The sequence below is a fragment of the Peromyscus maniculatus genome, chromosome 5 (assembly GCF_049852395.1).
Source record: "Peromyscus maniculatus bairdii isolate BWxNUB_F1_BW_parent chromosome 5, HU_Pman_BW_mat_3.1, whole genome shotgun sequence".
In the NCBI taxonomy this organism is placed as follows: domain Eukaryota; kingdom Metazoa; phylum Chordata; class Mammalia; order Rodentia; family Cricetidae; genus Peromyscus; species Peromyscus maniculatus.
Window position 1 is genome coordinate 119,788,023 of NC_134856.1, and position 72,089 is coordinate 119,860,111.

At 41.4% G+C, this 72,089-nt stretch overlaps 1 protein-coding gene across 5 annotated transcripts; it reads right to left on the minus strand.

Annotated features, from left to right (window-relative positions):
- Positions 1 to 15,176: 15,176 nt before the first annotated feature.
- Slc35b3 (solute carrier family 35 member B3) lies at positions 15,177 to 44,588 on the minus strand. 5 transcript variants are annotated; one of them, XM_006972786.4, is made up of 10 exons: positions 44,479 to 44,588; positions 39,026 to 39,313; positions 36,184 to 36,305; positions 26,674 to 26,828; positions 25,251 to 25,358; positions 22,445 to 22,542; positions 19,990 to 20,082; positions 19,474 to 19,585; positions 17,466 to 17,535; positions 15,177 to 15,819 (listed from the first exon to the last, which is right to left on the minus strand). In XM_006972786.4, exons 2-10 carry the CDS (start codon positions 39,224 to 39,226, stop codon positions 15,669 to 15,671), a joined length of 1,110 nt encoding a protein of 369 aa, XP_006972848.1. In that variant the 5' UTR covers positions 39,227 to 39,313; positions 44,479 to 44,588; the 3' UTR covers positions 15,177 to 15,668. The 5 variants fall into 5 exon arrangements, with proteins under 5 accessions (XP_006972848.1, XP_015846411.1, XP_042134317.1 ...); XM_015990925.3 differs by having other exon boundaries at positions 39,198 to 39,313; positions 44,479 to 44,586; XM_042278383.2 differs by having other exon boundaries at positions 39,198 to 39,313; positions 44,386 to 44,567.
- Positions 44,589 to 72,089: the final 27,501 nt, after the last annotated feature.

Genomic DNA, 72,089 nt, shown 5'->3' on the forward strand with positions numbered 1-72,089 from the left:
TCCACAGTCTTGTCTGTAACTTTAACTTATTCATGCTACGTCTTTCCTCTCTTACAGAAGACCCAAAGGAGAGCAGCGAACAATAGCCATATCAGAGCCTGAATGCTGTGCCGTCTTGAAAATTCCCAACAAACAACTTAGTCTATTATCTTTGAAGTCATCCTCACTCATGTTCTCAAGACACTAGCAGAATACAGCCAGACCTTTGGTCAAATTATCACAGGGATGACCTCCAGCCCAGTTCCCACTAGTGTCCTCCCCTGAAACCTCAGGAGACGGTCTCTGCTTTCTGTTTCTTTTGCTAGCCCACATACCAACTCTCTCTTTCACTTCGTCTCTCACTCTTCTCTCTCTGATTTATTTATTTTGAGATAGAGTCTATGTAGTTCAGACTGTCCTGGAACGCACTCTGTAGACTAGGCTGGCCTCGAACTCACAGAGATCCGCCTGCCTCTGCCTCCTAAATACTGGGATTAAAGGTGTGCACCAACATGCTGGGCTCATACCAGTTCTCATTTTTTAAAATCATTTATTTATTATTTATTTATTTATCATTTACTGTGAGGAAATACCTGACCAAAACAACTTAAGGGAACAGAGTTTATTTTAGCTTACAGTTTAAAGAGACACCTCATTGTGGTGGAGAAGGAACGTGAGGTGGCAGGTCCCACCACATCTGCAGTCAGGGAGCAGAGAGGTGACTTCTGCCACTCAGTTCATTTTCTCCTTTTTAATCAACACGAGATCCTAGTCCACTGGATGGTACCACCACAGTTGCCCACTTAATGATAGTTAAGCCAGTCTTAGCTTACAGAGATCTTCTTGGATACTTGGACATTTCTATGACTTCTAGGGCCATCCAGCATAATCTCATTTAGGGCAATTCCTGACTAAGAAGGACCAGGAAAGAAAGAAGTAGCCATGTAGCTAGAAGGGACACAGGGACTGCCTACTGACCCCAAGGTTTTTTTCCCCCTGCTCCCCTGGGAAGCAAGTTTGGAATTCTTGGTCTTGGGCTCTTCTGTAGAAATCAGTGTTCTGGTAACAAATCTGCCCTCCACCTCTCAAAGCCACTTAAAACTAAGCTACTTAAATCTGACTTTGGCGCCACAATTCCTTATCTGCATATTTTAGCTCAGCCAACCATTCTGAAATTTAGTCAATTTTAACGTTTTAGGTGTTTGCTTGTTTGTTTGTTTCTCCAGCCAGCATCCCTTCATCTGCTCCCTGTCCAAAGCAAATTTATATAATTCACTCAAATAATTAGCAATATGTGCAAATCTGGCCAAGTCTGACTATAGATTGAACTTTAATGAATGTCTAACCTCAGCAAATGATCTGGCTCAATTTCCAACATGTGTGGTTGGTTAGAAACGAAGGGCCGGTTCAGAACACACATTTCACTGCAAATCCATCACCAGAAATCTAATTAAAATGCTGAGTGAGTACCGGCTGGTCATGTCTGTGGGGGGAGTGAATCGGTTATTTGTCACATCTGTTGAATAATTTATACCCACAAATGCCTAACAGTGATTCCCAAACCTCACTGAGGATCAGGGAAGCTTTGTAAACACAGATTCCTAGGCTCATTCCAGAGCTGTGGGTGAAGAACCTGCTTGAGATGAGGTCTGAAAATCAGTAAATAATTCTTCAGGTAATGCTGAAGATCAGCTTTGAAGACCATTATTTTTAGAATTCATATAATATCCAGTGGAAATTTTATAATTGAAAATGAGTCTAATGAGTGTAGGAAAAATTGTATTTCCATAGACCCACAGTGCACACCGAGAAACTGAAGTTAGTAGGAAGTATAACTACAACAGCTTCCAAATCCACATCTGGGTCTAAATCTAATGACACACAATACACACACAATGAAAGCAAAGAAATACTCATGAAATTGAAGGAGGCGCAAATATGTGGAGAGACAGACAATGGCGAGTAAAAGAAAATTCAATAGTGTTAAGGGGACTATGTTCCTTAAAATTTCCACTCAATCCCAATCGAAATCAAAGCAGCATTTTTTTTTTAGGATAGAAACTGAAGAGATAATTCTACAATCCATATAGAAAAACAAACTCAAATACCCTGAAAACCTCAGGAGAAGCAGAGCAAATGTACAGGATCTACCAGGTTACTTTAGGACTTATAAAGCTATGTGACAGCACTGATTTACACATAGATACATGGATGGAAGAGAAACAGTACAGAGGTAGATCCATGCATAGTGCACTGAAAAGTTTAATAGAGAAAAGTATATCTTTCCAGCAAATGATGCTGGAACAGTTGAATACAGACGTGAACATCAATGAAGTCTGAGCCATACTTTATGTCATATGGAATTATTAACTGCTCAACTATAATAGAACTAATCCTAAAGCCTAAAACTAAAACAAAATTCTAAAATTCATAGAAGAAATTTGGGTGACCAAAAATAAGGGCTGTGTGTTTTAGAACTCACCAAACCAAGTTTCACAAAAGAAAAAGAAGGTAAATCAGATTTCATCAACATGAAAGGCTCCTGCAATTTGAAAGGCACTAAGAAAATGAAATCAGTGGCCAGAGATATAACTCAATAGTGGTAGAACCCTTCCTTGTCTGGAAATTACAATGTATAAATCTACACATACACACACACACACACACACACACGCACACGCACACGCACACGCACACGCACACGCACACACGCACACGCACACACACACACACACACACACACACACACCACAAACACAAACACACACACAGGCCACATACAGGGATAAAATATTTACAAAACAAATACACGTTTGTTCAAGAAGGAAACTACTCAATGAAAACTTAGCAAAATTTGCACACAGGTTGGAGAGATGGTTCAGCAATGAAAAGAACTTGTGGCTCTTGAAGAGGGCCTGGGTTCAATGCCCAACACCAACATGTTGGCTCACAAACACCCTTAACTCTAGTTCCAGGGGATCTAATGCCCTCTTCTAACCTCTGCCAGCTCCAGGCATGCACATGGCGCACAGACATATATGCAGACAAAACATTCACACATATAGATAAAAAAATTAAAGATTTGAACAAACACTAAGGAGATATATGGATGGAAAGTAACCTCATGCAAAGTTACTCAACATCACAACTATTAGGGAAGTGTATATTTAAAACTGCACTGAGACACCCCGCACACCCATTAGAAAAGCACATTTTATGAATCTTACATTGTCAAATGTTGGTGAGAATGCAAAGCTACTAGAATTCTCACACATTATGGCTGGGAATGGGATTTTGGAAAGCAGTTTGGAAGATTATTGTAAAGTAAAAATATATAAAACAACACACTAAGTATTTCAGAAAAATAAAACATGTTCACATAAAACATTGTCCAGAGAGATACTTAGAATAACTTAGTGCACAATTTTGAATATTAGAAATGCCTCTCATGTTTATCAACATGTGACATGAGATAATAAACTATGGTACAGCAATGGAAAGTTACTGAGTACTGGAAAGGGACACTATTGTATACACCATCAGTATATGAATTTCAAATGCATTATGTCTATTTATATAATAACATTCCTGAAAAGATAAAACTATAGGAGCAAAATAATGTATCGGTTCCTTTGCAGGAGCTGACAAAACAAAGGGGCTGAATGCAAAGGACTCAGGATAATGCATGATCCATCCCTTTATAGTTGGTAGGGGCCAGGCTGGTCCAGGATTTTCCCCAGGGACCCTGATAGATGAGAAGGTTAATTGCGCTAAGGCTATACATTACACTACTGTTTGCCACAATTTATGGAATTATATAAAAAAAAAAGTATTCCACAAACTCTGTCTAAAAAGAGAACTACAATGTCTTAGTTCCTCTTCTTCCGCTGTGAAGAGGCACCATGACCAAGGCAACTCTTATAAAGAAAGACTTTAATTGGGGGCTTGCTCATAGTTATAGGTGGTTAGTCCATGATTATCATGGGGAGAAGCAGACCAGCATGGAACTGCAGCAGAAGCTGAGAGCTTTACATTCTAATCTGCAGGCAGCAGGCAGAGGGGGAGGAGAGAGATGGGGAGAGAAAGAGAGAGAGAGAGAGAGAGAGCCAGGTATGGGCTTTCAAAACCTCAAAGCTGACCCCTGGTTACATACCTCCTCCAACAAGACCACACCTCCTAATCCTTCCCAAATAGTTCCATTAACTAGAGACCAAATATTCAAATATATGAGCCTATGGAAGCCATTATCATGCAAACCACCACGATATGTATATTCATATCCAAATACGTATTTAGTAACAATGTAAAGGAGGTCATGGATTTGAAAGAGAGCTGGGAGAGAGAATATGGGAGGGCTTTGAGGGAAGAAAGGGAAAGGGAAAATGTCATAATTAATTATAACCTCAAAAAATAGAAGTAATTAAAATGAGTTGGGAGAAAAAAATAATAATTAAGCTTTCTTACCAAACATTGAGAGATATTTTGCTGATTTCTGAACAATATATAAAATCAGATTATATCATTGCATATGGTATACATGTGTCAAGTTTTCAAATTATTTATGCATGCCATAAACTTATATACTTAATAATAAAGGAGGAAAGATCATAGTAACAATTTTACATTTAATTTAAATGCAAGGTCTATAAGCACCTTCTTGAAGTTGTTATAGTTTGGATTCTTCAAGAAAAACATCCTTTAAATCAAGTAAAATTTTAAGTTAATGAAAAAAAATACCAAGCTACATTCCAACAACTTCACTTTAAGTGGTGCTGGGAGGTCCACAGCCAACTGTCTTCTGCACACATCTGTGTCAGAACCTTGATGAGAAAGGAGAGGCCTGTGTGCTGCCTGTCATCAGGCATTGGGGTAATATATTAGCTAATCTCACGCCTATCAACAAACTTCCCAGTGTGGAGGTTTGCAGTGACTACAAGACAACATTGAGAATATTACTGAATTATAAAGACTTATATACACTTACTATGTTTAATTTCAGAATTTTCCATCTTCCTGCAGGGTCTAAGAAAAAACTGAACAACTTTTCCACAACTAGTAAGCAGCAGGGATTATACTTAAGACTCCAAGAACCTCTGCCTTGCTTAAATAAGAACAAAAAGAGGTCATTTTCTTACAAGGTGCACTTTGTATTTTCTCCTTCCAGGAACCCACAGTAAATGCATCTCTCATTAAGAGATGTGTGGGCCAATGAGTGACCTTGGAAAACACATTCAAGTTCTGACAGACATAGAAATGCCCAGGGAAGATATATGCCTGTTGTCAATCACCAGTTCTAAATAGTAGCAATGCTGAGATAGTGTTATATTTCCTACAGCTGGACATTATAAAATCTCCATGGCCCAAACTTTCTGTGTTTGCTATTGGGAGTTCTCCAGCATTTTAGACTGCAGACCCAGCACAAAATAATGCCTTATCTTGTTTGTGATGTATTACATCACTGGTACGGCATATTTATCACTATTCGTTTGGGATAAATCATTGTAATATTAGTTTAACCAGGTGTCCAAGACTCAGATGACCACAACTGTCACCACACCACAACTCACAGACCAGGAGCAGTGGCATACTGAGAACAATTGAATGGAAAATAAACTTAAGGGGACATGGGATCGGAAGTCCATACAGTTAAACTGAAAAGAGAAATTCCATTTAAATTGATGAAAGTAGGATATATCTCTTTGACGGTAACAAAAAAGGGAGGTGCCTGTGTTCCAGTGAATGGTACCAAGGGCTGTGGCTGGGGTGGGTATGGTCAGACAAAAGTCCTTATAGGATGGCATTCATATAGCAGTGTTTTAAGGTGCTGAGAATCTGTTACTGAGAGCAACAGACCCGAGAGATTGGAAAGATGCCTTGGTGGCTTCCTCCGGCTCCACTACAGTACAATGCTTGAAAGCCTACTCATTCTCTGAGCCACAATTAGTGAAAGGATTTGTAGTTCTGGGACCATTTCAGTCTCAGTGGAGAGGGGGTTTGCACGTGCATTTTCTATAACTAAGGCTGATTCCCATTAGGGTAGAAAAATCAAGTGTATGATTCATAATAAGAGACTGCTGCCTTTGAAATCACTTCCTCCCATAATACCGGCCACTTCATTACAATGGTAATTAGAAAGGAAAGAACCAGAAATGGCCATTTGAAGGGAAATTAGTGCTTAATTTCCAAGACTGTTTTGTTTCAATGGATTGCCACTCTGGCAAGATTTCACACTTAAATTTAAAACCCGAGGATGACAGAGCTGGTGCTTCCAATCTGTCTTCTAAATGGACAGCATTTAATGCAGCCTGCGATGAGGCCGGGGTATCTGATGCGCTGCACATCGGGTAAAGGCACACGGCCTGTGAAGGAAGGGTTTAAAAGGAAGATCTCTGTGTGGTTATATAACCACTCACGGCTGTCATTAGCCAAAGGACAACTGGTTTAGCATACACCACGTTCTCTAGGCTCACCATTTGCTTCCCAAGGGCCTTGCAAATTCTCTCCCACATGTTACATCGATGGGTGCCATGAGGAAGGTGCTGATGGTTTTCTCAGTGCTGACTGTTGCTGCAGTGTAGGTCCCTGGATTGTCACTGTTCTCAGTCGTCAGTTAAGATGGGACCACTCATCTGAGTGGACTTGTGTCACAGGGCTAAAATAAAGCTATTCGACTTCACAGCCACTTCTTCCAAATAGTCATACAGATCTGAAAGATGACAAACCATAACAATACTGAAACTTTTTGCCTAGAAAGAGAATTATATAATTTGGCTTTTGAATATCATAATTTTAAATGAATAGGACTACTTAAGAAAATTGTTTTATGGGAATATATATATATATATATATATATATATATATGATTTATAATTTTTTAAAATGTGTGTGTTTGTGTGTTTGTGTGTGTGCACACATATATGCATGTGCCCATAGAGGCTAGAAGGCATCAGATCCTCTGGAGATGGAGTTACAGCTGGTTGTTAGTTGCTTTGGTGTAGGTGCTAGGAACCAAACTCAGGTGCCCTGGAACAGAAGCAAGAGCCCTTAGCCTCTGAGCCATCTCTAGCCCCGAAGCCTTTAATCATCTCTTTTGTAACATGGTAGACGAACCACATGTGGCAGTTTGTGGTAACTCCTATTCCATTACTGACAACAAATCAGATTCATGATTTGTTATGGTAACAACATTTGTAGGTTTCAGAAGAGTCACATGATATCACTAAGTGTAACTTCCAGCCTGTCTCTCTCACCCCCAATCTTTAATTTGTTTCTACTGTTCTTTTATTCCTGCCCTCTTGTTAGCCTTAGTCTCACTGGGGTCCCCTGCTGAGAGGATACCTTTTGTCTTGGAATTTTGAGTTTAGCAGGCCCTCCTCATCCCTTCTCTGACCGTGGAGCCTGTGTTCTCTGTCTGTGATCATGCATCTGCCTCTTTATTTCCAGTGGTGTCTCCTGTCCTGACACCTGCCATGGTACCATGCCCAGTGGCTTCCGTCATGTGGAGGTTCAGATATAGACTGGTCCTTTGACTCCATCCCTTCTCCCAGTATCCTCATGCACCTCTCCAAGCTTGACCTACCATTAGGCTTCTCAAGGTGCCTGCCTGAAACACAGACCCCCCTCTCATGCAGGTGGACCTGGCTGTTTGAAGACAGATGGGAGGAAGTCATCCCTCCATTAGTGTTGTGTCTACCTCACAGGGCTTGCTGAGGAGACCAATTCTTTTGATTGGGAATTGTCTACAAGTCCCTGGAAAGAGTCTCACCCAGTTTAAGTGGGCCAGAGAAGACACCCAGTGTTAAGGCCTCTCGGAGAACAAGCAAATTGAAGGTGTCAGTTCCAACCTGTGTATAGTGTTGGGAAAGGGCTCCTGTATACAAGGGTTGTCAGATCCCAGTTCAAAAAATTCAGGCCCTGCATTAGTTATCTTTCTGTTGCTGTGAAAAATTAGCATGACCCAAAGCAACTTTCAGATGAAAACATTTACTTTAGCTTAAGGGAAAAGGGAAAAGAGTCCGGCATTAGAAGTCCTGGCAGCAAATGGTAGGAACAGGAAGCTGAGAGATCATAGATCACAAACAAGGAGCGGTGGGAGCTGGAAGTGGGGTGAGATTTCAAACCTTCAAAGCCTTAATGACACCCCCCCCACCCAAGTGACATACTTCCTTCCGCAAGGCTCCACCTTCTAAAGGTTCCTTAACCTCTCCAAACAGCGCCACCAACTGGGGACCAAGTTTTCAAATACATGAGCCTATGAGGGACATTTCCAGAGTACCTCAGTTCTCTTCTGCCACTCAGCTTCTGCGAGTCTTTTGTGCTTCTCTGCCGGGGGCCATTACTAAGATCTGAAAACCACAGATGATTTCTCGGCTGCCTGTTTAACTAGACCTTGTTCCATCAATTTACACTGGATGACAGCAGGTTTGTGGACTCCCACAAGGTGTATGGATTTGAAATTATCAGAGCTTTATGACAAGAAACATTTTCTAAACTCTACCAATTAGGGATCTATACTAAAACAATCTTTCCTAATTAGCTAAAAATATGAACACCAACTTCTTTTAGGGGAGAATAGCTCATATTTCTATCACCCAATTTTTTTTCTCAGTTTTGAAATCCTTACTTAAATCACAAACATTAAAAACGCTGCTTACATCAAAATCCTACCAAATTACACTGGCAAATGAATTCGCATCTCTGAAATAAACTGAAGCAAGAGAGCAGCCAAGAAGCTCCCTTATTTGTGTGTAGCAGGATGGGAAACCTGAAAATCATGAGTGTAAATCCTTGAGAGGAAGATTCAGGAGAAGTTCTAGTTCCAAGAACCACCCAGAGAAACTAAGACAGAGGGAGAGAGGAGAGGAGGAGGTGAGGGAGTGTGAGAAATGGAGACAGGAGACAGGAAGCAGGGCAGGGAGGCAGAGTGGTAGAGAGGGGGGCAATTTTAGTTCAGTTTCTGTAGCTGTGAGAAAACTCAAGGGCAACTTGAGCTGGAAAGGGTTAACCTGGCCTACGTGTCCTGGTCACAGCCCAGCACTGAGGGAAGCCGAGGAGGGGACTCAAGCAGCAGGAATGACCTTCCTGGTTTGTTGTTCATGGCTTGCTCAGCTTGCTTTTGTATACAACCTAGGACCACCTGTCCAGGGGTGGCAGCACCACTGTGGCCTGGGCATGCCTACATATATCATTCAAAAAATGTCCCCCAGATGTGCCCCCAGATGTGTCCCCAGGCCAATCTGATGGAGCCAATTCCTCAGTTGGTGTTTCCCCATTCAGGTAACACTAATTGGTGTCAAGTTGACAAAGATCAACCAGCACAGAGGGAATCAGGGGGAAATGGAGTACAGGAAGAAGGCTAGTCAAGTTCAGAGACAGACACGTCTGTAGATCCCGGGACAAGCCAAGGCAATACTACTGAGAGGTCCTGGAGAGACCAGGCTGTACTGCATCATCTGCCAGAGACATTGAGAAAAAGACTGGAGGGAAGCTGCCAATGCTTATGGTAAGGTGGATAATTACTAGAGGACACAACTAACTGGAAAAAAAAAAACATCTGCCACTGGAAGCAGAATGACTGAAGCAAACCTAGGAATTTAAAATAACCCTAAACTCAAGGACTTAGGTAAAAATGCTGGTGACATGAAACATGTAGAGGAAATCAATTAAAAAGTCCACGTGGAAATATGAGGTCTGAATGTTTAGCAGTGGGGGTGTTGGGATCAGCTGCATGGGGATTGGGTGCACAGCGGGGGTGTTGGGATCAGCTGCATGGGGAATGGGTGCAGAGTGGGGGTGTCGGGATCAGCTGCATGGGGAATGGGTGCACACTGTGCTGCACAGATGAAGAACAAAGTAGGCTGGTAGAACGGACTAAAGTACTTTCTCCACATCACCAAGGAGCATCAGGGTGGGAACAGCCGAAAGACAGCCCAGGATCAGAAGACAGGGCTACCAAGATGCAGAGGTAGAGAGAAAACTTAAATGTTTTTAGAAACTTTGTAAATAGACGAGTCCTTGGAGTCATAACAAATATAAACAACAACAACAGCTATGTGCATTTCTGAGTGCCAAGCTGCTAAGAAATGGGTGTGTAATTCCACAGGTGATAGGAAGGCTGAGGCAGAATTTCCGTGTATGGCTTTTACCGCCTTCCCTCCTTACTAATGCCGACCTAGCTGGGTCTGATCCACGCTCACTTGGCTGCTGTGCAGCACTATTCCCATCATGCTTTTCTTGAATCCATCGATAACTTCTACTAAACAACACAGACCTGTCTACGCCACTGAATTGTCTTCCATGGCTGCATGACAGGTGCCCAAACACCCAAGTGGTCCTGAGACTTCATAGGCTTGTATTGCTCAGCACAGATGTTGCAGGCCAGCATCATCAGTTAAAACACAATTAGAAGCCAAAGATGATTACTTACTCTTATGAATTTCTCTCATTACATGCAAAAATAAATTTCATACTTAGGATATAGATAGATCAACAATGAACTTTTCCAGAAAATATGAAAAAATTCATTTGCAAAATGCTTAAGTAAATTTCTACATACTATATATTGCCCAGACAGGAAGGAAATAGTCTTGATCAGTAACTGTATTCGGAGAGAAAGAAGAAATCCAGACTGTGATCTATGATAGTCAGGACTCCAGTCTCATGGTCATTATCTGTTGTGATATTATCCACACTTGTTTCTTTATTTAAATCTTATGTTAAAACCAATTAAAATGACCTACAATGTTTTAGAGACTGGAAGTACTTTAGGATTGGGATGTTTAATTAAACATATTTTGTGACTGACGTTCAGAAGTCTCCTTCCCTTGTCCCTGTAACACACAGTGCACTCTGCAAGAGCAGCAAACTACCAAATCGAGCATTTTCTTTATGTCACCACAACAAACACTTATTTTAACTGCCTGCCATGGAAGTAAAGCAATATACCACAACTGGGAGGGGATTAAGGATTTATCTTACTCTGATAAAGATTGGAAAACAGTCATCTTCACGGAGAGGTAATGAATATTAACCTCTCAATCATCTACCATGATCAAGGAACCTTTTACCCCCACCAGAAGCTAACTTACTATTTTAACTTTCAACAGAGATTCTGAAAGAATTTATATAGAACTGTGCCACGGGGAGGTTTGGAAAGCAAATACAGGAAGATCAGGTGAGAATTATTCAAATAACTTAAGGTATTCAGCCACTGGAAACCATCTGAAGCTTGGGCCTTGCAATCTCAGGTGGTCTGTGGTCCAGCATCATCAATGTTGCCTGGGAATTTGCTGGGGCAGACTCTCAGGCTTTAGCCCAACTGTACTGATAAAAGTACACAAACAAGGATCTTAGTGAGAAGATCCTCAAGCAGGGCCTGTGGCCAAGGTCAGCAGTCCCAGCTACTAGGGTGGCTGAAGCAAGACAAATCCAAAACTTGTTGGAGGCATGAAGTATGCTCACAGTCATTTCAAGTAACTTAATTAGACTCTGTCTCAAAACACGAAGTTCAGAAAAGGGGTGGGGAGACAGCTCAATTAGTAAAATGCTTGCTGGGGAAATAGAAGGACCAGAGTCCATTTCTAACACCTACATAAAAGAATGTGCCCAGTGGTAATCTAGCACCAAGGAGCTAGAGACAGTGAGGGACCCTGTCTCAATCTCAAAATACAAGATGGAAAATTGTAGAAAAACAAACAAACAAAAAACCCAACTGATATTGACCTCTGGACTCTAGACATGCACAAATACACAAACGTGTACACATACATATACCACACATACACAAAAAACACACAAAGAAAAAAAAAGGTTATAATATAGTTCAGTGGTAGAACACTTGCCTAACACACAGAACTTGGTCTTCAATCCTCCGTACTGTAAATGAGTAAAACCAAAACAAACTGCCAACATTCTCAAATTCAGATACATATTTAAGTCTTAGAGATATGACCACAGTGATGGAAATGCATTATTAAAAGTTAAGGCTAAGCCAGGTAGTGGTGGCATGCCTTTAATCCCAGCACTTGGGAGGCAGAGGCAGGCAGATCTCTGTGAGTCTGAGGCCAGCCTGGACTACAGAGTGAGATCCAGGACAGTCAGGGCTACACAGAGAAACTCTGTCTTGAAAAACAAAAATCAAAACAAAACAAAAAAGACAATCTCCTACTGCAAAGACATCAACCCAGTTTCCATGATAATAGCAATTCTTCCCAAGACTGGTAAGACTGGGGTTCTTCAGAGTAGGGGTGCTCTCCCCTGATCCCTTTACCCTGCATCTGGAAAATCTAGAACCAATACCCATCTTTTCCCAGTCAAAAAATCGGGGAACAAATGATATCCTGAAATAAAGCAGTTATGTGAGAGACATTACAGTGGTGTTAACACAGGTAAAGAGATGGCTGGTGGGGGCGGGTAAGAGTCTTTAATCTAGAAATAGACCACAGAAATGACAAGCAGTAGATCACTGCCCAAAGGATGCTAACGGCGATTTCACAGCTGTTAACTGGTATGGAGTCTGCAGCACAAATCTGAACTCACTCCCTTTCATGAGAGCAGTTCCACAGACACCGGCAAGCCTCAGCCTTCCCAGGCCCCTCACAAGTTCAGGGCTTCTGATGTTCAAATCACTAAACAATTCTCAGAACTCCAGAGTATTGCACTTCCCATCAATTTCCTTATAAAAGACACACATTCAGACCAGACCCCGCAAAAAAGCCTACAGTAGATTTGGGAGGGTTGTGAGGCACTCTTATTATTTAGGAAATCTCAAGGATTTAGAGGCTCCCTGCCAGGCACTGAGGATAATGGCCAATCCAATTTCTTATTATACAAGGCCTTAATAAGAATTCTGACCTGTTAAATCTTACTAACATGATTTACAGCTCTTGGAAAGATTCCACTGTTATTATTCTGTATTAAGCCAAAAGAAGAGGAACATAACAGCCAAGGTCTCAATTTCCCAGTATGTCTTTGGTTAACTGAAACATATTTATTGACTGCCTATATAAGACAAGGGCACAATGTGAACACAGCTGTAGAAATAGTCTATCCACATCTAGCGCAAAACAGATAGATCTACATGGAAATGTCCCAAATGATCCTGACATATTTGTTGCATAAATTTTTTACTTAATACTTCATCAGTTACTGTCTTTATCAGGTCGGGCTATCACTAACCATCTCTCACTTCTGGAGGCTCAAGTCTAAGGTCTGCTGAAGGCCTTCTGGGCTTCAGGTGGTCAGTTTACTGCACCTTCATGGGCTGAAATAAGAGGTTTTCTAAGGTCTCTGAACAAGGACAACAGTCCCATTCATGAGTGTTGTCTCTATCGTTTAACCCTTTCCCAAAGGTTCCACCTCCTAGACCACTGCTTCGGAGGCCAGGATTCAACATATTAATTTGGGAGAGGGCAAACTTCAGCCATAACATTCATCATATCAACGTGGGCACTTAAACATTCATAGCGGAGCACCATGGACTGAAAACTGCTCTGGAGTATGAAAGCAGGCTCTGAAACCAACTCACGGCACTGCAGTGGTGTGATCTAGAGCTACTGAGTACTAGGTCAGCCTTTGTGGCTGTGAAAGGTGACATAAGACACTGACCAGAGTCTAGGACCAGACTGCTTCAAAGGCAGCTCCTGTTACACGAGCTAGCCACACTCAGGAGCATCGACCACTCCTGCACAGCTTCCTTACTTGTAGAAGGATCATACTTACCCTCAGTGACGCAGTTAGGATCAAACAAGCCATCACATGCAATAATCCCTGGCACCCGATACACATGGAAACATCTACAATTATATTATTTTTAATTCCCTTATCTCAGTGGTTGGAATAAAATGATGAAAGATATTAGAAAACTTGGCTCAAACTATACATTCCATATTGTCTTCTTAACAAACTTTGTTCTGTTACTTTAGACTGTTCATTCATATAAATGAGGCAAAGTTTATCTTCATCTGATGGGGAAGAAGGGGAGGCAGCACAATGGCTGCAAGTGACAAGTGGTGACTTTAAATAATGCTGAACTTTGAAAATCAAGGCTGGGACGCTAAGCTGGCAGCAGGCAAAGGATACTATCTAAGGGGAGTCAGAGGGCAGAAGGACACTTGAATAAGCCAGGGTGACTGTTTACTAGGGACTGGGAAAGCCAACGAGCTTGAAGCACAAATGCTACCATCTCAGCAGCTCAGGACAGCACAATGAAGCACAGACTCACATTCAGGAGGAGAGAACTATAAAACCACCACCACCACAGTATTTGATGAATAAAATCCAAGCACAGCTCCTTAGCTGAGCCACTCCCATGATCACAGGTTCTGCCGGACCCACAAGCAAAGAACAGGTTAAGTATCCCTTAGGATAAAATAGAATTCAAGAGTAATCCTAACAAAATATGATGACACCTATAGCATAAACACTAAGGGTTTTAATTATATTGATTATGCTGAAAATGAAGAATAATAGCTTCTATACACACATGCACTCGTGTGAATGTGTGTGCATACACACACACACACACACACACACACACACACAACAGTGAGCAGATGCACATAGCAATTACAAAAATCAATGTTGAAAGGCACCAAATCTGACTCAAAACTACCCAAGTAATATGGCTATGGTCTGAATGTTTATGTACCCTACAGTCGCCTGTAAAAATCCTATCTCCCTAGTGGCAGCCTTAGGGGATTGAGTCACAAAAGACCCCATGATAAGATTAGAATGGAACACCAGAGGTCACAGTGAGATGACATCTAGAAAGTAGGAGGCAGCCTTGCAGGTTTGCTAGCACCTTAAGTGTGGACGTCGTAGCATCCAGAACTGCTGGGATGAAACCTCAGTATGTCTAAACTATCCAGACTATGAGATTTTACTAGAGTCTGAGAAGCAATGCTGTCCAGGTCTGCCAAATCTACCCAGGCTTCTTAAATGCACCCCACTTCATCTCAACCCTTCAAATCAAATTTCATCACTATAGGAAGAATTAGGATTTTTTTTTTAACTTAAGATGTTAACTTCTGCCCTTCAATTAAGAAATTCAAATTAAAGCCAAACATCATGGCATACTAGAACTCTAGCATAGTTCTCTTAAGCACTTCACCCTGTGCATACAGACAAGAATGCTTTAAAATATTTTACATTGTGAGTGAAAAATCCAAGTTTTAAAGTGCACGTTAAGCCTTCCCATCTCCATTTCCTTCAGCAACAAATTTTATTAAAACATCATTTAAAAAAAATCACAGGATAATTTTATTTATAAATGAATTCTATTTTCTCTAGACTTTAAATCATCAGTTCACTCTTATAACAGAGAAGCAATTTAAATAACACCACCAAAACGGAACGGAGACGAAACAGTGTGCTACTACACAGCACCGCGCTGCATGTGGGAAGGATTTCCAATCAGTCTTGCAACACGGCCCATTTCCAGTGAAACGTTCAGGACACTGCTGGGAAGTGCTTTCTTCCTTCATACCGACTGGACTGAAACAAGTCCTAGGTGTGGCTCTTGACCGTTTCGGAGCTGGTCAAGCAAGGGTTCTGCAGAGGCTGACTCCACAAACTGCTGCTCACACAGCAGCAGCCTTCAGGTCCTTTGGTTTTGATCACAAGCCTTTGGAAAGTGGACTGATTAATGATTGTCCCCTTAGAGTTCCATTTTAAATAGGCAACCTCAGTGCCTACACAGTCTCTGCCAACGTCCTTGACTTTTTCATGTCCATGGCTTTGTTCATCAGATTGTACACTGATGGCAATCTTACTTTATCCATATTTTTGCTGTAAACATTGAGAAATATGCCAAGGACAACTAGCAAGCCAGACCATACGTACCTAAAAGAAAGAAATAAAAAAGTGGATATTAAAATTCACAAGTTAAAACTTCACTATTAATTATGACATGTGGTGGTAGTCAGTCCACAATAACTTCATCCAAATAAAAACTTGCTGTTAGCTGGGCAGTGGTGGTGCACGCCTTTAACCCCAGCCCTTGGGAGACAGAGGCAGGTGGCTCTCTGAGTTCGAGGTAAGCCTGTGAGTTCCAGGATATCCAGGACTACACAGATAAGCCCTGTCTTGGGGGAAAAACAACAACGACAAAAAACAAAAAACAAACAGCCAGCCAGCCAGCCAGCCAGCCAACCAACCAACCAACCAACCCTTGTTATTAGAGGTCTAAAATAATAGCATTAGAATCACATGTTGAATGGAGAGAAGAGGGGCTCACAAAGCCTGTTCCAGTTTGCTTTCCATTGCTATGGTAAAGACCACATCAAAAGCAACTTGAGGTAGAAATGGTTTTCTTTGGCTTATACATCCTGAGTCCCATTCCACAGAGGGAAGCCAAGGCAGGAACATGCAAGGCAGGACTGAAGCAGAGAGCATCGAGGAACACTGCTTACCTGCTTGCTCCTCCTGGCTTGCAGTTTGCTCTCTCCTACACCCCAGGACCATCTGTCCAGGGATGGCATTGCCCAGTGAGCTGGGCCCTCACACATCAATCATCCGTCAAGAAAATGCCCCACAGGCTTCCCTATGGGCCAATCTGATGGAGGTATTTCTCAATTTAAATTTCCTCGTTTAAGCTGACTCCAGATTGTGCCCACTTGACAAACAACATAAGCAGTCAAAAGCCCCACCTAGCTAAGGTATTGGCTACTGAAGGATGCTGAGGGAGGGCGTGTCCGTTTTCTCAAGGATACAGTCCCAGGTAGGTTGCTTATGTTCCCCATGGATGGACCTACACCCATGTACATACTAGCAGCACCAAGTAGACTCAGTGGTTAACAGAAGGCAGTACATAACACACATAATAGCAAAAAGACCGCTGAACACTTTCTCAAAAAGCCACAAACTAAATCATTAGGATATAATTTACAGAATACTTTCCTATTGTTTATTGTTGTGGAAAGAGTTCTTGAATAAAGGTTTTACAAGAATGAATTTTAAACATATAATTTATATATTCATATGTGAGAAAGAAAAAGCCTTTACTTAACACACCACTTGTACTCACTCCCATCAGAAACACGCACTAATAGAAAGTCACACTGGCACACACACTCCACTAACAGCCAGTCACACTGGCACACACACTCTGTTACACTGGGACACACCCTCCACTAACAGCCAGTCACAACGGCATGTACACTTACCTCACAATCAGTTATTTTGTCTCATATATTTCTTTTTCACACAGACACACTACAAGACCACATTTCCACTGGGCTTTAGCTGGGCAATTTAAATATATGAAATGACATTCAAAGTAACAAATTATAAAGATTCTTAAAATAGCAGAAAACATTTAATAGATAAGAGATTAGGATGAAAAGGATTCTATGTGGAGGACAATAGGCTAATACACATTAACATGTAAGTTAACACGAAGTAAAAGTTAGAAAATAATGCTGTTTAAGACAAAACATGCAATAGGGTATCTAAATTTTGAGAAACTTGTTGAATTAAGAAGTACTTACTGAAATGTGAATGGTTTGGCAAAGAATATAAATGAAAGGACTATGGTCATTGCTTTTCTTCCTGTTGTCACTGTGGGGGGAAAGATTTAGATGCACCTTACTATCTTGGCAATATCTGTAAATCATTTATTCCACAAGTATTTATAGCTCTGTAGACGCCAGAACCTCTAAGGTGCCAGCGACAACACAACCCACCGCCCAACAGCCAACCAAGTTCATGCTGCTCATGGTTTTGTAGAGAACTGGCACTGATCCAATTCCATGTCTAAGTACAACTGCAGTCGGTGTCCATCAGCGGTCACGGCATGCTGGGGCCACAATGAAAGGCTTTCTTGTGAGAAATGATCAGGCAGAGCAAGGCTAGCCTTTAAAAATAGTGAGAGGTTCGTTCACTTGTGTCCTGGTTGGTTGGATGTTTGGAGACAGGTCTTGCCATGTCTTGCCCATCCTGCTCTGAGATTCCAGGCATGCACCCCACACTGGCTCCCAGTATTTAGTCATGGTAACCTCTGGGAACGAGATGGCAATTCCAACAGCTCTGCTCTCTGCACATTTGTCTTAACACTTCCTCCCTCTTTGTGTATTAGACTCTGACCTCCATTGTGTTGTAAGGCCTGAGACTGTTCCAACCCAGTCCAAGCAGAGGAACAGCCACACACTTCTCCTTTCGGGTCTTCATCCTCACACAGCTTCTCTCAGTTCTCACCAGTCTCCCGAGTCTCACTAGACTGCCCTCATGGCACTTACCATTCAAGTGTGAGCGAGTAACTCAAGAACTTGCTCTGGAAACACAAGTCGGGGCCTGCTCTGCAATGACTGCTTTTGGGATACCTATTTGGGTTGAGCCTATGCTCCTGCCTCCCCTACACTTAGGTGTGGTCCTATGTCTCGGGATCTGGCCAGAAAAATGTGGGTAGATGTGTTGTTTCGAGCAGTGCAGCATCTGAGAAGTTTCCACCAGAGGATGTTGCATCTTTCATCTTCTCAGACTCCATCCTGCTGCCCAGCACAGCAGGAGGATGCCATGGTAGGGAGCGTACTGAGGACCCTGGAGTCTCTCTCTCACCATGCCATCCAAGGAGGCACAGTGAAGACAGCAGGTGTGGAGCCAGACAACTCTGCCTGGAATCCTGAGTCTAGCAGGTTGTCACCCAAGCCAATAACTTTTCCAAGTTTATCTATCTGAGTATAAATAAGAAAAATAACGGTGCCAGCTGGTTAGGACTGAGGTGAGACTTACATCCAGAATGACTAGATATCCTGTGACTAGTACACAGGAGGGGCTGTGTTAGCTACCTCTGCCTTTATTTGACAGGGAAAAAATTTCTGCCTGTATCACGGAGGCAGGTTTGCATTTACAGCTCTGGAAAGCGATGCCCTGCACACAGTCACTGGCTCCCCTCACTCTCCTGCCATTTCTCCAAACACATCAAATGTAACCTTCGGTTCTCTACAGTGCCAGGTATGGACACACCCATCACTGGTGAAAAGAGAAACCGTTTGGGGGCTGGTGTTAAGAAATATCCAAGTGAAAAGTTTGCAAACTATAAAATGCACCTGCCATGTTTTAAGTGCAAGAAGATTGGAATTTCTGTAATCAATTAAAAGTATACAAAGGTAGTGCTTCCCTGAAGGGGTTTCATTCCATCACAGTTTTACAGCAATTTTTTTCTAATGTATTTAATGTTTTTCATGAAAATGTATATATTTGACATAAAAATGAAGCCTTCAGGGCTGGGGATGCAGCTCAGTGGTAGAGTGCGTGCCCAGCATGCTGAGGGCCAAGGTCTATCCTCAGCACTGCACAAAGGGAAAACAGGAAATCTTCAAAACAAGAAATTAAGACCAAACACCATTTCCTTTAGAACTCAAAACAAAACAAGCTACCAAAGCGTGAAGCTGGAGATGAGTACCTTTTCAGAGAAGAGGCCCTACTCTCCTGTTTGTAAAACAGCATCGGAAGGAAACACTGTGAGCACTTCCTTCCTAAGTTGAGCAAGTCTCCTACCTGTCACAGCAAGCAGAGCACCAAAGATTTTAATCAGGGCTAGAACGAAGGAGATCCCAAAGTATCCAGTGAGGGAAAAGAGGAAGGCGTAGCCATAGGTACGAACAGGGTTCTGCAAGGAGTAAAAGGGCCTGTTAGAAAACACAAAGCAAGCCCTGAGGTAGCCCAGGAAATCAAGCCACAGCTCTGGATCAGCCTCTTGAGCAATAATACGTCACTCCACAATGCAGTCAAGCAAACAATATTTAGTTTTTATTAATGGGAAAATATTGATGAAATGAAAAACCCTTGATTTGTACATTATGAACTTCTCAAAAATTAACTTACAGAGTAGAGAATGGATAAAAAAATTAAATATCAATCATTTCTGAGATCTTTCATTTCTAATCTGTAATGCTGTATTAGAAGAATTACCAAATTATACCAACAACAGCCTTTTTTGAACTTGGCAAAAGCTGTACAGAGAAAATTATCAAATGTCAGATGTTTCTTTTTAAGAATGTGATTAACGCTTACCTTTGAACAAAATGCCACTGCAGGGCCCAGCCCACTGGTACACGACAGTCCCAACAAGATGTACACAAAGCCGATGGAGTAGGAATACAAAACCTGGGGGAGGCAGAAGGAAAGCAGAAAAATGACTGTCACACCAAAAGGGGAAACGGAAGGGTTTGAATACATGCAATTAATCTACTCATTCAGTGCTTCAAAACAAAACCTTTTTAAAGCAACTTTATCATTGCTCTATGGCTGATGTTTCTAGAAATAATGGCCAATTCTAGTGGCCTATGAATATATACAGTATTACATAACAAAAATCCATGGCCTATGTGGTGATATACTGTGTAACCCAATAAATTTGCCTGAAGATCAGAAGACAGAACAAGCCATTAGATTAAACATAGATGCCAGGCAGTGGTGGCACACACCTTTAATCCCAGTACTTGGGAGTCACACACCTTTAATCCCAGCATTAGAAAAGTTGAGACAGGAAATGATATGGGTGGGTGGAGAAAGGTATATAAGGTGTGAGGAGTCAGGAACTAGAGGCTTTTCAGTCTGAGGAGTCCTAGAGGTGAGATGTGGCAGTGGCTTGTTCCTTTGTCTCTCTGATCTTTCAGCATCTACCCCAATATTTGGCTCAGAGTTTTTTATTAAAAGACCATTTAGCAATTGGTGTTACAGGCTTATGGAACCTTCTATATATGTTTATATTTTACTCACTGATTAATTGCTAAATTTAAGCAGATTTAAATTTTATCATTCTAAAAGCATAAATATGACAAAATCCTTAGAGCTACTTACAAAACATGAAAAGCGTCCTGAACATTGGAATTTGCAAAAGATACAAAAGTCGCCACTGTTTAATTTCCCTGCTCACTTTTGACTCCATTTTATTAGCTCCTTACCCAGGGTACCTCCAGCTTCTAACAGAAATGCCTGCTGCAGGTTAGCTACACTTAGCTACACTACCCAGTATGTGGGCCACTCCCCTGGCTTTCACAGCTAACCCAATCTTAATCCCACGCTCATTACCCAGCTATCAAACAACGACACTGATGCTTGAGGGTGTAATTTGCCCCAAAGGAGAGCTACAGAGTAACCTAGGATACGACCTGAGGCTTCAGTTTAAAGCCTGCAGTCCTGTGTGCTACCCTGAGTTTCTAGGTGACCTGCATGGTCTTAATTCTGAGGCCATCTTTACCCCAGCCATGAAGAGTAGCGACACTGACCAAGCAAAGATCTACTAAAATTCAAGTTCCTGTTACTGAGATGTCAATGCCTCATGCTGTGGCAGACAGCAACAGGAAACATACTCCTTTATACCTTCAAAGCAGTGTGTTCTATCTGAACAGCAAAGCAAGTATGCTCTCAATGCCCCCCCCCACACACACCCCTATATAAAAACAAAAGCAAAAGATATTTTATCTGAAGAATACTTTTAAATCTAGTAGACATTTAAAAGGAAAACTTGGGGAGACTGGAGAGAGCTCAGGAATTAAGAAGGTGGATTGCAAGTTAGCATCTCGGCACTCATGGTAGGTGGCTCACAACTGTCTGTAACTCCAGCTCCAGGGGAATCTTGGCCTCTACTAGTACCTACACTCATATACTCAGACATACACGCACACACACACACACACACACACACACACACACACACACACACACACTTATACAATAAAAAATAAAATAAAAATATTATAAAAAGACACTTGAAGAAAAGGAAAGTCATACCTTGATCTTAGATTGAAATAATCAATATACAGATGCCATGCCCCTAAACTTATAATTCAACTCTACCCCAGTCCCAGTCCCAGTCCCAGGGGGGTTTCTAGTCTATGCGAAGGTATAAGCGCCCAGGAGTAACTGCTGGTAGTTTTGAGAAGGAACAAGGTGGCTAGTGCTAACAATGAGGAACGAGTGCAGCTCTTCAAGTTTCTGTGGGCTGAAGCAGAAATCAATTCTAGAGAATTCTGACCCCGTGTGAGGATGGGAGATACAGAAGGCATCTAAAATAAGTGGGGAGGAAGGGTGTTTAGTAAGCAGAAGTGGGGTTTAGCAGGATTTATTTAATAAAAATGGAAATAATAAAACTACTAGGCAACATGGGTGAAAAGCCTTTTGACACAGCTAGAAGCCATCAACAAATAGAGAAGTTGGATTAATAAGAATTACAAATTTCCACACTGAGAGTAACACAGAAAGAAATACAAACAGAAGAATAACAATGTCACAAAGAGGTTTCTTTTACAGATAAAAGACTACAGAAATCAATGAGGAAAATATCGATCAGTTATACAAGCTGTTAGCAGTGACAGGTCTCCTTCCGACCTTCCACAATATTGTTAGCACTGTGTTCACGAAAACGACACAGTGGATTAAAATGCACAATTGGTCTTGAGCCTGTAGCTATTTCATGAAATCAGCCATGCATCTTACAGACACCACGGAAGCACTGGGTGCTCACCATCTCAGAGTTGGAAGCATTGTGTAGTTTCATAGCTTTCTCCTGAACATTCCCAATGACAGCATCTGCACACAGCGCCAGGGAGATAAGCATCACACCTTCAAGGAAGAAGAGAATGATCCTCTTTAAGCATATTAACTGTAAGCAAGGTTGACCAGAAGTTTAACTGAGCTAAAAGTCAAAAGCAGATTGTCAATCCCATTTGGCTGGAATGCTGAATATGCTGATCTATAACTTGTTTTGGTAAGCACATAGGTAGTGATATTAATGTAAAAAAGACAGACACTAATAAACAAATGCTACCATCAGAATCGTACTTCAGCATCACGTCAAATAAAGTTCTACTTCTAACCTGGATCGTATGATGGAAGGAACAAGTGTAGAAACTCCTAGAAGATCTATTGGGATTGGTGGTGGCACAAAATATTTGAGAAGGAAAACAAAAAACAAACATTTAGAGAAAAATCATGTGCACAAAATGTCTTCTAAAAGGTTCAATTTGAAAGGAACACATGGGCATTGCCAAGGTCATTTCTGTGGCACGGCTTCTGACTGGAACTCTAGACATTCTCCTCTATCAACCACTCATTTTCAGTCTGACACTTTCCAGGTAGTGTCTGTTGAGAAGTACAGCTACAACTGAGAATTCTGGGAAACAACTAGAATACCCGACCCTTTTATAGTTTTACAGCCCTCAATTCCATACTGTCTCAGACACACCTAATTCAATGGTGATTCTGTTAGCTTGCCAGACAAACTGTCTCAGTGACTGTTCACATAAGCAAGCCTCCCTTTCACATCCAGAGGATAACATGACCAATATTAAGTTGTCACATGCTGTAGTGACAGGTCCAACGGCATCGGGTCTGGGTGATACCACTCACTCCTGGGAAGCAGCAGGCAGGTGTGCATGACACAGGCCTGGCTGCCTCTGAGCTTCACATACAGAGGGAAAGGGGTCATGGTTCCAATCTGTGGGTTTCACAGGCTTGCGGGCTTTCTTGTCTCAACATTCTCAATATTCCGACCCTTTAATACAGTTCCTCATGTGTGACTCCCAATCATAAATTATTTCATTGCTACTTCATAACTGTAATTCTGCTAATGTTATGAATTGTATGTAAATACCCAATATGCAGGATATCTGATATGTGACCCCTCTGAAAGGGTCATTAGATTCGCAAAGGGGTCATGACCTCTAGGTTGAGAACCTCTGCTCTAAAACCAAAGTGGGGACTGGTATTCACCAGTTTCTCTCACGAAGAATGTCTGGGTTCTAATTCTTTCAAAATGTGCCCACCGAACTCAGGAAGAGAGAAGCCCCAGGTGCCCTGGCGTATACCTTCCCTGGCTGTCCCGTCTCTCTCTTGTCCCCTCCCTGCTGCATGTGTGTGTTCTCAGCCCTTCTTCCTCAGATGACACCACATAAAGCAAGACAAACAGCAACTAACCCGTGGTGCCCTTTACCCAAGAGTGGGCCTGACTCGTTCTGGAGAGTTCTGATCTCTTCTTTCCAACAGAGACCACCTTCCCTACTTATTAAGCAGCACAACAGATGGGGCACTGAAAAGGAGTGAGGAGGGTTTGTCTTACTCTTTCCCAGGAGTTTCCTAAAAGAGAAACTGCTTTTCTGACCCTGCCGACTTGGAGCAGCACACACAGCCACTCCCAGATGTTACCATTCTACACCCGAGGGCCGCGTTCAACATCTTGCTATTAGGTGTACTACATGCAGTGAGGTTTTCACGGAAGCCGAGGCAGCAAGTTCCCTGAGGACTGTGGCTGTAAGAGGGCTGCCCCAAGAGGTCCAACTGCTTATATTTAAACACATTAATTCAGGTTGGTTAACTAGGGCCAGTAAGACTGGCTGATAACTGGTCTGACTCTTGAGAACCACTGTGAAGCAAATGTAACCAATATTTTCACTGTAGAAATGGTTATTTTATACTTGTGCTTGCTGGTTTCCAATATTGCTTTTCCCTGTTCTCTTAGGTGTTTTCTTGTTTTTGTTTTTCTGATTTAGAAACTTTAAATGCTATTTTAGTGAAGATAAATTATGGGATGACAGTGTTCTTAGTAAAATTCTTCTAGTAGCTTAAGGAAAATACTGTATGTATATAGTAAATGCCCCAAATACCCCAAAACAATGGTCCTTCCTAAGGCTGTGACCCTTTAAAAATACAGTTCCTCATGTCATGGTAACTGCAACCGTAAAATTATTTTTGTTGCTACTTCATTACTGCAATTTTGCAAATGCTATGAATCATATTGCAAATATAATATGCTAGATATCTGATATGTGACCTCTGTGAAAGGGTCGTTTGATCCCCTAAAGGGATCATGACCCACAAGTTGAGAACGTGATTCATCTGCATGGTCATGAAAATAAAAACAGGATTCTAATGCTTATTCTTATCCCTGGACACATTGTAATACTTGGCTTTTGAAAACTCTAAATTTAATTGACAAAAAGCATAGAGCACAATGGAGGAAAGTAAGTCACAGAGTTACAGCTCTATTCATGCTACCACCGTGACTTCCCCACATCTCCTGTGTGCATGGACAGGTCAGCACACACATGCTAACTCTTGTCTTGGACAGTAACCGGGAGCCTTTTGTCATGTACTCCAACAATGGGGCATCTCTAGAGCGCTGACACTTGTCTATAGTTTGGAAAGTCTGAAAGCCTTGTTAGGTATGGGACTCATCAACATCACAGCATTATTTAAAATCCTCATGAAAACTTATAAATTCTTATTCAAAATAAAATGCTTATACAATTTAGGAATACAAATACATTCCTCACCTGTCAGGTTAAAGTTTGGTGCAATTGTACTGTCAGCCAGGGTAAACCAGATCAGGCCAAGGCTCATGCACACTGCTGCAGACACGTCTGCAAGGTTGTACCGCTTTCCTATGTGAGACAAAGGGAAGCTGGCCTCATTATGCAAACATTTATCCAGCCTACTGTCAGATCATGGGGCTTCACCAAGCAGAACAGGGATGTGCTGTTCATGTTCAATGCTCAAATCATGAAGAACACTCAGATCAAGGCACACAGCAATCCCAGGAGGTTTAAGATTAAAGCAGGCACCACATGATCTTGTTAGACAGAAATGAGATCTTATTTTATCTATTATAACAAAAAAAACAAAACCAAGCAAAACACAAAACCACACACATGCACTCCTTGATGGTGAGGATATGCCCTGAAAATGTACCTGAGGGGGATCTTGTTGTCTGACATCATCAGGACACATACACAGACTGAGATGGCTATGATGTCACTGGGTAACGGTATCTCATGGGAGCATTTGCATACACAGTCTTCTGGTGACTGAAGGTTCCTTACACAATGCATGACTACAATTTTGTGAAAACTGACAAAAGTAAAAGGTATACTCCCCAATTTTCACTATTTGTAAAAATGAATATGTCTTTTATCTTATGTATAATAAAAGGCTACAGATTTTCCTTTAGCTTGTAAGTTTACAAAGGGAAGAGAGTTATGATTCTGGCTATATAAATACCATTTCAGCTTATAAATACTATGTGAAGACCATTAGGCAGGGGAGAATTCACTCATTTTCCTCTGCCTAATGTATTCTAACTTTCGGTAAAGATTCTAAGGAAATATATGTGCCTAGTCAGAATTTTTAATAGAGACCGAGGTAATTTTTCCACATGAACGACTATCCTGAAGTGCCCAATGAGGTGGCTGACACCTTTCCACTGTAAAAGGTCAACCCCAGGAAGGCATCTTGATGCACACACTGAGAGCAGGCTGCACAAGCCCTTCAGTGATGGAACAGCCTTAAGACAGGGACAGCTTGTTCCAAGGCTTGCTGCTCCAGCTGCGTCCTCTTTCCATCCAGCTCCACGCAGCTTGGCTCTAAATCATCAGAGCCGGTGCAGTTAGGGAAAAAGTGGGTCCACTCAGATGGGCTTCACTATGTGAATATGGCACTGTGGGGTGCATTAAATTTCAAGATAGAATAATAATACTAAACACTGGCTTTACTCTCTTATGTCCAAATTATGAACCTCAAATACTATTGTATGTTAGAGAATATCAGTGTTTTTATGATAACCTATTTTTACCAGATACTATACTATCACAATGTCTAGAGTGCTCAAAAACAGTGTTGTGGACATTGACTGTTTTTCCTAATGCCAGATGCCACAACATAGTTGCGCGCTTCAAACAGTATAAAATGTCATTACTGTACCTTGAATAAAAACTCCTCCTAGCATAACAGGAATCAGTTTGCAGCACTTGAAGATGACTTGGGTGGGGTAATTCAGGTAGCCCAAGGAAGTGTTTGATAAGCCCATAGTACCCACAGTTAGAAAAGCTATTATCATGTAGGTTTTTCCTGGTATTCTGGAAGAGACAATTTTTAAAACCTTCATTGTGGGACCCAGTTTCATAGTACTTTAAAGATGATGGCTTACAATGTGCTTCCCTATTTCTGGTTAATGTTTCTGGAAATATACATTAAAAAATCATTCTTTTCAAGTTGTAACACTGTTTACTTGTACATTGATAAAAGTCACAATATACTTTTACTGAATCTTCAATGAGGAATCTCAACTGTGTGTTGTAACAGTAAGAGACTTACTGAGATTCTAACTGATATATAAATGGTGATCTAAGATTTTCTTACAGTAGTTCTAGGTATAGATAAAAACTATCTTGATTTAATTCATAAAAAAAGAGATGGTTAAAAAAATATGGGCCTCTACAACGGTAAAAAGGCCCCAATTACTAATGTTAGAAATTAACTTTTAAATTGCTTTTGCTTCCTAATTTTGTTTCCATTCAGCATTAGGAAAAAAATATAACTACCAGAACAGGCAAAGAACTTCTCTAGAGAAAGCTCACGGGCTTTACAACTGCAGGTATGACTGTTACTATAATATTTTATAAACCACCTCTCTATTTCCCATGTTATAATAATAATCAGCTTCAGGTAAAGTTTCTGATGCTGTTTTTGTAACCTCTAAACTTTTAACTTAAAGTCATCAGTATGGGTATATGCTCACTCTGAGTAGTTACTAATGGTTTAAAATACTAATCTGGCATACTGTACGATAGACAAAAAAAGTCTGTCACATAATTTGATTATGCTCTGTATTTAGAGGTAACCTACCTATATTTAAGCATTTGTATTGGTATTTAAATCAGGCAAAAAGGCACACAATTCTTACAATTTTTTTTCTTTTCTTCCTTCCTCTTTCTTTTCTTTTTTTCTTTTGGAGACAGGATCTTTAGCCCAGGCTGGCCTCAAAGTCCCTACATAATGGAGGAAAACCTCAAGTTTTTTTCTGATCAGTATACTACCTGAGTGCTGAGATGACAAGCATGTGCCACCAAGCCTGATGGATGTGGTACTAGTGATTGAATCCATGGCCTTATGCATGCTCGGCAAAGACTCTACCAGCTGAGCTACAGCCCCAACTCTCTACATCTTTAAATGGGTATTTATACACTAAAACAATTTGTTGGAAAAATTCTATTGAAATGCATTATTTACCCTTTCAACTTTGAGGTTTTCCTACTTAAGTACTAATGTAGGAGTCAACATTTAAAACCCACTGACAAGAACTGGCCTGCCCATGGGTGTCCTTCAATTACCACAATGTATTTCCTCAGCGTGCCTGGAGTCTGACCAATCATTGCCCTTGTCAGCGAAGAAGGTAACATCACTTTCCTGGCTTAGGATAAAAACCAGTCATCAAGTTTCCTCAAAGATAAACTGTAAACAATGGTTGCCAGGAAGGAAAAATTCCAGCCAGCAAACTTACAAGGAATGGTTCCGGCAGCAGGATACAGGCAGGCAGGAATTGTCCTGAGGTTCAACCCCCAAAGGAACTTGCTACCTTATAAAACCTCCTCCTGGTCCTGTTTCCTTATGGGTGACGAGGAAGCTGCATGTCATCAGCCTGCCTCCCGGATTCCTGGTGTTTCTATTTAATTTAATTCTCCAATAGTTTCTCAAAGATGGTGGGGAAATGAAACTGAAAAGGAATCCTTCAACTGCAAAATTATCTACTTCCTGTCCCCAAACTGACAATGGCTAAAAAGTTGTTCCTCGGCGAGGGATGGTAGCACCATGTTTCAAGCATCGGAGCTGTGATCTTACTCCTCAAGCACACTCTCAAGCAAGCCCAGAGTTCAGAGACTCCCCAGGGCTTGACAGAGCCGGTGAGGGGCAGTGTCCAAACCCATGATCTTTACATTCTAAATCTGGTGCTTGTGCTAACACAGCATCACTTACATAGACACAAGCAGAGAAAAAAACTAAGCAGAGGCTAAAAGGAGTAGCAGTCAAGGAGATTCAGAGGTCAAGTCCACTCAAGACAAGGAGTCCTGGGGCTGGATGAAGTTCTCAACACTTCAAGACAACGTGCCTTGTAAAGAAAAGGCTTCTGTTCACAGCTACTCATTTTAAGTCTAGAAAAACATCTTTCAAAATCAAATGTTTAAATCAAATGCAAGTTATTTTATTTTCAAATATTTTATGGTCACATGGTCAGAAAGCTGAGATAATCTAGCCTGTACCACATCTCATCTGGCTGGCTGATACAGGGAGATGCTTCCTCCTCAAACTCAACTTCAGGAGCAGTACCCCGACTTCTACCCTGAAACAGCGGTTTCCAAGAGATAATGGATCGTCAGCCCCTCACTATTAGTCTTGGCAATGATATTTACTTACTTTCTAGTCTATCACCCACATTTTATCTTGGAGTTTCAGAGCATGAAAAAACAATAGAGATGATATTCTCACACTTGAGTACTTAACTATAACTGTTGTAAAAAATTATCAGCAATAGAATTCGGGAAATAAAATTAAATCTATAAAGACATTTGTTAGATTCTTCCAGTAAAAATCTGTGTAAATGGATTTGAATGTTTAAAATTGAATAGTTACCTATTTATACACTTCAAACCAATTATGTAGAAAAATAACAAGCTGTGATTTTTCAGGCATTAAACACTTATACAAAAGATAGAATGTCAGTATTGTCTTTATTATCTTTTAACTGTCCCACAGATACATGAATATAGCCATCCTAGATGGGATGAAAGGATGAACATGTTTCATTTACCCCACTGCATGCCCATGTTCCTATCTTCTGTTTATGGTCACAGCATTACTGTATTTTGTTTTATATGCCATTAAAGATAAACCGAAGTATTTTTTCAAATCTATATGGTTACTAATTTAAAAAACTTTGAAATAAGTGTTCTGGATTTAACAAAAAGAAATGTGTTCCTCCAATATTTAGGAACACAGATTTCCAAACCAAAACTAGAATGTGGGAGATGGACTTGTAAGGGAGAAGGGAAGCTCACAGGCTGGAAGAGAGATGAGGAAGGGTGGGGTGAGATGTGTGTGTGTGTGTGTGCGCGCGCGCGCGCGCGCGCACGCGCACATGCGTGCGTGCATGTGTGTATGTGTGTGAAACTGCCAAACAACAAACTGTATCAATTACAAGAGAGAAACCTTGGACTCCCAGGTAAAGCAGCTGCCTCTACATGCCTTGGTGAAGGAACAGCTGTATGAAAGGACTTTGCTTTAAGGCAGTGGACACACCAGCAAGAAGGGAGCTAAGTGAAACAGCTCTGGCTGCTGTCTGGTGGGGGTGGGGTGGAGGAAAAGCCTCATCCAAAAGGGAAGTCAGTCCTAGTGTAGACACAGGCAGCTCTACCCTCAGGACAAGGCCAGAAAGAGCCTCCACTTCAGCAGTGGGTTTTGTTGAGGCTGATGTCTCAGGTAGATGGGTTAGTTCTGGAGAGGAATCCCACTCTGAGGGCAGTGGCTGGGTACCAACTTATCTACCTGGGGTGGCCTACAGACAGGGAACAGTGACGAGCCAAAGAGTCTGCCGTAGGACCTGAGGACTCTGAAGGCCCAGGAGGCTGCTTCACAGCCACAGCTACATCCCTCCAAGAGGGTGAGGAACACTCAGGGGGCTACAAAGGACAGACAGGTGCTTTGTCTGCAGAGGGCTCAGTGCCGTGTGTGCACACTCCCAGCACACGTTAGCCCCTTCCAAGCAGAATTTCAGTGACAGCAGGGGATACTATGTGAGGAGTCACAGGAGGGGGAGGGTCTGCCCAGCCCACAATTGCAGAGATTCTGCTACCTAGACAAGCTTCTAAACTGAAACACAGAGACTTGCTCACTACCACACAAACCACAGCAAAGACAGGAGGCCACAAGGCCACTTGGCTCTGCTAGCAAGAAACTGGCAGGACTCACAGGGAGATGGCCATGGCTGCATCCTTCGTCCCCCAAATTACTCTTTCTTGAGCACATTTAGTAGTATTTTTACTTTATTGTACTTTTTAAAAACTTATCACTGTTTTTACTTTTCTCCTTCATACATTCATCTAATGCTGCTTACCCATGTTTTTTTCATTCCTAGGCAAGCATTTCTCTTTTTTTTCGCCCTCTTTATGCCTCTTGTGTCTTTCCTCCATTCCTTTTAGCAACACTTCAACTTATTTTATTTTTTTGGTGTTTTGAGACGGAGTTTCTCTGAGTAATAGTCCTGGCTGCTCTGGGACTTGCTTTGTGACCGAGGCTGGCCTTGAACTTACAGAGATCCACCTGCCTCTTCATCCTGACTGCTGGGATCAAAGGTGTGTGCCACCATGCCTGGCCTGACCTTATTTTAAAAAACAAACGAACTCATCCTTTTATTTTTTTATTCCCTTTCCTAACATATGTCTAAATTTGTTTTTGAACTTTCTCATTACTGGAAAATTTTGTTTATTGGTATTTCTTCTCTTAGTTTTTTTGGTTTTTTCTTTCCCTTTGTAACACTCTCATCTGTTCTTCTCTTCTCTATCATCCCTCCTTCCCACACCACTTCCATCAATTTCATTCGCTATTTCCAAATCTAGCAGTCATCCTACATTAGCTTTTGCCATTTTTTGTTATATCATTGGTGATGTGTAAGCTGCATTTACTTTTAAGTGTATTTTATATCCTCTTTGATATTGCTGCTGTCATAGCTGTTTTGTTTGTTTGTTTTAACCTTTTTGAATTGTACTGGGGATTGAGCCTTCAAGAAAAGGCTGCCCAATAAGTTGAACTCCAGATGGAACTGGAAGGGATACCCAAACCAAAAGATGTGTAAATAGCTACAAGGAAAATACACACACACACACACACACACACACACACACACACACACACACACACACACACACGGGGGGGGGGGAGGGAGCGCAACGTAACTTCAAAAGATCCTAACTCAATTATTGAACTCAGTGATACTACTGAAATGGTAAAATGCCAAAAAGACATCCAGTGTGTATTAGTAAGAATGATAAATGACCTTAGAGAGCACCCATACAAGCAGAAGGACAAAATCCAGGACTTAAAGTCAGCAACATAGAAAAAGTTAAAATAAAAAAAAATAAGGGGAGGGGAATGAGAAACTCTGTAATATGGATGAGAAGTTGGGGGGGGGGGAGGAAATCCTCAAGGAAATTGAGATTTGGGGGAAACAAAGTTGGAAACAAAAAAACTCAATGAATCAAATAAAAACACAATGGAAAGCATTGCCAAGAGACTTGACCCAACAGGAAAAAAGATGTTTCAGGGATGGAGGGCACAGGAGACAAATGCTACATAAAACTGATAAAGAAAACAATAAAGGGGGATAAAGCCCAAGAACTCTGGGAGCCCAGCAAGGGTAGAAGCTGAGTTCAGAAGGACAGACACACGGCCTGGAAAACCACAGCAGCATATTTCACATACCTAGAGAAAGAAATGGGCATCCAGACACAAAAGGGCAGAGTCCCAAACAGACATGACCAGAGAAGAATGTCTCCATGGTATACAGAAATACAAAGAAACAAGATGAAAAGCTGAAAGAGGAAAACACGAGCTTGCCTATAGAGATACACACCTCAGAGTAACATCCGATCTCTCTCTCATCAGCAATTTTAATCCAGGAAATCATGGAATGGTACAGTTCAAGCCTGCTGACTAAGTTGCTATATTCAGTAGCATATTTGAAAAATGATTAAAAATGCAAATATTTGAAGATAAGCACAAATTAAGGCAGTTCATGATCACCTATTTGCCATTTCAGGAGACACTTAAAGGAATACTATACACAGAGAAAGTTGAAAAAACGGTCTCAAGATAATAATAAAGCACGACTTTCATGAGAGGAACAGACAACAAAGGAGAGCTCAGAAAGAATTCATCAGGTCCAATGCAGTAAGCCAGCAAACCCTTAACAGGAGTGAGAAAGAACAAACAATAATCTAAGCAAGGGAATTATGGTAATTAGTAAACAATTTCCAAAGATAAATGACCTCAAATGTAGATGACTTCAACCCAACAATAAAGAGATGCAGACTGGCTGACATATTAAAATCTAAATCTAGCTGATGTTGTCAAGAAACATTTCTCTGGAAGATACCCACAGACTGAGAGCCACAGGATGGAAGTGAACCTACCAAGCAAATGGAAACCGAATACAGACTGGTGTAGCTTTTTGGTAGCTGATAACTTGAAATCAAATTACGACCTAGGTAATAAAGAAGGTCGGCATATAGTAATGAAGGGAACACCTGAGCAGCAGCTGTAACTACTGTAAATAAATATGCACCAGACACTGTGGCTCGTGATTTCACTGAATATCAAGAGACATAAAAGTCACTTCAGTGTGAGTCCAATAGAGGGGGAATTTTATAGCCAATCCTCACCTTTAGACAGGTCATTCAAACTAAAAATCTACAAGGAAACTTTATAACATTGGTCAATGGATTTAACAGATATACCAGCTTCAGGTGACTCCATATACACAAATCAATGCAACACACCACATCAATACTCTTTTTTTTTTTTTTTTAAAGATTTATTTATTTATTAAGCATACAGTATTCTGTCTGCACATATCCCTGCAGGCCAGAAGAGGGCACCAGATCTCATTATAGATGGTTGTGAGGCACCATGTGGTTGCTGGGAATTGAACTCAGGACCTTTGGAAGAAGAAGCAGTGCTCTTAACCTCTGAGCCATCTCTCCAGCCCCCACATCAATACTCTTAAGGACAGAAATCGCAACACACCACATCAACACTCTTAAGGACAGAAATCACAAGATCGTCTCAATAGGTGTAAAAAAGATCACAAAGTTCTATACCCTTTCATGGTTAAAACTCTTAAGAAACTAGGAGCAGAAGACATCCACACCAGGAAACTCAAGGCTCTAGACAGCAAATGTTATACTCAAAGTGCTCAAAATCTTAGCTAGAGGGCCAGCAAGATGGCCTGCAGTAAAGAGTGACCGCCAGGGCTCACAGTGTAGGTACAGAACTGACTCCTGAAAGGTGTTCTCAGACCCCTCACACATGACCACACACACGACACTCAAGCTTTCTCTTCTTCCCTGCCACCGTTTCACATACACATGCAATCTGAAAAACTAAAAGAGCATAATCTCTATGTTAGAGCATAAAGAGAAGAGGAAGAAATAAAAGGTACACAAATAGGAAAGAAAAAAGTTAAATCATCCTTATTTGTATACAGCACAATCCTATTAAAGAACTTAAAAACTCTACCAGAAGATTCATGTGATTAATTTTATATACCAAAACCAAGTTTGCTAAGGGAGAAATGAGGAAAATCCCACTTATAATTGTTTAAAACAAAACACATCTAACCAAGGAATAAACTTAACCAAGAGATCGTGGAAGACTGCTCTAACGACACTTGCAGACAACAAAGAAACTGGAGATACTGGGTTGGCAGAATTAACACTGTGAAATAGCTGTATTAAGTCATCTGCAGATTCAACACAATCCAAACATGACTCTAATGCAGTTTTTTACACTAGATGAGACAATCCTAAAAATCATAAGCACAAAGGACCCCAAAGAACTCCTAATAGAAAGTACAGTGCTGGAAGGTACCACAGTGAATTCTACTATAGAGCCATATTGATAAAAAAATATGATGGAGGAGCCCCAACAGATAGAGACCAACAGAATAGAAGATCTAGAGAGAAACTCCCACAGCTACGTACAACTCGTTTTGGACAAGGGTGTCAAAACATACAATGGGAAAGACAGACAGTCCCTCTCAACAAACAGTGCTGGCAAACTGGATACTCATGTAGAACCAGATCCGTATCTCACCCTGCATAAAAATGAATTAAAAATAGATCAAGACCTCAATATAAGACTTAATGCTCTCAAACTATTAGAGGGAAAGCACTTCAAGATACAGGCATAGGCAGTGATGTTATGAAAGGTGCTCCAGAAGTGCAGGAGAATCCCAAGAACAGACAAACTGTATCACATAAAATCAAAAACCTTTTGCTCAGCAAAGAAAACAGAATGAAGAGGCAGCCTACAGAATGGGGCAAAAGAGTCTGTGCTAACAATACACCAGATGGGGATTAATATTGAGAATATATTACCCTCCCCCAAATTAAACACCCTAACACAAACCATTCAGTCAAGAAATGGGCTAAGAAACTAAATACACAACTCTCAAGAGTAAATGTAAATGGCCAGAAGATATTTGGAAACCTGGGCAACATCCTTAGTCATCAAGGAAATGCAAATTACAGCAATACCTCGTTTCTGGAGAGGATGCGGGGAGAGAGGAATGTATGAACCCTGCTGGTGGGAATATAAACTGGTGCCACCCAATGGAAACCAGTCCGGGGTTTTCTAAAAACTAAAGAACATGTCACAGCACAGGGCCCAGCTATGCCACTCCTCATCTAGAAAGGATGAAATGCACAGAAGTGTCTGCACATCCGCGTCTACTGCTTTACTGTTCTCAAGAGCCAGGGAAGAGAGCTAGCCTAGACATCTAACAACCTGCGACAGATGAAGAAAACAAGGTGTGGAGCTTTATTTAGCCATGAAGAGAAATGCAATCAGGACACCTGCAAGGAAATGAGTGGAGCTGGAATTCATTATGTTAAATGCACTAAGGGAGAAACAGAGACACAGCCATATGTTCCCCCTATATAAGGTACCTAAACATATATAAATATAAAACTTACAGGGAAGTACTTGAAATTAGAAAGGGGACAAGAGGAAAGAAGGAAGAGAGGGAGGAAATGGACAGGGTATCAAACTCCTATGACATGAAAGCAGGGAAGGGGACTACCTATGGGAAGGGAGCAGCAAGAATGGGGGCAGGTAAATGTGGGGTGCAGTGTGGGAGGGGATGAACTAGAACATCCTATGATGACATGTACATGAGAATGTCAAAATAAAACCCTTACTATCAACTCATTAATGAAATAAAAGAATCCAGATCTCAACTACCAGACACTCTGTAACAACATCAGGGGATACAGCCCAGCAAACACTAACTTGACACTTCAGAAACTATTAGAAAACTTGCCACTAGCCTTTCGCTTACCCACTGTGATGCTGGCGCGTTTTAAATCTTTCACTAGGCATGCCTTGGTCAACTCATGGAAATGTGTATCTGAGCTCTCTGAGGGAGTGTGCTTAACCACGAACTGACCCATGATCTATTTCATTTTTGTGACACTGTATTTAAAAGGGGGAATCTACTTTTCCAGTGCACAAAGGAAATAAATAGATTTATTATTTTAAGCAAGAGGTTCACACCGATAAAAACTCATGATCAGATGTTAGCAGGAAATGTAGAATCATGCACAGTCAGCATGCTGACTTTATTTTTTCATATCCAACTGATGCAGTAACCACACCACATACCTTCTCCTTTTGTCCTGAATGAGCTGAAGTTCTATTAGGCCAAATATGGAGTAAAATGCAAACTGCATTAAAGTAAGGTACCAGCCATAGGGCTTAAAGCCTTCCATTGAAAATATCAACTCCTGTAAAAAGACAAGGAATGCTGTTAAATTCAAGGCGGAGACTGACTTTCAGTCAACTGTTCTAAGCACATCTTAAAAGCAAGCAAGCCATATTCCATCCAACTCCACCCTACTCCTGCCAAATCACTAGACTTCCTAAGACAATTTAGGCATGAAAATTGACGGAGAAGTAACTAAAATGCAACATCTTCTTACGCTTCTTCATCAGAAGCCATGTAAGTATTCAAAAAGTCAAAGCTACAATCTGAAGGTTTTATGCAACTAACAGCCTTGAATATTTTGTTTTGGATGGAAATCTGGTAATTATTCAAATAGAAAAAACACAGCTAATAACATTTATAGACTATCTAGCAAGAGCATGAAGTCCTAAATGAATGTGTATTGCTGAGATAGACATGGCCATGTCAAATACCCCTATGCCTCAGCCACATAGAAGTGCCAAAGCCTTCCCCAGGTGATAGCTCAGGAGGGTGGTAAAGCCTTCTTTAACTCCAAGTACGAATGTTGACAGTATATACAGACAGTGTCACCACAGCTCTCTCCCCACCCTCGACATGATCATGGCCTGAAGCCTGCTCCCCTACAGAGAATGTTTCTACCAAGACTAGCTAAACCTGCCTTCCTGTCCGGCAGTGTATTGTAAACCCAGCCTCCTTGTCCAAGCTGTAATAACCCCACCTCCCTGTTCAACTGTGTATAATAAACACGCTGAACTTCTGGGGCTGCGGCTTCTTCATCTGAGAGCCCAGTCCACCCAACCCCAGCTTTTCTGTGTCCATGTGTTTGTCATTCTTCATTCCCTTACTATCTCAGTTGGTAAGTCCCTGGAGCCTTACAAAGCATTGCAAGGTGGCTGCATTACTTTCCTTTGCAGTGGCTACCTGTCCCCCAAGTTATTTGGTTTTTTTTGTTTGTTTGTTTTGTTTTTGTTTTTGTTTTTTTGATTTTTCGAGACAGGGTTTCTCTGTGTAGTTTTAGTGCCTGACCTGAATCTCACTCTGTAGACCAGGCTGGCCTTGAAGGCTCTGCCTCCTGAGTGCTGGGATTAAAGGTATGTGCCACCACTGCCTGTCTGCCCCAAGTGATTTGTAACAGAGGCATTTTGAAGGGAAGAAAATAATGCTTCATAACAAGAAAGATTCTACTTCTATTTCTAACTGCTGTGTGATGTGATACCTTGCTTTTTCTTTTTTAATCACCCTCCAGCTGGGACTCAAATTACAAATCATATTCTACAGTATTTTTACATAATGTTCTTCAGGACATTCTTTAGGATAACTAAAAAAAGAAAGTCAAAATTTTACTTATATATAAAAAGATGTAATGCATCTCTTATAAGATAAATGGACAATAAGATGTTTTATGAGATTTTTACGCATAAGGAAGGTCACCCAAATGTGGTGCTAATGAACATCAATAGTTTATGTCCCCTCTTAAATTACCAAGGTTCTCAGATATGATGTAGTTGAATTAAAAACTAAGTTGGTAATAGTTAAAAATACGTATCAAGTCAATGCACACTAATAACACTGGGTGCCATTCAAACACGAATGCTCACAATGGACTGAACCTTCGCCCATCCAGCAATGGTTTTGAAGGGTAGGAATTTGCTGGTGGCCAAAGGCATACAACTACCTCAAGCTACAGAGCAAACACTGGACAGACTATTGCAATGTTAGATACAGTGAAACAAAACTCACAGAAATGGAAGATTACTGCAAAAATAGATAAGAAGAGAAACAAAACAAGAATGAGAACATCACGGGCACCAGGAAAATAAAGAATGACTCAGCCATCTCAGGATTAGAAAGCTGTGTTTAAAGGAAATAAAACTGCTTTGTAGTGGAGAGGAGAAAGGCAGAATATATATATATATATATATATATATATATATATATATATATATATATAAATAAATAAATATAGGTCAGACTTATTTTGTAAAAATGGCCTTTTACACTATGTGGTGAGCGTCAATAATCCTAAGAATTGGAGGGATGAGGCAGGATTTTGAACATGAGGTTGGTCTGGGCTACAAAGAAAGACTTGTTCAAAACACAAGAAAATAAAAATAACCTTTTATCAATGAAATCCAAGAATCGGGAATAAACTGTGCTATTTTCAACTTTATTATAAAATGATCTTCCTAGACATCAACCAATGCTTGACTCATAAAAATCAGCACGGATGTGTGTGTATGTGACTAGATGGCTCAGAGGTTAAAAGCATTGGCTGCTGCTCTTGTAGATGGCCCAGGTCCATTTCTTAGCATCTACACAGCAGCTCACAACCTCCATTAGCTCCAATTCCAGGGGATCCAATGCCTCTTCTGGTTTCCTTAGGCAACCGGCACACATGTGGTATGCTCACCTATATGCAAGCAAAATACTTATACACATAAAAATAAATGAGTAAGTCTTTAAAGATATGGACACACAGCTGCAATCACCTATGTTTTGTTAAATATTTACAAGTTTACTTTTATAACTTTAACTTTCAAGATCACCTTTCTTTCCAACTTAAAATATTGAACTTGGAGAATCTGATCTTTACTTTTAGTAGTCCTTTTAAGAGGCTATTGGTCTACAAAAATTTCAAGCTCTGAGTCAACTATTAGCCTGTAAATAAAAACACCATGGTGAAAACAAGTAGCTGAAACCAACATGGACATCATGTGCTAAAATAACTAATACTATTATAAACAAAGGACTACTGTTTACCTGTAAGTATCCATAAATTAGGTAAAACACAAAAACTCCAGCAACACATATGAAAAACTGTGTGAGCTTGTTAAACTTGCTGAGGTTCATGCCCAGCACCACAATGTCATCAACTGACTTGATGTGTGGTGACATTGTCTGGGTTTTGGAGGGCACAGTGATGGAGACATACTTCCTGGAGTTGTTGAACTTGAGGTCCATTGTTTTTGCTTTGCCACATTCAAGGCCTGCAACCTTGTCTTTGCTGGTTTCCACTGTCAGGTCCTGCCTTTCCTTTGCTGGCTCAGCCTAGAAAAGGGAATAAGCAGTTATGGCAAATCATACAGTCTATGAAGTATCAGATTCAAATAACAATCCAAAGTACACCATAAAAAATATAGGTGCAGCTGAGTCTCTCTGGATATCAGCATTACCTCCCACACCCCAAACACCAAATACAAGACCCCTCACTCCCCCATCCACCATTGGATAGCACCATATTCATCTCCATAGTAATCAAAACTAGGACTACACACGGTAGTATGCTTTTATCATCTAGTACATATCTAACTCTAATAAAACAAAATGTAAAATATTTTCAAGATGCTTAAGGGTTGACAACCATACAATTTAATTGCCTGTCAAGCTTTAAAACTAAAGCCAAACAGGTATGGATGTAGTAGGTAGCCATTCCAGCTTGGATCTGGAAGTTCCAACCCCCATTGAGACTCTGGCAACTGTCACGCCTACGAGGCAGGGCCAGGGGAGGCACCGGGATAGTTGTGATTTCTTTAGTTATGATAAAAGATAAGTTAGATATAAAACCTTAAACTCACAAATATAAGATAGATAGGACATCTTCTTTAATATTGTAACTGTAATTCTTTCTCGATAATTGTTCTGTTATATGTAATTTTACCATGTTAAAGTTAAAACCTTCCTTTTAAAAAAAAAAAAGAAAAGGGGAAGTGCTATGGATATCACTCTATATAAATAAAACACTGATGGCCAGTGACCAGACAGGAAGTATAGGCGGGGCAAGGAGAGAGGAGAATTGGGGAAACAGAAAGAAGGGAAGAGAGAGACTGCAGCCACCGCCAAGACAAGCAGCATGTAAAGACGCCAGTAAGCCACCAGCCACGTGGCAAGGTATAGATTTATAAAAATGGGTTAATTTAAGATAAAAGAATAGTTAGCAAGAAGCCTGCCACGGCCATACAGTTTATAAGTATTATAAGCATCTGAGTGATTATTTTATACGTGGATTGTGGGACTGTGGGGTTTGGTGGAACCTGGAGAGAAGCCCTCCAGCAACATATGAGATTTAGCAACAGCATTCCTTAGGTTGAAAGAAAAAGCTGTATGTAGCCCAGGCTGGCTAGGAAGGGACAAGCCTCCTGCCTTAATGTCTTGAGTACTACAGTTACAGAGCATGAACTACCAACTGTGATGGAAAAGCCTTTCTTTCCTCATGGAGAAAATGATTCAAATGTAAAGTCTTTGGAATGTAAAAGACAGAAAAATGTGTGTATGTGTGTGTGTTTTTTTTTTTTTGTAAAAGTTGTGTAAGCACCACTGATAACTGTCAAGTTTCTCCTTGCATTTCCATAAGCTGAAAATGATGAATTCCCTGTAAACACTAAGGGAAGTGCAGAAATCCTGACAGCACGCAAGAAGGAAGGACTACCTTCCCAGACTGTCTCCCTGTTGGCACTCCAGCGACGTAAATCCTGACTCAGAGGGCAGGAGAGAACAATTCTGACAGGGGATTCACTTAAAAAAAAAAAAATCAGAGAAGAAACTGTCTTGTGAGCGTTTGAAATGACAAGAACTAGAGTCACCTTTGGGTGACTGTTCCTAGTTAGCTGAGCTGCAGACATTCAGGAAAGCTCATTAGTCACAGCAATAGGGGCAAGGTGCTGGGTACACAGCAATAGATATGTAGGCACCAAAACATCTATTCCGCGGGACACCCGCCTTATGTCTAAACCTTTAAAAGTACTTTTCTTGTTTGTGTTCCTTCTTCTTCATGCTTTTCTTCTTTATTCTGGCTTCCCTGGCTGTGTTTCAATCACTCTTATGTCCTTAAGATTTTTTTATGCCATGTTGTAGGACATCCTTGACATACAGTTTTCATGATAAGCATGTTTAAACTGCCCTCCTCTCATTGTGTTTTAACACTGAGGGGAAAAATGCTCTGGTCTACTTCCTATGTTAGGCACAGCAACAGTGCCCAGGGCACTATTTAAATAAACATAGGTTCTGAGCTTCTCTTCTCTGATTTATTTCAATAAAAGGCCTAACCACTCAGCCATTCCCGAGAACAGAAGACTTCCAAGTGCCTCGTGTTCTGTTCATGGTGTCCTTTCTGCTTGGTGGTTTCTTTCTTTGGGTCATATTTAAGTTCAGAGTTGATGGCCACTTCTTTGGGACACCTCTCAGAATCTTACCAGTCTCTGCATCTTGGTATCTGGCATGGACTTTTTATGCACACCAGAAAACAAACAAACTGCCATGCCTACTAGACATGCCTCCGACTCCAGCTCACGTCCGTCTCACTTGGATACAGTTTCGAAAGGAGCATGGGGCTGGCAAACTTGATCAGCAAAACTGAAAATCTACACTAGGTAAGAACTGGGAGGAGAGTGCAGATATACTTAGGCACACATGCGCACATAGAGAATGAGTCTTAGAAAATCCATTTCCTACTTTTACTGATGTTGGGATATTTTCCAGAAGGCAACTCTTTCCCAACATTGCTCTCTTCTGAAATGCTTATAGTTAAAAGTCAAGCACACAGTACTAATTCAACTACAGCGAACAGTACAAATAAGCAGTCCCCAGTCCCCATGGTTTGGAACTTTGAGGTCTGAGCTATGACACAACCTGAGAAGTCTTGGGCAAAGTAATCTCTCTGCGTTTTCAGGTTCTTTATCTCTACTGGGAAGAGTAAAATGTGCTGATTAAAGACTTTCTATGAGATAAATGTGAAGTGCATGGCACACAGTATGACAACCATGTACATTAGCTTTCATTATTCAACTTTTCAAAAACATTGCTGAAGTGGCCTGAAGCTGATTCACCTTCCTGACATGAAGTAGGAAACAGGGATCTGGCTGCCCCACCTAGCCTGCCCTACAAATGTCTCTTCCATTACCCGCTATAAGATGCCACAGCACACTACAAAACCCCAAGACACTGAACGGAAGGACTCTTTTCTCTTTAAACATGTGATCAACATTATTCTACTCTAATCTCTTTCACCACTTTATCACTCCCACACACTCCCAGCAGCCCTATGAGCTGCAGATCTAGGCTGCATGTGCAGGTAAATACCCTCAGCAATACCTTTTCTTAAATGTGTGCAACACACTACTCATCTCTCCAGAGTTTCCCATGAAGCACTTGTGATGAACAAGGAAATGGATTCACTGTCACTGCGTAAAACGATGCCTCACCACCACAAAACCTGCCCTTTAAAGGCCTGGCACTTAGTGTGCAGCTTGGCATGCCTGATCGGCACTGTGCTAGTCAGAAGGCATGACTGATGAAGTTACTCTCAAACTGTGACCCCTGATATCTTCCCCTCACTTGTTTGTAACATTAATAATTGATATTGTTATCTAAAGAATCAGAGCCATGGCTGGAGAGATGGCTCAGTAGTTAAGAATGTTTATTGTTCTTGCAGAGGGTTCCCAGAACCCATGTTTGGAGGCTTGCAATTGCCTTCAGCTCGACCTCCAGGAATCAGACCCCTCTCATGCACATACCTACTTATGCATAGATGTACACACACACACACACACACACACACACACACACACAGAGTGCAGACAAATGCATTAAGGCACACACACACACACAAATCTAAAAAAAAAAAAAAAGAATCTGGGACAAAGTCCTTATGTTATAGGGAAACGCCTAAACTACACATGAAATTTAACATCAGCCTAGGCTACAGAGATCTTGCCTCAAAATCAACAACAATGCCCCCCCCTCATTGAAACTCCAAACAAAAAGCTCAAGAACAGAATTAAAAGTAATCAAATAATTAATAACTTGCTTTGCTTTAGAAAACCTCTGAAACTAAAACAGAAAGAAATCATTAAAGTGGATCTCTGCCTTAAGTCTTTTCTTAAACACAACAAACATTTAACTTCAGCACAGTGAAGGTGGAAATAACAGCTAAAATGGAATTAAAGGAAGTCCTCCCAGTTCTAAAAAAAAAAAAAAAAAAAAAAAAATCAGAAACAGGTGATGTTGACTTTCAATGACATACTGAAATAAAAATTATCTGAGCTTACTTCTTAAAAAACACAACACAACACTACACAAAACAAAAACCAATCTGTGTGAATATGCCTCAGATCGCAGGAGGCGGTCAGAAGACACGCGTGGGAAACTGGTTCTCTCCTTTCGCTCTGTGGGTTCTGGGGACCAGGCTTGGGGGCAAGTGCTCTTGTGTGCTGACTCATCTCGCTGGCCCCAGCTTAGCTCTAAATCTAGTTCTGTTTCTAACATGAAAGATGAAAGCTTTCTACTATCAAAAGGTGGACTGTGAAGAAAGCCTCTCACGTGCATAGCGTGGGAAAGACCTAACTCCGCCCATAACTTGCCACACTCAGGTGACACTCTTGTCTTCATGTCTCAGTCACACTTTGGATAAATTACAGTGTGTGGAAAAAGATCATAAAACAGAAAACAAGATTTTGATGTCACCCATACTTCATCTCACAAAGTGTGAGAGACTGGTGATTTCTGAAACTCTTTCCCCCTCAAGGGCTAAAATTAGGATTTAATCTATACATTAAGCAGAAGTAATGCTGCTATCTAAAATATTTTCAAATGCTAGCAGTGTTTTCCCCAAGTCTCAAACTATTTTAATTCACTTATAAGAAAAACATTAACTAAAATTCCGGATACTGATAATCTACTGTAGAAGAAATGAAGATGTATTTTTTTAATACAGAAAAAAAAAGCAAACTCTTGTAAGCATACTAACAAAATCTTTCAGTTTTTTTTTTTTTTTTTTTCTTATTGAAGGAAAAAAAAATACGAGGAAGAGAATTCAGTTGCAAAGCCGGAAAGAACACACAGGTTTCAGGGACATAAACTTAATAGCTCTTTAAAAACAGTCACTTCGTGGCAAGGCAAACAGGCGCGGGGTACCGGAGGACCGGACACAGACCCGGAAGTAGCTCTGAACTGCAAAAACAGTCTAGGGAATCCGGGAGACCATCCAAACCCTGACAGCGGGCTAGGGGAGTCCGGGCGGTGGTCTCACGCCGGGAGGGGAGGATGCTCTTCCCGGAAGCGCTCGCCCCCGTTACCCCTAACCGGTCCGCGCGCGCCCCGGCCACCCAGACGGCGGCGTCCATCACCTTCTTTGGCGACACTGTGTGGGCGCCCACCCCAGTCCTGCCTGGCGGCTCCTGGCCGCGCGGCGAGACCCCTCCCAGCTCCGCCGCTGTCACCTCCTCTGCCTCCTGTCCAGCTCCTGCGCCGGCCACCGCGGCCGCCACCTCCCCGGAAGGTCTTCACACCGCCAGACCCCTGGCACCACTTCCGCCTATGGGTCTTTGTGCGCATGCACAGGCACGCGGCCCCGCCCCTTCGCCCGCCCTCTGGGCCGCTACCTCTCGCGCATGCTCCTTGCTCGGAGGCTGAGCCAGGACCCGGCTTCTGTCCATCTTTTGGGGTCCACGACCCAGGTGACTTCACATCCGTGGCCATGAGCCGGTACGTGTGAAGGCGGCCAGATTCAGAATGTTCGAACCGGAAACAGCCTGAGGCTCTCTTTCCTCAGCCCGCGTCTTTTGATCCAAAGAAATGAGGTCCCTTCTTAACTCCTTTCTTGTCCCAGTCTCTGGACCCATTTCTGCTCTTCTGGCCAAGATGGACTGAAGAAATGCCCAGGGGGCCCAAGTCACATGCCCTTTCAGTGACGATGGTTTGTAATTGTAAACGTTACCAGGATTGTACTGAAGAGGCCATTCACTGCTTGGAACGTAAATCCCTACTTTGGGGTCTGACAAATATCAAAACATTTATGATTTCCAAATATCAGAAATTACCCCCCCCCCCCATTGAGAACTACACCTATAATTACTGAGATACAATGAAGAAAATACCAAGACGGATTTGGTGACAGGGGTTATTGTGACTACCATAACCGATATGGTATTTGAGAGCCTCTTTAGTAGGCAAAGGGGTGAATAGTGTCAACAGAAACGTTAGAATCCAGTCAGTTACGAATCAGTTTTAAAATTTCACCAGAATTATGCAGAAAGAGAAGCATTTGTGCCTTGGTTATGGTGGTGGTGGTGGTGGTGGGGGGGGAGATCCAGTTAAGTCATTTTGAAAATGCCAGCCTTGTTAGGCCAGTGATTATGAATGTTCAAACTCAATTTTTTTTTCCTAAAGAGAATAACAAAGCCCATCTAGTGATACCATTCTGTCACTCAACAATAGCAAACAGAAGCAGGAAAGCCCTAGTTACTGTAGTTAGCCACTGAAGCACCGTATTTATCAAGCACCTGTTGAATGGGCGTATGTGTAGGTAATATGTGTAATTTCTAAGTAGAGTTCCCCACCCTGAAGGAGTTACAGGGAACAAGTGGAAAGGTAAATGGTAATATAAACCCAGAATACAAGAGGTGTCAAGGTCCATCCACTTGGCCTGGGCAATCATAGTAGCCTAACAGGGTTCTCCACTTCCTCCTTATTTCTTTACAGCCTACTTCTGCTCAGCAGTGGGAATTAGCCTTTTAGGATCTGATGTGTTGTGCTCACACCCCTTTAATGGCTTACCATCTCATTGAAATCCAACACTGTTCTATGGCTTGCAACTTGTCTCGATGGGTCATATCCAAACACCATTTCAGAGTTCATCTAGCCCCTGTCAAGCACAACATGCCTCGTGCTTTGCATTTACTGTTCCTTTTGCATGGTACACTGCCCTCAGATGTGCCCACTGGGGATGGAAATGAAGCAGTGCCAGATGTTACCGTGGAGTTAGGGATGATATTAGTGATAGGATTGCAGGTAAAAGCACCCCTGTTCACCAATAGGAGCAAGGTGAATGCAGTTATGACCAGCCACAAAGCTGGAGCAGAAACCCAGTTACTGTTGCCTGTGGACTCATGAAAAATGCATGTTCTTAATGTGAAGACAGATGTGCAGTTTCAGCATGTTGATTACTTTGATTAACCACAAAACAAACAGAAGAACCAAGGAACGACTTTCCCCCAAATAACCTCATGTGCAAACTCTTCCCTTGAGGAAGAAGCAGGTCCCTTGACTCTTGAAGAAGAACACCGTGTTACCACTGCAAGTACTTTCAGTAAACGTTCAACTCCCAAGGCACTCAAAGCTATTTGCACAAGGTCTTACGCTGTGGAAAGCAAATTACTAAGTCATGAAGGGCCATCGGACACAGATCCTGAGTTGACACTGATGTTGAAGACTCAAAGTGGAGGCCAAGTGGTGAAGGCATGCTGGCCATACATAGTCTGTCTCACAGGATGTCCTTGAGGTCTGTGAAATCGTCCAGGGAATGAGTGATATTCATCTGTTTAACAACAGAATCTCTGATCTTTGCTGACTGATTATGATAGGAAGGGGCAGGTGGAAGCTCTTGAAATTATCTACTTCTTAGGGCCCAAGGTAGGAAATTAGATACTATTGCACCTACAGGGAATTTGAGAGATTTTATTGCTAGCCAGACTTGAAAAATGTACAGAAAGTCTTCTCCTTCAGGGTGAGGCTCTGACATCAGATGCTATTTTTACTATTTTCAGAGATAGCATTGCCAACAAAGACTTTAAAAATATAGGCATGTTGATGTGTTTGTTTTGTTCTCTGCCACAGGTAGGTAAAGCCATGATGTGCATTTGGTGGACTCTAGTCAACCTATCCAAGCAGTAGCTCCAATAGCAGCTGCTGTGAAATATGCGAGGTTTTACTAGAATGCTAATTTTTATGTAGTTATTGAGATGGCAGATGCCCCATCAGTAAAGTGGAACAAGATCAGTTGGCTCCTTCATGAAAATAACTGGAGTGCCATGCATCAACTGTCTCCAGGCTTGTAGAAACTATCCTGCTTCCAGTTATGATTTAGTCTTGTGGGATTGTGATTGACGTAAAGGGTTGCAGGCTACCTTCTTGTTTTGCTCTAGTCTTGACATGCTAATCGGATCTAGAGAGAAGGTAAGAGCTATGTGTCTGAGGAAGATGTATATGTGAAGTAGGGTGGGAGAGAAAACCTGTTTGGAGTCTGCCAATATTGTGGAAATCTGATTTGGAGAGTGTTTGTGACATAGTCTTACTTTGGTTTCTTCACAACCAATGATTTGAGACAGAACTGTGTGGGTAGCAGAAGATAGATAACAAAGAGACCAACACAAAGAAGAATGCAATTCCAGAGTTCATTAGGGAATTTTTTTGTCCTTTGAAGTGGGTATAATTTCACCAGGACTGAAATTTCAAAGAATGGACTTCCTGTAAAGATCAGTAGTTTACCTTAAAGGAACTGATACCACTTTTGAGATGAATTTCCTCTGTTCACAGTTCACCTGCCTGCACTCCAGTCTTGCAAATGCAGTTTTCTGACAGATTGTTACTGACTGCAGGAAATACTCACGGCAAGATGGCATGGTGGGGCATATGACTGAGGGATGCACTGATTCTGCAATATATTACCACCTGGAGGTCACTGGTCTCGTAGAGCGTTGGGAGCACCAGCAGCATTCCTTCACCAGGACCAAAGACCTCAACAGGATGGAGATGCATGTGGTGATACATTATGTCTCCCAAAATATTGTGCACCCTAATAAAGCTTATCTGAGGATCAGAGGAAAAGCTAGCTGCTTTATTAAACATAGAAGTCAGGCACACTCCTTTAATTCTAGCATTTGGGAGGCAGAGATCCATCTGGATCCTGTGAGTTCAAGGCCACAAGTGGGGAACGAGCCAGGCATGGTGGCACATGCCTTTAATCCCACCACTAACAACAGAAGTCTAGAGGTCTGTACAGATAGACAGGAAGTGATGTAGCTAGGTGGAGAGAGGAAGTGAGATGCGGAACAAAAAAACATATAGATGTGGGTATACAGGAAGTAGGTCTCTTTGGCTGAGGATTTCCAAGTGGTAAGAACATGGCTGGCTTCTCTCTGATCTTTTCTGATCTTTCAGCTTTTATCCAAATATCTGCTCCAGGTTTTTGTTAGTAAGACCATTTAGCAATTGGTCTTACAGATGCTATTGTCCCAGATACTTACAGAACCAATAGCTTGTACTCTCTAATACCTAGAGTAGTTGGACCCTGAGATCCAAAACTCATTGTGAATTCCAATGACTCAGTGAGAGAATTTATGTTTCCTATTTCTCTGCTAGATTAGAAGTTCTGGTCTTTATGGAACTAGAAATGAATCACACTGCCCCACAAGCACCTGACCTGGATAGGTGAGAGGTCTCCAGACTCACCAACTCCCAAGCCCTCTTTTCTCCCTGTGAGCATCCCACCTGGACAAGTGAGACATCTCTGCTCTACATTCTGCTGACCTCTGTTCACGGCAGGTGGCCAGGCTAGAGTTCTTTATCCTTCCTCTGCACAATTCCACTGCCCTCCACTTGCCCCAGGCAAACAGGTTAAAAGACCATGGACCTCCCACTTCCTATCCACACTTCTGCCACTCTGTGCTTGCCCTGACTAGATGAGTTAAACTTTCCCAACCCTCTTGTCTTCTGTGCATTTCCGCCTCTCAGCATCCTCATCCTGGTCATGCATGTTAGAAATTTCAGGGTCTCCAGCCCCAACCACAGTTTCCTTCACCCCATGCCTATCCTGGCTGGGGAAGCCAGAAGAAAGACAATTCCTCTCTTTCCAGAGCACACCACTGCCACTATGCGTGTGCCCCAACTGAGCAAACGAGGAGACACAAAACCCATCCACTACTGGCTCACACGCACTGCACTCTTCCTGCTCATAAAGTGAGAGGAAGTATGATCCCCAGTCCCTACACACATTCCTACAACACCTTATGAACTGCACACCTTGAGGTCAGAGGATGCATTCCCTCCCCCCCCCCCCCCGTTGTTTTTATCTAAGTTGTTCTATTTACCAGTAAAGAGTCAGGAGTCAGATGTTGGGGTGAAAACCTGCTAGATCAGAGAAGCCAAGAAGCAACCAGCTGACCTTCTTTTTTGGTTGGAGACTCAGGAAGAGATCATCTCTGCATCTGTCCCAAACCAAAAGAGCCTGTGAATCTCTAAATCCCTCTCTACTCCTTCCTGTGCATCTCTCCATCCACCTTACTGAACTCTGTATAGCTAATGCTTGTCAATTAGTCACAGGCTCCACTCCATAATCCTAGGTTAATTTTATTAACACAGTCTCAGAGCTTCACAGTGCAATCAAGTATCCCACAACACCTCACATGCTCACTGCAGTGATCATGGCTTAGGAATTCACAGGCCATGTCTCCCTAAGTAAGACAAGATCACCCAGAGTTGCTCCATCCATGGATCAACCCCAGGTCTCTTCAGTGACACTTAGTCAAGCTAAGACCCCCAGAGCAAAGAAATACCAAGCACACCAACAACTGCTCATGGAAACTGAGTTTTCCAGAAAGTCCTAACCGATAAACTCTGGATAAACAAAATCCCAACATAAATACTGCCACCAACATGAAAAGCTAAGATTGTCTCCTTCAAAATCACTAACCTCATAGTAATGGCCTCCAGTGACAGTGATACAGATGAAATTCCAAAGAACTATGGAGAATGGTTTTAAAAACTATGGTTAATGATCTCAAAGAAGATATGAATAAATGCATGAAGGACTTCAAAGAGAATGTAATGATTTGCAAGATTCTTTGTCTAGAGTTGAGCTTCACTACAATAACCTTTCACAAAATAACCATTATGCATGTGTGTGCATGTGTGTATATGTGTATATATATGTGTGTTTGTGTTTATGTATATGATTGTATATGTGTATGCATTTATATGTATATATGTGTATATATGTATATGTGTTTGTATGTATGTATGTATATGTGTATGTACTTTTTTCTCTTCACATTGTGATTATTTTGATATGCATTAGACCTTAGTGACAATACAAAGCACTGTTTCTGTTAGAAATGCCATGGCTGACTTGTATTTATTAGGTATTTAGGTTCTGTGATATGGTAATATCAAATGAAAATGTCACTTCACATATCTTCTTATAATATCAATCTATTGAATTCCTCTAGAAAAATAAAGGCTGTTAGGATCAGCATAGCTTGGAGTAAACGGGAATGGCAACATTGGGTTTGTTCCACTTCAGAATGCTGTGACATAGAAGATGGTATTATTCCTTATCACTGGTTTTCATGTTTTTGTAGTGTGTATTACAGTAAATGAGGAAATTATTAGAGACTGCTAAGAGGCGGGGGCATAATTGGAGGCAATTAGGCCATTAAGGGGACAGAACTGACAAGGACATAGGAACGAAGATCCCTTCATTCTCTTTGTATGTTTCCTGGCTGCCATGAGGCTAGCAGCCTCCTCTGCCATGTACTCTGCTAGTGATGTACTGTGTTAGTATAGGCCCAGAGCGACAGGGTCAAGCAACCTTTGACAACATGTGCCAGAATAAACCTTTCAGAATGTGATTTTCTCAGGTATTTTGTGACAGCAATGGAAATCTGTTAGTAGACCGTGTAATACAGTACTTACCACACATGCTGTGTGATTAGTTTTTCATCAGACAGTTCTTAATGATGTTTGACTGTATCTTGATTCAATTGGTGTGCTTCAGAAGAAGAATGATTTTTAAATCTATCATTGCCTTTTTCCAGATTACAAATTCTTGGCATGCCTTGGTTTGCCTAGGTAACTCCATTGTTTTGTGGCTTATTGAATTATTTGATAGCCTTTCCATGTTGTCATATACTGATCCTAAACAATGGAAGAAAGTGTAAAATGTAAATACTCATGAAACAGACATTAATGATGCAAGTCTAATTTGTTATACCATTAACCCATTTATGATTATTAATCTCACCAGACGATCAGACAAGCTCACTACTGTCATTGCTAAAATGACCAATGATATCATAGTTTTACATTTTCTTGAAATCTCCACTCAGGACATAACATACAGTGTTATTATGGATGAAATATGCAAAGGGATGAAAATTTAAAGACAATGATATTAAATATAGATGAACAGGAGGTTTATTTTACTTCTGTGTCTGTACATATGTAGAAATATGTCTTGGTCTGGCTGTCATGGAAGAGAACAATTTAAAGACTGAATTAAACACAGATTATTTCATCTTCCTTGTGGTCAGTGAAAAAGCTGTAAATTACACTAAAGGCCAAAGAGGATGCCACAGCCATGCTCTAGCCACTTGTGAGACTTATAATTGAGTTTATGTTTTATTATCTTCTTAGTTTATCATGCTATTTATAATTACAAAAACCATTATCGTAATTAAAAATTAAGTCACCAAAGCATAAGTGGTAAATATTTAATCACACACTTAATTCTTTTAGTTCTTCTGTCCTATGGCATCTGATGGCACTTGAAGCTTGGTATTCTTCCAGCAATGCATAAGAAATGCACCTCCCCAAGGTTTTTCCTTTTTTAAAGCTTTTTTAAAGCTCAAGATGGTAGTATAATACATAAACCTACATCTACTCTTATCTGATATTACATGTTTTGGATTGTTTTTAGGTTAAAGGTAAGACAACTGTTTAGACTCTGGAACATGAAATAACTTAAATTTTTGGTCTATTTATATACATTTACATACTTTAGAGTTGCTCTTTTATATTTTCATGTATATTTACATTAGGTGTAGTTTTGGTGTAATTGGTCATTATGCATTTAGTTGTGACATTCATTTTATCAACTGTTTGAAACTGGTGGTGGAGAAAGAACCAGAGGACAAATGTGTTCAGCCACTGTATGAATGTAATAAAGAAAGGTATCATGTTATGCTAAGACCAGGGAAACATAAAGAACAATCATGGAAAGAAAGGAGTGTGCAGCTATTATCCTCAAATAATTAGCTAGGCATCACACACAAAATAGATTTATATGGCTCCTAAGGCAGAGCTATAACTAAACTGAGATATGAAATTGTTCTTCTGGGTATACAGTAGTTTTCCAAAGCCAAATGGGCTGTTTCGTAAGGTTCACAGCCAAGTGTCAAGTGAGCATTCTCTAAGATGCTACTGGTAATGGGACCCTGGACTGTGGATACCAATTGGAGATCCCCTCAGGATTTCTGACCCTAAGATACTCTTGTCCAGCAAGTACTCTTTATAAGGCCATGCCAAGTCTTGGGGGCACCTGATAGGTACAAGTCCACTTGATATTCCATACCTATGGAAAAGAATACTTTTACAGGCCCACAGCAGCCTGTGACTGTAACCAGTATGAATGTTTATACACAGGTGTTCTGTTACAATAACAGAAAGCAGGCCAATATATTGTCCTACACAATATTCATCATTGGTAGTAGGAAGGAAGTCAACAGTAGCATTTATTCTCTTGAGTTTTCATTCATTTTGCTTCAGTTATGATCTTCAATTTTTCTCTAAGTTCTGCAATCCTGCAAATTTGGAATCTAGTTTCTTATATTTGATTCAAATACACAAATACTTGCTTCAAACAGCTTACACATATGTATCACAATCTTTTATTATGTATACTGCATTACATCTGTGCGGCTCACCAAAAGCTGAGCAGACACTAAAGCTTAGACATGAACCATCCTCGACAATTTCCCTTGCACCTTCCATTAGTGTGCTGTTGATGTTACGGTTGTTGAGCCAGTGTGATTCATTGATGCCTGCTCAGATCCACAGTTTGCAAGTGTTACTTGCTGTTGTGCATTATGGGTCTGGAGAAATGTACAATGGTGTGTGTCCACAGGAGAGCCTTGTGCTGAATGAGCCCCTCCCCCTACGTGCCCTCTGTCCTCCTCTCCCTTAGCCTCTGCCTTGAGCTCTGGGCAGTAACTGAATTTTTAGCTATCTCTACAGTTTTACATTTCCTAGATGGCCATGCCTTTAGAATCATGCACTCTGTACCTTGTTTCTATTTTTTTTCTTGGAAATACTCACTTAAACTTTCCGGCACTTTGCGACTTGTTCTACAGATTAAACATTAGGTCTCACACTTGCTTACAAACTCTACCATTGGACCATCTCTCAGCTATCACTCTTATTTTTGCTTTGAGATGAGGCTTCACTAAGTTACCCAGGCTGGCCTTTAACTACTCTATATAAGGCTGGTCTTGTGATTAATACTCCTGCCTCAACACCCTGAGCAGCTGAGGTTACAAGTCCATGCTGCCAGGCCTGTGTCTTATTTGTTTCTGCACTTGTACAATATTCTAGTGCATAGATGTACCCTGGTTTGTCTATTCACCCATTGAAGAGCACTTCTACTATTATTTAAGGAATAATTTTCCCTTACTTAATTTTAAAAGGTTGATTAAATGCCTGGTTAGAAATTAAAAGTTAAGTAGTCTGTTTACTTCCAGAAAGATTTTTCAAATATGCTTCATAGAGGCATTCAGTCAAAGACTCTTGAGCTTCCAAGTCTGATACTTTTATATCAACTTTGAGGGGGTTTAGACACTAAAATAAAAATAGTTTTTATAATCATATTTTTTTCTAAAATTTCCTGTATAACCAAGTTCTCTTTAAGCATAAGTAGAAATAAATATTTTCCTATGGATTTTAATTTTCTCTATATTACATCTCTCTCCAATATTAGATATTTTAAACACACATTTTGTTAAGACTTCTCTTTTGTAGCAGTTTCCTCCCAGATCCAATCTTCCATCTTGGATGGAAACCTTTTAAGACATAAGCTATAACAGGAACATGAAACAACAGGGTATTTTAGGATAGGTTGTTCACAAGGAGGTGAAACAAGAGTGTTCCAGGAGGAGGTGAAACACTCCATCCTATGAGGTAGGTTTTTAAGACAGGAAATAAACAACTCAAAATAGCTTCAGGAAGTCCCTGAAACTAAGCAGTCTCACTAGGACCCTTCCTCATCAAGAGTATATAATCAATCAAGACTGCTACTAATTGCTCTGAGATGAACCAAGCAGCCTGGAAGAAGCAGAGACCAGGTGAACTGCCCAGGAGAAACAAAGACCAGCTGAGCTGCCTGGAAGAGGCCAGACTTACTGAGTCAACTGGAAAGGATGCTCTCCAACCTGTTGAGTGCTGCAGGATGATCCTCCTGTATGCTGTGAATGTATAATAAAGCTGTTTGGCCTATAGCAAGGCAGGAAAAAGTTAGGTGGGAAAATCAAATTGAGGACAGAGGACCAGTAAAGCCATGGGCCACACAGCAATACATAGATTAATAGAAATGGGCTAATTTAAAAATAAAAGCTAGTTAATAATAAGCCTGAGCTATTTTTGTAATTAATATAAACTTCTCTGTGTTTATTTGGGACCTGGAGGTTGGGACAGAAAAACAATGCCTCCGTTTATAGCTGAGCTAGCTACTTTTCAACTTGTTGAGCTGTGCATGGGCTGTGCAGTGGGCTCCAGGTTTCCAGCTTTTGTGAGCTGTTACCCATGCCTGGCGTGGGCTTTGGTGATGCAGTTGTCTGAGTTATTTTTGCTTCTCGAGTAACCCCTCATCTATATTCCTATAAAGTAACTCTAATAAAACTCATTGGCTTATCAAATTAGACTTTAATGGTATCTGTACTTTTGTCTATTATGGGCTCCTTATCTGGGGTGAGTAGACTCGGTGTGTGTGTGTATTTTGTTGTGTCTCCCCAGGAAAAATCACACAGAGCCTTAGAGAAGTGGTTCTCAACCTTCCTAATGCTATGATCTTTTAATGCAGTTCTTCATGTTGTAACCACCAACCATAAAATTATTTTCATTGCTACCTCATAACTGTATTTTTTCTTTTTTTCTTTTTTTCTCTTTACTCTTTAATCCAAAGCCAGATTTATTATCTTGACTTTTATTCAGTAGCTTTCTTCTCTCATTACTGAGATTATGAGTCACCCTGTCCAGTACAAAATTTAAAATAATTAAAAAAACCCAAAAAAACCCAGCAAGCATGAAGCTAGGTCTGAAGGAAAAAGGAATATGTGTTGGAGTTACCTTTTTAATGGTGGTCATCTTCCTCCCTTCCAGGCTGATGCAGCAGTCGGTGGAGTCAGTTTGGAACATGGCGTTTGACTTTATTCTTGACAATGTTCAGGTGGTTTTACAACATACTTATGGAAGCACAATGAAAGTTACCTAAACGTTCCAGAGAGCCTGGTGCTCTCTGCTAGCTGTGCCAGCAGTGCTTGTGAGGTATTTGCAAAGTGCATGATAGTGATGCTGAGTTTTTATAATTTTAAATTTCTTTTTAAGCAAGTGTTTTGTACATTTCTTTTCAAAAAGTGCCAAATTTGTCAGTATTGCATGTAAATAATTGTGTTAATTCTTTTACTTGTAGCATAGATTCTATTTACAAAACATTTGTTTATAGTTTTATGGAATTTTACAGTGAAGTGTTTACAGTTGTTTAATAAAGAACTGTATGTATATTTTGTACAGGCTTTTTTTTTTTGTGAATCCTTAAAAACAAAACAACAACAACAACAAAAAACCCTCAGCTCTAGGAACTAGCAACAATTTGTTATACTTAAAAGGCTGAAAAACCTCCAGGCCAGCCTGCTGCAGGCTGTGTGCAAAAGTTTTGACATTGCTGAGCCACCCCAGCCAGGATTTTAGTAGTTCTTTGAACCAGGAAAACTAATAAAATCCTGGCCTGGATCATAACTGTAATTTTACTAGTGTTATGAATTAAAGTAAATATCTGATATGCACATATCTGGTATGTGACTCCCATGAAAGGGTCATTTAACCCCCAAAGGTGTTGCAACCCATAGGTTGAGAACCACTGGTCTTAGAGTGTAAAACTATATCTAGTCAGCCAGTCTCTGGACCGGAAAATTTGTCTCTTATATTGCAGGCAGGCTGGTGATAGCTTACTTAGGTTTAAATATTTTGAATGACAGGGAAATTGCTCTGGGAAGTGAACTGGTTTCTTTTTCAGATAACTCTAGTCATTACAAAGCTCTGTCTTTTATTCAACTAAGCTCTGTTTTCCCATAATTTTTACTCATCCATTCTAATTCAGTCCCATGAATTATAAAGTATAAACTTAATCTTTTCCCTCACAGTAGTCCCTTAAATATTTTAAAGAGAGCCGTAATGTCACTTTGCACATTAAACTTATTAACTACCTCATCATCTTAGACATTTTCCTCTGAGTGGCTTTGCTTTGTAGCTCTTTAAAAACATTTTGTGAATGTATACCCCACGCCTTTCACCACCCATTCACAACATTTTTTTTTTGTCTCTCTACAAGACACTTAGGAATGAGGATGTGATCATAAACCAGCCACAGTGGGTCCTCCACATGAAATATACAAGGGAAATGAAGAAGATCAGTACGGTGGGGGAAGCCACGTTGGAAAGGTGTTCAGGGACAGTCAGCCAGGGAATGTCCTCCAGACAGGCATGTGCATGTGTGGAGGCACTTGGAGATAGAATGGTTAGTGACCTTTAGGAAGTAAAAGAAGGTCCCAGTGACTAAAAAGCAGTAAGGGCACGTGTGGTTTAAAATGTCCACAAACTCCCATCTAAATGGTGGATTAATTCTTAAGCCTGGCTGAGAGTGACTCCCTAAGTGAACAGGATGTGGTAGAAGTGAGGCTCCATGACCAGTGAGGTTAGCTCCTGAAGGAAACAGCTCAGCCTCAGTTCTCTCACCCTTGAAAGGCCATTCAGAGCAGTCTCATGCTGTAGTGTGAGGCCTGTCAGCAACTGAAGTCAGGAACTGAGGCCTTTGCCAACAGCAGATACCAAACTGTAAATTATGAGACATACTAAATTTCTTGTTGAAGTCCCTGAGTTTGAGGTAATTTTTTGTGCAAATAAGTGAAGGGGAGGTTGAAGAGACACATGAGGCTCCGGCAGGCCTTGCCCTTCTCTTCCATTCCCTCTGCCTTGCTAAAATCCATTAGATTGCATTCCTAGAGCTAGCCACCAAGGTCTGTTCCCTTATTTGGCCACTTCTCCATTGAGACTGACTACCAAGTTCCAGCTATCAAAGTATTGAAGTCCAGCAATCAGAAGCCCCCTTTGGCTCACCTAATTAACATGCCCAGTTAAAAGTAAACACCTCATCCTAACACAGGGTTTCCCATTTTACCTTTATAAACTGCCATTTGCCTATGGGCCACATCTGTCTCCTCTCTGTCCAAAGGCAGTCCTTCTGAGACAAATACTCCTGCCCCCTTTCCTCTGTTCCCTTCCCCTTCTCCTCATCTATATCTCCTTTACTACCACATTCTAGCCCAATCCAACACAGAGTTCCTTTTTTCTTTTCTTAAAAATTATACCTGCAAGGTTACTTGCTGCTGTTTTGTTTGTTTGTTTGTTTTGCCTGAATCAGAAAGCAGCCATTTCAACTTTTCTTCCCCACTTAATAAAAGTTCTCTCTGTGAAAACAGGTGTTTGGTGTTGGTCTGTGCCTAATCAGGGATCTGAGAGGGAGGCCCTGCTGTGTTGTCTGTGGGGGGTCTTCTTCAGAGGTGATGTGTCAGTCAGAAGACATTTAACTCCAAGAACATGAGAACAAATGTGGAATAATCTTTTTGTACACTGTGAAGGTGTCTCTGATGAGGCACCTTCTGATTGTTTTAATAAAGTGGTGGGAGAGCATAGGTGGGACTTCCGGGAGAGAGAGGAACTGGGGAAAAAGAATCTGGCACAGGAGATCTGCCAGCCAGACATGGAGGAAGTGGGATGCATGGTACTGAACTGAGTTAATGAGCCATGTGACAGAATGTAGATTAATATAAACAGGTTAATTTAAGTTTTAAGAGCTAGTGGGAACAAGCCTAAGCTAAGGCCAAGCTTTCATACTTAATAAAAGTTTCCATGTCATTATTTGGGAGCTAGCAGTCCAAAGAAAGTCTGATTTTATATATATATATATATATATATAGACTCAAGGGAGGGGCAGAGCCAACCACTAGTGACATGTGTTAAGTGGAGCCATGTAGTGAGTAGCCTGGCCCTTTAAGGGTTGCCTCACTGGGTTAGGAAAAAACTGCAGGCGTTCAAAAAGCCAGACTGAGAAAACCTCTGAACAGGTGCAGTATGCTTGAAAATGTGCTTAGATGCTGAAGAAAGAAAAGAAAAGAAGTATAGACAGTCACAGAAAAAAATAGTTTTTCAAGACAGGGTTTCTCTGTGTAGCTTTGTGCCTTTCCTGGAACTCACTGTTGCTAGAGTTTTCTGCCTTGCCCACAGTCAGGACAAATCTTTGTCACCCGCCAGTCCCACAGCCGCTCAGACCCAACCAAGTAAACACAGAGACTTATATTGCTTACAAACTGTATGGCCGTGGCAGGCTTCTTGCTAACTGTGCTTATAGCTTAAATTAGTCCATTTCCATAAATCTATACCTTGCCACGTGGCTGGTGGCCCACCGGCATCTTCACATGCTGCTGGTCATGGCGGCGGCTGCCAGTCAGTCCTTCTGCCTTCCTGTCCTTTTATTTCTCCTCTCTGTTAGTCCCGCCTATCCTTCTTGCCTAGCCACAGCCGATCAGGTTTTATTTATTGATCAATCAGAACAACTTGACATACAGACCATCCCCCAGCACAGCCAAGTGCAGACCATCTCAGACACCTGCACTCAGGCCCATGGTCCTAATCATCCTCTATGCGGACCTGCTGGGTAACGCCACAAAGAACCCAAGAAGGGCTCCCACAGGACATACAGAACATCCCACAGCAACTCACTCTGTAGCCCAGGCTGGCCTCAAACTCACAGAGATCCACCTGCCTCTGCCTCCCGAGTGCTGGGATTAAAGGTGTGTGCCACCACCGCCCGACTGATTCCCAATTTTCTAAGAAAGTGCCATATTGATTTCCAAAGTGGTTATACAAGCTTGCATTCCCACCAGCAGTGGAGGAGAGTTCCCCTAGCTCCACATCCTCTCCAGCATAAGGTGTCTTCAGTGTTTTTGATCTTAGCCATTCTGACAGGTGTAAGGTGGTATCTCAGAGTTGTTTTGATTTACATTTCCCTGGTAATTAGGGATGTTGAGCAATTCCTTAAATGTCTTTCAGCCATTTGAGATTCCTCTGTTGAGAATTCTCTGTTTAGTTCTATAGCCCATTTCTTAATTGGACTGTTGGGCATTTTGATGTCTAATTTCTTGAGTTCCTTATATATTCTGGATATCAGTCCTCTGTCAGATGCTTCACAGAAAAGTATTTCAGATATTCTGGGCATGTAAGCCAAAGATGGATGCCCCAGTGTTGTAGAGGAACCTTCAGTGACTGTCCAGGCGGCCAGCTGTCTCTGTCATTTTTATAGTTTTGGAAGTTGCTTGTTCTGCACTTCCTGTTTACTCAGGTAATATTTTATTTTTCTTAGGTCTCTACTGTGGTTGAAGACTAGATAGTTATAGTTTTATAGTTTTCCTTGTTGCCAAATTCAAAAAAGAAACACATAAAAGAGATGTAAAGTTTATAAAAGCTGAAAAACATAAAATCTTAAGTTGTTTATCTAAGGAGATGTTCTAAGGTCTAAAAGGATATTTTTATTTTATTATGATAGAAAGTGATTTAGGCACTAAACTTTGGATTCACCAAGATAAGGTAGGTAATAGAGTAGTTTCTACAAAGTTGTCAAATACAGATGGACTGCACATTGCAAATGTAATTATTATTTGATAATTGTTCTTGTTGTATATAGTTTTACAATGGTAGAATCAAAACATTTCCTTTTTATTTAGAAGGAAATGTTGTTGGATAATCTTTTTGTACACTGTGAAGCTGTGTCTTTGCAAAGGCACCTTCTGATTGGTTTAATAAAGAGCTGAGTGGCCATTAACTAGGCAGAAGAGGATAGGTGTCTCTTCCAGGGAGAGAGAGGAACTCAGGGGAAAAAGAATCTGGCATGAGAGATTTGCCAGACAGACACAGAGGAAGTGGGAAGCATGGTACTGAGCAGGGGTAACAAGCCACGAGGCAGAATGTAGATTAATATAAACGGCTTAATTTAAGTTTCAAGAGCTAGTTGGGCACAAGCTTGAGCTAAGGCCAAGCTTTCATACTTAATAACAAGTCTCCATGTCATTATATAGGAGCTGGTGGTCCAAAGAAAGCCTGACTCAAACAATTTACAAATATCTAAAGCCAGTGTGGATCTTGTCACATCATGTGATAACTGGCCCAGTCTGTTAAGTGCTTTCTATGCAAGCACGAGCACCTAAGTCTGATACCAGAACTCATATAAAAATACAGGCATGGCTGCTGGGCAGTGGTAATGCACGCCTTTAATCTTGGCACTGGGGAGACAGAGGCAGGCAGATCTCTATGAGTTTGAGGTCAGCTTGGTCTACAAAGAGAATTCCAGCACAGCCAAGGCTATTAAAGAGAAAAACCCTGTCTCAAATAACCAAAATAAAACCAAACAATAAACAAACAAAATACTGGCGTGGTATACACTTATAATACCAGTTCTGGGTCAGAGGCAGGTGAATCTCTGAGGATCCTCAGCCAGGCAGCCTCACCAAATCTGGCAAGTCTCAGGTTAGTGAAAGACCGTGTTTCAGAAAGCAAGGCAGATGACACCTAAGGAGGAAGGACGGGGACACACACACACACACACACACACACACACACACACACACACAGTCCATAGGTGGAACAACTTTGGAGGTCAAGCCTATGTTCCAGTCACTCACTCAGGACATGTATCCAGTGAGCCATTGTTGTGCTTGGTATTTGATGGTTAGTTGTGAAATTTGACCCAGTTTAGAGTCATCTGGGAAGGGAGACTCTGTGAAGAATTGTCTTGATTAGGTTGGCCTCTAGGAATGTCTGTGAGGGACTATATGTATTATGAGGGGCTGTATGTTAATTGGTTTGGGAAAAACATGCCCACTGTGGGCAGCACCATTCTCTGGGCTTGGAGTCTTAGAGAGAATAAACAGTAGAAAGTGAACTGAACACTGGCATGCATTCATTGCTGTAATTGTTCCTGATGTGGATGTAATGTGACCAGATTGTTCAAGCTCCTGCCTCTGTGACTTCCACGCTACGATGAACTGTCACCTGGAGTTGTGAGCTAAAGAAACCTTCAGTAATAGAAGTTGCTTTTGTCATGGTATTTTATTTTAGCAAAAGGAAATGGAAACATCACAGCATTCTTACGAAGTTTTCCTTACAGCCTTACAGAACTGCCATAAGTTTCAATCCTCCACAGCATGGAAGAAGAATTTTCTCCTGTGTGTCTTTTCATAGATAAAGAAAAATCTCCTCAGTCACAAAAACAGAGCTAGATGAAATGACTTTCCTCTAACCAGTCACTGGCAGGTGAGATGGACAGAGCAGGGACTGGGGACATAGGCCGATGGGCTGGAGATGATGTGAGAGAGAGGAGCAGAATTGAGGAGGATGGAGTTTGGGATGAAGCAATTGGATGGAAGGTCATGGATGGAAATGGTTTGTTGTTTGGTTTTTGGTGTGTGTGTGTGTGTGTGTGTGTGTGTGTGTGTGTGTGTGTGTGTGTATACATATCTGCATGTATAGAGAGGGGAAGGCCAGGAGTCATGTGAGGAAGTCAAGAGTTCCATTTGTATCATTCAATCTGAGAGGCCTGTAAGACTTCTAAATTGACATATCACAGGGAGCAGGCAGACATTCATCTATGGACTGACAAGAGATAAAAATGTGAGCCCTGGCTGGGATGCAGCTCAGTTTACAGAGTAATTGCCTCACACGGTTAAAGCCCAGGGCTCGGTCCTGTATGCATGGTACATTGGTGCATGCCTGTATTCCAGAACTCACAGAAGATCTTCAGCTATATGAAGAGTTTGAGACCAGCTGGGTGTACATGAAACCCTCTTTTGTTTGTAGTTGTTTTAGTATGCGTTGATCAACATATTCAAAAATACGTTTTTTGAATCTATTGAATTGATGACATAACTATGAGAGTGGATGACAGTAACAGAGCGAAGCCCACGCAGGATGTAGAGCTTCAATGACTGACAGCTGGGGAGAGGAGAAGAAAGAAAGGGAAGGAAAATCAGGGGACGTGGAGGGTAGCAGGAAGCAGGTAGCCAGGGAGGGGTTGTCCAGGAAGCAGGGGTGGGTAATTGTGTCTTGTTTGCCAAAAGTTGAACCAAGTGAAGACATAAAGGTGACCTTTGGATTTAGCACAACAGTTCCTGGGCGGTGGCATGAAAGAGCAGGTTCCTCACAGGGGGGTGGGAGGAGAGGAGAAATGGAGCCAGCTAGTGAGAACAACTCAGAACAGTCTCCCTGAAGGGGAGAGCAGGACTGGAGGGAGGGGGGCTCAAAGAGAGGGTGGTAAGGTATGCTAATGGCACACAGAAAAGAATGCCTGACAATGCAGAGGAGTAGGGGACAGCTGGGAGAGTTAAAATTCCCTAAGAAAATGCCTAAGTATCATTTCAAGCACAATTTTGAGCTGAGTTTTAGTGTAGAGATAAAGTCACTGGGAATCCTTTAAGTTGGTGAACCTGTTCTTGAACGTGTGTGCATGTTTGCGTGTGTGAGCATGGGTGTGTGCATGTCACCTCACTCCTGTGGCAGTCATAGGGCAACCTCAGGTGCCAGTCCTTCTCCCTATCCTCCTTTGAGACAGGGTGTCTAGTTCACCGCGGGCATACAACAGGCTCACTAGTCTGGGAACGTCCAGGAAGTCTCCTGCCTTGACCTTACATCTTCCTGTGCTCTAAGAAGGCTGACCTGCAATACCACATCCACCTCCAGCTTATTTTTCCTTTTTGTTTTTAAGACAATTTTTAAATTTAAATATATTTTGATGGTATTCTTTCTCTCCTCCAAATTCTCCCAGATGTCCCCATCCTTACCTGCCCAACTTTAAGTTCTTTCTCAAAAAACAAACAAAAGCCCAACCCAACATCAAATCCTCCCAAACCAAGAAAACAAAATAAAACCACACCCCAAAAGAAGAAGAAAAATAAAACCACCAAACTAATCAAATAAACACACACACACACACACACACACACACACACACACACACACACCCCTAACAACCCAAAATCTGTGGGGCCCATTATATATTTTGGTCAACTACTCTTTCACATGAGGCTTGTCCTAAAGTAATTTAGGTATCCAGTGTCACTCTATTGAAGAAAATTGATTTTCCCTCTCTCAGCAGGTATAAGTGACAGTTCGGTTGTTAACTTTGTATTTTGGTGGCTAGGTTTTCATTCATTCATTTAAAAAATATGCCAAAAAACTATAATAAAACAAAAACTACCACATCAAAGTTGGACAAGACAAACAAACAGGAGGAAAAGAGCCCGAGGAGTTAGAAGAATCAGAGAACCAAGTTCACTCACTCAGGAGTCCATTAACAACACTAAACTGGAAGCCACAGTACATCCACAGAGGACCTGGTGCAGACCTACGCAGGCCCTGTGCTTAGTGCTCCAGTCTCTGGGAGTTCAGATGAGATTTGCTCCTGTTGATTTAGAGGGTCTTGTTTCCTTGGTGTCCTCCAACCTCTCTGCTCTTAAACTCTTTCTGCATCCTCATCCATGGAGTTCCTTGAGCTCTGAGGGGAGGGATTTGATGAATCCACTTCCTTAAGGCTGAGGGTTCCAAGGTCTCTCACTCTCTGTGTAACGTCTGGCTGTAGGTGGATATAGAGTAAGAGGGCTACAGGAAACAGACTGATCTCATTAGGAAAAGGAAATAGAATACTTATGGATGGATGGGGGCTGGAATAGAGGGCCAGATGGAGAGAGAGAGGGGGGGGAGAGTGTTGTAGGAGGGAATATGGTGAGAGATAGCTAAAATGAGGGATATTTGAGGGGTTGGTATGGAAGCTTAATGCAGTAAAACTTCCTAAAATATATAAATACATGAAGGCAATCTAAATGAAATCACCAAATAATGGGGGAGACAGAGTCCCAATGGAACTTGTCACCAAAAAAGCTTCCAGCACTGGAGTTCAGTTGCATCTAGTTGAGTTGTTGGTCAGATGGGTTCCCTAAACATGGAAACCCCTAAACAACCCAGGCTGTTGCCATGACTATCTGTTGTTCTTCACAAACTGACAGCAAGGCCCTGTTGCTGAAGACAACACCGGTAAAACTCATAGAAGACTGAGATATCGAGCCAGTGTTTACAGAGAGCCTTCAACACTACCTTCTGGGGGCTTTGGTATAGGAAGGCACTCTGCACACTATCCAAAGAGAAACGTAAACACCAAGCCAGCCACAGGCCCTTTCTCTTCAGTCCTGCTAGATGCACTAAGGCAATGGTGGCACAAAGCTTGTGGGAGTAACCAATAACTGACTTGATTTCAGGCCCGCTCCTTGAGATGGAACCCATACCTGACACAGCTTGAGTGACTAAGAACCTGGGACTAGATAGGTAACCCATGGGACCTAGGATAAAACCAAATAAGAATGCTCTTAGAAAAAGAAGAGAGAGAGAAAGAAAGTGTATCGAAAAAATAATTCCTAGTAACATTCTGCTATCCTCATAGATCAATGCCTTGCTCAGCTATCATCAGAGAAGCTTCCTCCTGCAGCAGATGGGGACACATAGAGATCCATTCCAGCTTTACTGGGCTCCTCAAGCTCCTGCAGCTAGCCTTTTACCCAATGAGCGTTTCCCAAGTCCTGTACTAATTAACTATTGCTTGATGAGGAAACTTGGCCAAATGACTAAGGACCCACACTCTCATAGACACATTTTGGGGAGTTTTAGATTAGCTGTGTGGCTTGATGAATTTGTCTAACCTCTCTGTGCTGCAGCTCCCTAATTAATAAGTAGCAGCTACTTTATAGGATCGTCATCTAAGGCGACTGGCTTCATCTGTGTGACTTGGTCACAGTGGTGGCTGGTGTATGGTAGATGCTTTGTGTACCAAGAACCTATTTGTTAGTAGTTGCTTGCTTTGATTTTCTTAAATAACTTAGGCTAAAGGTGCTGCTTTCAGAAAAACACTATTGGCTTAAACTTTATTCTGATTTTTATATTCGTTATGGGTTGTTATGTGTTTGACTTCCCAAGTGTCATATCAAAGTCTAACCTCAAGAGAGAAAATGAAAAGGACCTAAGCATTAGTAGTTAAGCATGGTCAGTATTTGATATTTATTGTTTTTTGCTTGTTAGAAACTCTCGATCTGAAATTAAAAAAAAAAAAAAGTATGAAAATATGGTAGCCAAACAACTATCAGGGATGTGCGGCAGCGCAGCCCAGCTGCTAAAAACAACAATGTAATGGTGGCGGGCAGAGGGGTCTGGCACACATCTTCTGGGTGTTTGTCCCTCCCGAAGGACCCTCTCTGCAGGACCCTGCGAAGACACGGTGCCTACAGGAGTTAGCGCACTGTAGGCATACAACACGAAGCCGAAGAAGTCAAATCTCATCCACGCGTGCTTTCCAGTCACAGGTGCAAGCAGGTTATGGTATTGTGATGTTCGAGGGTGGAGACCATTCCCTGACAGCGCGCAGACATCAGGGGCGCCCCTCCGTGTTCCAGCAGGGTCGCATTATGGGGTGATTTTTCCTTTACTGCACTTCCAGATCATCCCCTTCCTTTCACACACAAGGTTAATTCACTTCTTGATCACGTTATTTCCTCGCCGCTCTTTGACAATATAAAAATTCTGGGTGGACAGCTCAATCCCTCTTCCATCTCAGATTTGATTGTTATGGTATTGCCTGGCGTCCCTCAGAGGCCTCCAGCAGCCTTTGCCGCTCTTTATGACACTTAAATGGCTCGGCTACAATTTCTCCATCTATTCACGAAACGCTGTTAATAACTCATTTCCAAAGAGGCCCTTCTTTATGTCCTGGCATTAAGGAATTTTTATTAGGTGCCAGGGTAGGTGATACACAGCCCCAGTAACCAAAGAGTTAATTAATCTGTTGAAATTTATTACATTTTATACTGCACTCAGTGTGACAGTCCCTAAGAGAAACAGACACTGTATTTACAGCCTGGGCTGAAATATTCAGTAATATAGTCTGCATACTGACCTCCTCCATCAGCGCTGCCTTCTGCTGGAACGTCCATTAATCACAGAAGACGAATTTGTGTAATCCATCTCCTTTCTTATTCTGAGATTCCAATAAATATTGAAATAATAATTTATTGATTACCTTGCAATATAAATGTGTGGTAAAAAGCACCCGAGACGTTTGCATGGTAATGCATTTTGGAAGTTCTGCACATTCTGTGGGAACGCAGGGACAAACCGGGAAGGGGCCGGGATGAGTTTCTCAGAGTGCGAAACTGATCTCTCACTGTGTGATGGAGGAGGCAGCCAGGATCAGAGCGGCTTCCAGCAGGCACACGGCGCTGTTGTCATTAGCAACTCACCCTCCTTGCTCTTTATCTCTACAATATTTTAGAGCGCTAACGATTTTCTTGTGCCACAGTTTCACCAGCAAAGCCACCTCCTGCCTGAACTTAGTACCAGCAGAGATGGGTATTCACGTGTCTTCCCCGGTGAACACCAGTGAAAACGCTTTGCACACTCTCTAGACTGAGATGTGTGTTTCTCGGGGCCATGCTTTGGAATGCTTTGCGCTGTTGGTCCAAACAGAAACTCCTTCAGAAATTTTCATGAGTTCTTATACTTACCTATGATGGTGTTAGTTTCAGGACCTTTCCAGAATCCTAGCAATGCCTGCATCAAATCTGAGTTGATTCAAAATACTGGAGCTAAGGGTGAGGAGTATGAAGAATCACACAGAGCTTTGAGACACTCCTGCAGATCCGGTGCTCTTACTGGAAAGAAAAACTCCGGAAGTCTGGATGTGTTTGTAGCTGAGTATTTTCAGCGTGCTTCTTCAGGGCTGGGTCAGGGTAAGCTGAGAGACAGGTATTTTCAAGTCTGTACTTGTTCTACGTTCCACCGTCCCCAGCACTGCACACCATGGCTTGACACGGGCTCCGCTCTTCCCGTCCAATTCAATCACACTCAGTTAATGTAACCCATTTCTGGTCTCCATCATAATTTATCTCAGTTTTGCGCAGCACTTTATGGCCAGGATAACTCATGGAATGGATGATTTCTAATGTGTGGGGTTGGTTTTCTTGTGCTTTTCTGATAAGGTTAACCAGACAGGGAGATGTAATAGCTTGGGAGACCTAGCTTTGATATACGACAGCTGATCACCCTCAGAATGATAACGAAAATGCAGAAGGAAAAAGCTTCTGAAATAAAAAAAAAATACACTTTTGTTAGAGAATAAAGATGTTTTAATTCTCACATTTAAACAGCTTGGCTGTATATTTTTTTAAAAAAGACAAATCAATTTGAAAATTTTATTAAAAAATTTATAGAAAGCCTGTATGACATTTTTAAGTGAAAAATTGTAATTTTTATGTGCCCTGAAAGGGTTTACAATATGGATTTCAAAAGGAATGTTATGTTCTTCAATATTGTAGCAGTGAATGGCAGCAATTAGCTCACGTGTTTCTTCCATGACACTTCATTTTGACAAATATTCAGGTCAGTGTGTACAAAGATATGCCACAATGAGATGACCCTGAACCTTACTCTGCTCCAACACTAGCTATTTGGACACATATCTTATTCTTTGAAGATGGACAAAACACAATTTCTGTTTCTTTTGCTTTTTGCAGATTTGGATGACTTTAGCTGTGGACACAGATGTTTCAGCAGCTCACAGGAAACTGTGGGCACCGCAGACTGCCTGTGCTGCCTGGCAATAAGGTTTTGCTGAGATGGCACTCAGGCACGTGCTGGCTATCATTTCTTTGGTCGTCATTACAGTGAGCATTAACGGCCGCTCCGCTCTCTGTTCATATAAAGTTACGTTCTGACTCAAGTTCTCCCTGGTGTTTGGCTAATTGGGCTATTCACTTAAAGCGTGCTATGCTTCGTTACTTTATCTTTCATGGTATTTTACATTTTGGAATGTCTGATTCTAATTCCTCTTCCACAGTAGCATGATTTCACAGTGGCACAACCTTGGGAATCCATTAAATTTGGCCTTTAAAACACAGCTTTGTTTTTTTCCCCCACACAGCAGTGAAAAGCTGTGGCATTTCCCATCACCCAGGTTGCCTCTTTCCCTTTTTATAGTAATGCAGCTTTCTCATCCCTTGATTTACATCAGTGCAATAGTATTTACTTCTGAAAAAGTCATTATCTGCAAAGTTTTATTCTAGGTACTGAATATGTGAAGTTGAAGACAGGTGTTCCTCTCTCAAGCTGTTCAAAGCCAAAGCCCATCATGTTATACAGAAATATGATGAACAGTGGATTGGCAGGATGGCTCAGCAGGTAAAGGCGCTTGCAGACATGCCTGTCGATCAGAGTTCAATCCCTAGAACTCATATGGTGGAAAGAGGGAACCCATTCCTGAAAATTATTGTCCTCTGACCTTTACACACACACACACACACACACACACACACACACACACACACACACACAGAGAGAGAGAGAGAGAGAGAGAGAGAGAGAGAGAGAGAGAGAGAGAGAGAGAGAGGAGAGAGACAGAGAGAGAGAGAGAGAGAGAGAGAGAGAGAGAGAGAGAGAGAGAGAGAGAGAGAATAAATGAATAAATGAATGCAAACAATTCTTTCAGCTATATCACACTGAGCCTTTAAATCTGGGAAACTGGAACCCGGGAAAGTAGCCACTTATTGAGAATTCATCCAGTGGCTAATATTTCTACACATACTTGAAATGGACCACATTCTTCCCACAATACACATAGGGATTCTTGTTTCCAGGAACCCTTCAGACACCAAGAGCCACAGACTTAGATTCCTAACATAATGGCTCAGTATTACTGGGAACCCACACATATGCTTCTATCTACCAGCATCGGCTGTAGATGACTTGTAAAAACGAACGCAGTGGGAATGGTCATTGTTTACTGTACAGTTTAGGGAATACAGACAAGGAGCAAAGTCTGGACAAGTTTGTAAGAGGCATGCACATGTGGAACCGGCAGAGACTAGAGTCTGGCTGTGCTGTATAATTTGTTACAAGGCTGCAAAGCAAGTGCTTTCATTTTATCCCCACTTTAGTGATGAGTGGAGTGAATTACAAAATGTCTAGCTGCTGAAGGATTGAAATACAGCCACAGGACTGCACAAGGCAAGGCTCTGCACACTTTCCCCTGCTCTTCAGGAGCACATGGAGGTCCTGCAGGAAGAATTAGCCATGTGTCTTAGTTTGCTTCTCATTGTTGAGATCACCACCAGTCCTAACAAGTCACACTCCCTCGCTGAGGGTAGTCGGGGCAGGAGCTCAAGCAGGAACCTGGAGGCAGGAGCTGAAGCAGAGGTCATGGAGCAGGGCTCTTTACTGGTTTGCTTATGATCTGCTTAGCCTACTTTCTTACACATTCCAGGACCCCTGCTCAGGGATGTCCCCATCCACAGTGGGCTGAGCCTTCACACAGGGATCATTAATCCAGAAAATGCCCCCTAGACACTCCTACTGGCCAATCTGATGGAGATATTTTCTCACTTGAGGGTCCTTCTGCCTACAGGACTCTGGCTTGTGTCAAGTTGGCAAAAGTAAATTAGCATAATACACTTTTGTTGTTGTTGTTTTTTCGAGACAGGGTTTCTCTGTGTAACAACTCTGGCTGTCCTGGAACTCACTCTGTAGACCAGGCTGACCTTGAACTCACAAAGATCCACCTGGCTCTGCCTTCCTCATGCTGCGATTAAAGGTGTGCAACACCACTGCCCGATTGCACACTACACTTTTGTCACTTTTGACCTATTTCTTGTCCTAGTGCTGTGAGTTGAGTCCTTTTCTGGGGTTCACAATGCACCTCACATGTGTGGGACAATTCCTAGCCTGTTTGCTCTAGGCTGCTCTACCATCCCCATAGTCTGTTTGTTCTTTGTTCTCATGGTTTTCTTTGTTATGATTTTATAAGAGTGTTAATATCTCATACAGGAATACAGGGCTTGTATATCTTTAGAAAACATACATTGGGTTGCATGGTGGATTTGAATTAAGACAGGAAGGGAAGGTAGCTTTATTGTAAAGAGATAATGAACAACTCAGCATGTTTGTGGGAAGACATTGAAATTTTCACATGTACACACTATGGTGTTCTTACTCAGAATGTCTTTTCTGTTCTTGACCCTTCAGTTTGCTCCATTTTTTTTTCCTGTGGAATTTATTTTGTATGTAAAAGAACTCATGAAAATTCATGATCAGTGTAAAAAGTAATAACTTTAAAAAGCCTCCATGAATGTACTACCTGGGCTAACATAAAGTGTTGCCTTGAACTAATTCCTGCTACGACACTCTTGGGTTTCAGAATTCTCCCCAGTACTCACCTCTTCTCAGTGGTAAGAGGATTATGGCTTGATGACCACTTTCTTTTGGTTTTCTTGATTATACAAATAACATACAATTTAGCTTTACCTGTTGATACATTGTTCTATAACTTAGTTTGCTCAATATTATGTTTTGGATATTCATTTCCATAATAAGATATAGGTAATTTATTTTTACTGCTTTGTAATATGTTCCATTAAACAAACAGAGTTACCTATTATTCCATTGCAGTATGATGATGTTGCACTCATTTCAAAATTTTCAATTTTGGACAATGCTGCTACCACTATGCCTATGACATGTTCTGATATCCACTGCAGGAGTTTCCCCGACCATACACTTATATAGAAACCCTGAGTCACAAGATAGAGCCATGTGTCTTTAAATACTTTAGTTATTTTTATCACTGCCGATACAAAAGATACTTATTTGACTCAGTTTCAGACCCAAGCACATCACTGTAAACTATTTTCTACTCTAGACTATCCATTTTGTTTCTCTAGTCCACTTACGTTTTAGACATTCTATTTTGTTGCGTGAGTCTACTTAGGTATTTCAATATATAGATTTGTGGTAAACTGATAAACCCATTAGCTCAAGACCCCCAGCAACATGGTGCCTATTGGAAGGGGGTAGGATTTGCTCTTACAAATGAATCATGACGCCGGTTTGTAACTTGAGTGAGCCAAGGCCAGACCTTCCCTTTAAGGATTCTAAGGGAACATGGGAACATGGCCCTCATTACCTGGATCTCAGACTCTGACCTCCAAAACTCCAAGAGAATAAACTCCTGTTATGTTCGGCTCCTTGTCTTGTATCTCTGTCTTGTATCTCCTGTTGGACAGCACAGTCATGCCTTATCACTAAATTGGATTGATAATAGTTTGTGAATTTGACACTGATATTCACAAATAAGCTTGCCTAATACTTTCATGATTTTCAGTGTGTGTCTATAGTGTCATTGAGGTTGAATTAGAAAATAAAATGAATTATAGGGCACTCCACCACTGTATTTTCTGGGAGAGTTTGTGTACCACTAGACTAGCCTATTTGACTTAGACAGTATAAAGCCAACTGGTCCTGTTGTTTTAGTTGGGGGATATTTTGTTTAATGGAATTAGTATTGCTAAGATATATTCTTCTTCCTGTATTTGATCTAGCAGGTTGTAGTTTTAAGGAATTCACTAGCTTCATCTAAGTATTTATATTTTGTGGCATTAAATTGTTCACAATTTTATTATATGTTCAGTCTGCAAGTTTCCCAAATTATGTCTACTTTTAAAAAAAAGATTTAATTTATGTGTCTGTGTGTCTGTCTGTGAGTAAAGGGAGGGGAGGGTGCCCTGGAGCTAGGGCTACAAGCCTTTGTTAGTCATCTGATATGCGTGCTGGGAACCAAACTTGGGTCTTCAGGAAATCAGCAAGTGTAACCACTGAGCCCTCTCTCCAGCTCCAAGTTATGCTCAGGTTTTAATCCTTAACATCTGAAAATCTGTCCTTTACCATTATTGCTCTTGTCAATGGTTTGCTAATGAGATTTTTGTGAAGAACTAACTTTTCATGGTCCATTTTCTCTGTATAAACCCTGTTCTCTATCTCATTGATGGTCTTCTGTCTACATTCTGATGGCTCATTCTGTGGTCATTTCCACGCTATA

Coding starts and splice junctions, on each gene's coding strand:
- Slc35b3 (XM_006972786.4), bottom strand. CDS start 39,226: ATGGACCTCAAGTTCAACAACTCCAGGAAGTATGTCTCCATCACTGTG. Junction 25,359..26,673: donor AGGAGGAGTTTTTATTCAAG/GTACAGTAATGA, acceptor TGTCTCACATAG/GAAAGCGGTACAACCTTGCA. Junction 20,083..22,444: donor ATGCTTCCAACTCTGAGATG/GTGAGCACCCAG, acceptor TGCCTCCCCCAG/GTTTTGTATTCCTACTCCAT.